Source organism: Salvelinus alpinus, chromosome 2 (assembly GCF_045679555.1).
Source record: "Salvelinus alpinus chromosome 2, SLU_Salpinus.1, whole genome shotgun sequence".
In the NCBI taxonomy this organism is placed as follows: domain Eukaryota; kingdom Metazoa; phylum Chordata; class Actinopteri; order Salmoniformes; family Salmonidae; genus Salvelinus; species Salvelinus alpinus.
The window spans coordinates 22,274,124-22,346,212 of NC_092087.1; the positions used below are offsets into that span (position 1 = coordinate 22,274,124).

Genomic DNA, 72,089 nt, shown 5'->3' on the forward strand with positions numbered 1-72,089 from the left:
ACAGCTTCTTGACACAATGCCCACATAACCCGGAAGCCAACCACACCAATGTGTCAGAGGAAACACCATACACCTGGCGACCGTGTCAGCGTGCATTGCGTCCGGGCCTACCTCAGGAGTCGCTAGAGCACAATGGGACAAGAACATCCTTGCCAGCCAAACCCTCCCCTAACCCAGACGGCGCTGGGCCAATTGTGCGCCGCACCATGGGTCTCCCAGTTGCGTCCAGCTATGACACGAACCAGGATCTCTAGTTGCACAGCTATCGCTGTGATGCAGTGCCTCCACATAGGAGATTCGATTTACCGCTGTAACTTTTGCCACCTCAATCTCCTTCACCCTTACAGGGCACTCCAGGAATTTGGGATCATGATCCACACCACTTTTGCAACATCGTCGTCCTTCTAAACACCATTCATCAGTATACTCTGTCCATCTGCACACACTTGAAACATGGCCTAATCCTTTACAATTCTTACACTGCAGTGGTTTGGGGATGAAAGCTCTTACCACGTATCTTATATAACCAAGCTTCACATGCGTAGGTATTTGCCATTCATCAAAAAACAACAAGAGCGACAGACATTCTTATTTTTCTCCATTCACCCACCGGGCTGAAAATGGCTGTCTAACAATGATCAACAACCAACTTGACAGAGCTTGAATATTTTTTTAAAGAATAATGTTGCAAGTATTGTACAATCCAGGTGTGCAAAGCTCTTAGAGAGAGACTTACCCAGAAAGACTCACAGCTGTAATCACTGCCAAAGGTGATTCTAACTCAGGGATGTGAATAGTTATGTAAATGAGATATTTCTGTATTTCTAAAAGCATGTTTTCACTTTGTCATTATAGAGTATTGTGTGTAGATGGGTGAGAAAAAATAAATATTGAATCCATTTTGAATTCATGCTGTAAAACAACAAAATGTGGATTAAGTCAAGGGGTATGAATACTTTCTGAAGGCACATGTGTCTGGAGAAACTCTTCATCAAACGACAGTAAAACCAATAGACTTTCCTTCTTCTTTCCATCTACCATGTGGTTCAAGTTATGTGCATCAACTACTCCTGGCTAAACATCAACTATGTCCTGGCTAAACCAAAACCACAGTATATAAGGAGATGCTAGAGATAACACCTTTTGTCAGTGCCCTATTCAGAAAATCATAGCAAACCACTTTCATATATATTTTTGAGAGGCACAATGCACACTCCTTTTGCTCTTCTGACACACATAAAATTAACATCATACCAGTCCTGGCCACTCTGACTGCCTCCAATGCATTCCTCACCATCTCCGTTACAGCAAACGGGTCTCCCAAAAAAACATCCTTACTCATGAATTGCTCTCCAACAAGGAACAAGCCATTAACAGCCCGAGGCTTATCTTCATTAACAACTTAAATAACAATACTGTCACGCCCTGACCTTAGTTATCTATGTTTTCTTTATTATTTTGGTTAGGTCAGGGTGTGACGAGGGTGGATATGCTTGTTTTGTATTGTCTAGGGTTTTTTGTATGTCTAGGGGTGTTGGTAAGTCTAGGCATATGTATGTCTATGGTGGCCTGAATTGGTTCCCAATCAGAGGCAGCTGTTTATCGTTGTCTCTGATTGGGGATCATATTTAGGTTGCCATTTTCCCTTTTGGTTTTGTGGGGTCTTATTCTATGTTTAGTTGCCTGTCTGCACTAGCCATATTAGCTTCACGGTTAGTTTTGTTATTTTGTTCGTTTTGTTCAGTGTTCATCCTTTAAATAAAGAAGAATGTACGCTTACCACGCTGCGCCTTGGTGTCCTCCCTACGACGGCCATGACAAATACGGGGATGAGGTAGTTGGGCTATTTACAGATTGACTGTGTCTAGTACAGTGATCGGTAAGCTGCTCTGACACCTGATGCTTAAAGTCTCCAGCTTCAGTGATTTGGAAGGAGAGGCAGCCAAAGGAAGAATTGGCTTTGGGGGTGACCAGTGAGATAAACCTGCTGAAGCGTGTGCTACAGGTGGGTGCTGCTATGGTGACCAGTGAGCTGAGATAAGGTGGGGCTTTACCTAGCAGAGACTTATAGATGACCTGGAGCCAGTGGGTTTGGCGATGAATATGTAGCGAGGGCCAGCCAACGAGAACATACAGGTCGCAGTGGTGGGTAGTATATGGGTATATAATTTGTTGAGTAGAGAGTTGGAGGCTGATTTGTAAATGACATTGCCGAAGTAAAGGATCGGTAGGATAGTCAGTTTTACGAGGGTATGTTTGGCAGCATGAGTGAAGGATGCTTTGTTGCGAAATAGGAAGCCAATTCTAGATTTAATTTTGGATGTAGTGTGTAATCAATTTAGTCTACCCCTTTTCTCTTTTTACATTTTCTCTTTGTAAAACTGAGGTTATCTGGAGTTCTTCCACAGTGCCCTGCTAAAAAATAACCCAAAGCGCTACACAAGCATGAGGGAGCGGACACACCTTGCGGTTATGGAGCACACCAAGATTGTGGAACAGAAACTGAAAGGTATAAAATCAAGACTACAGTAATGACAAAACCACCTCACTCTTCTCTCTGCAGATTCTCAAAACACAACACAAATACATGTCTACAAGACTCTTACCTCCCTCACTAGCTTTAAGCACCAGCTGTCAGAGCAGCTCACATATCACTGCACCTGTACATAGCTCATCTGTAAATAGCCCATCCAATCTACCTCATCCCCATACTGTATTTATTTATTTATCTTGCTCCTTTGCACCCAGTATCTCTACTTGCACATTCATCTTCTGCACATTATACAATTCCAGTGTTTAATTGCTATATTGTAATTACGTCGCCAATGTCATGACGTTGGCCTGGGGGTAGGTTTATGACAGTCATAAATACCTCTCCCCCCCTTTTTCCTCTATTTTGGTAATCCGACCAGTTGAACATATGGGTTGGTACTTAATGAATATGATATCAGTTCGGTTGTCATCTGAGACATTCTCATCAATGATAGGATGACAAACTCTACAGTGGAAAGTCTACACATTAGAGTTATCAGATTCACATGGAATTGTTGGGCAATTTAAATGTTTGAATATAAAATTATTGGTGAAAAGATTAAATGTAATTTTAGCTTCCAAATGAGAGATTTGGGTTTTCATAAGTTTAGGGCTCTGCTCAATCAGTGGCCCGCCCCTGTGAAGAGACATGGGTTATAAAACTATGAAAACACACCCTTCTCCCTCCACTATATAAAGCCTTGACGAAAATGTAACCTCCTGTTCCAAGTACGCGACGCCTGCAGCCTCTGCGTTAAAAGGGCAAATAACTTGCTGTTCCGGGTACATTAGGTTGACAATCCGATATCAGAATGGTTCAGATAATAACTACAGAATGAAGCTAACCTCAGCGTGAGCTTTGGTTGCGAATGGTATGAACTTTGAACTCTTATTCACTACAGGAGTGATACTTCCTAGCCGTTGAGTTAGCAACAGCAGCTGCAAACGTGGGCTAGGGAAGAACAGACAGAGTATTCTGTCTACCACACAACGACGTTACTACAACGTATCCAATTTACCACCAGAAACATTCTTCAAAGGACAAAGAACTCTGTTGGGCAACACGGCCTTCCATCTACCACCAACCTAGTAAATATTTATTGCATTTTCCTTTTCCAAATGGGCGGTAATTTAAAATGCATAAGATTCTGTATTTACGATAGAGTAGCTGCCTACGGCCAGATAGAGACATAGCTTCTCCCTTTGTTCTCCAGTCTTCCCGCTCTTTCACTCAAACCCAACCCCCGTTCTTTGTGTAACCAGCTGTCATATCTGTTCCGTCCACTAGGGACCTTTTCCTTTATGACATAATTTGTAATCAAGGTATGATTCATTCTGTGTATGTCACGGCTGTCAATGTCGTTCTCCTCCTCAGACGAGGAGGAGCATGGATCGGACCAAGATGCGGAGTAGGAGGTATTCATGATTTTAATGACAAACCAACAAACACTAACAAATTAACAAAACAACAAACGTGACTAACCTGCAACAGTCCTGTGTGGCCCAAACGCTAACACAGGAAACAAACGCCCACAAAACACCAGTGAAACCCTGGCTGCCTTAGTATGACTCTCAATCAGAGACAAACGATACACACCTGTCTCTAATTGAGAATCATACCAGGCCGAACACAAAACCCAACATAGAAATAGAAAACATAGACTGCCCACCCAACACTCACGCCCTGACCAATAAAGACATACAAAACAAGAGAAAACAGGTCAGGAACGTGACATAACCCCCCCATTAAGGTGCAAACTCCGGGCGCACCAGCACAAAGTCTAGGGGAGGGTCTGGGTGGGCATCTGACCACGGTGGTGGCTCAGGCTCTGGGCGAGGTCCCCACCCCACCATAGTCACTCCCCGCTTCCGTATCCCCCTCCCAATGACCACCCTCCAACTCAACCCACCTAAATGAAGGGGCAGCATCGGGATAAGGGCCAGCACCGGGATAAGGGGCAGCAGCTCCGGGATAAGGGGCAGCAGCTCCGGGATAAGGGGCAGCAGCTCCGGGATAAGGGGCAGCAGCTCCGGGATAAGGGGCAGCAGCTCCGGGATAAGGGGCAGCAGCTCCGGGATAAGGGGCAGCTCCGGACTGAGTGGCAGCTCCGGACTGAGTGGCAGCTCATGACTGGGTGGCAGCTCATGACTGGGTGGCAGCTCACGACTGTAGGGCAGCTCACGACTGGAGGGCAGCTCACGACTGGAGGGCAGCTCACGACTGGAGGGCAGCTCACGACTGGAGGGCAGCTCACGACTGGAGGGCAGCTCACGACTGGAGGGCAGCTCACGACTGGAGGGCAGCTCACGACTGGAGGGCAGCTCACGACCGGAGGGCAGCTCACGACCGGAGGGCAGCTCATGACCGTAGGGCAGCTCATGACTGTCTGGCATCTCTGGCAGCTCCTGACTGGCTGGCGTCTCTGGCAGCTCCTGACTGGCTGGCGTCTCTGGCAGCTCCTGACTGGCTGGCGTCTCTGGCAGCTCCTGACTGGCTGGCGTCTCTGGCAGCTCCTGACTGGCTGGCGGCTCTGGCAGCTCCTGACTGGCTGGCGGCTCTGGCAGCTCCTGACTGGCTGGCGGCTCTGGCAGCTCCTGACTGACGGACGGCTCTAGCGGCTCCTGACTGACGGACGGCTCTAACGGCTCGGGACAGACGGGCGGCTCTAATGGCTCGTGGCAGACGGATGGCTCAGACGGCGTTGGGCAGACAGATGGCTCAGACGGCGTTGGGCAGACAGATGGCTCAGACGGCGTTGGGCAGACGGATGGCTCAGACGGCGTTGGGCAGACAGATGGCTCAGACGGCGTTGGGCAGACGGATGGCTCAGACGGCGTTGGGCAGACGGATGGCTCAGACGGCGTTGGGCAGACGGATGGCTCAGACGGCGCTGGGCAGACAGATGGCTCAGACGGCGCTGGGCAGACGGGCAGTTCAGGCACCGCTGGGCAGACGGGCAGTTCAGGCACCGCTGGGCAGACGGCAGACTCTGGCCGGCTGAGACGCACAATAGGCCTGATGCGTGGTGCCGGAACTGGAGGTACCGGGCTGAGGGCACGCACCTCAGGGCGAGTACGGGGAGGAGGAACAGGGCTCTGGAGATGCACTGGAAGCCTGGTGCGTGGTGTAGGCACTGGTGGTACTGGGCTGGGGCGGGAAGGTGGCGCCGGATATGCCGGACCGTGAAGGAGGACACGCGCTCTTGAGCACCGAGCCTCTCCAACCTTACCAGGTTGAATGGTCCCCGTAGCCCTGCCAGTGCGGCGAGGTGGAATAGCCCGCACTGGGCTATGCAGGCGAACCGGGGACACCACCTGTAAGGCTGGTGCCATGTACGCCGGCCCGAGGAGACGTACTGGAGGCCAGATACGTTGGGCCGGCTTCATGACATCCGGCTCGATGCCCAACCTAGCCCTCCCAGTGCGGCAAGGTGGAATAGCCCGCACTGGGCTAAGCACGCGTACTGGGGACACCGTGCGCTTTACCGCATAACACGGTGTCTGACCAGTACGACGCCCTCTCACTCCACGGTAAGCCCGGGGAGTTGGCTCAGGTAACCAACCCGGCTTCGCCACACTCCCCTTTAGCCTCCCCCCAATAAATTTTTGGGTGAGCCTCTCGGGCTTCCAGCCTCTCTTACGTGCTGCCTCCTCATACCAGCGCTCCTGGGCTGTGGCTGCCTCCTTCTCCTCCCGAGAGCGGCGATTCTCTCCCACCTTAGCCCAGGGTCCTTCTCCGTTGAGTATTTGCTCCCATGTCCATTCCTCTTCTCTCCATTGCTTTTGTTCTTGCCGTCCTTCTCCAATCCGCTTGGTCCTGGTTTGGTGGGTGTTTCTGTCACGGCTGTCAATGTCGTTCTCCTCCTCAGACGAGGAGGAGCATGGATCGGACCAAGATGCGGAGTAGGAGGTATTCATGATTTTAATGACAAACCAACAAACACTAACAAATTAACAAAACAACAAACGTGACTAACCTGCAACAGTCCTGTGTGGCCCAAACGCTAACACAGGAAACAAACACCCACAAAACACAAGTGAAACCCTGGCTGCCTTAGTATGACTCTCAATCAGAGACAAACGATACACACCTGTCTCTAATTGAGAATCATACCAGGCCGAACACAAAACCCAACATAGAAATAGAAAACATAGACTGCCCACCCAACACTCACGCCCTGACCAATAAAGACATACAAAACAAGAGAAAACAGGTCAGGAACGTGACAGTGTATATGTAATTCTGTGTGATTAGTTAGGTATTTAGTAAATAAATAATTAAACCCAATTTTGTATTGCTGATTCAACTTGTTAGCCAGGGTTCGTGAAGATTTACAACTTTCAGATGAGACTGAAATAAGGTGACGATTAATATTGACTGCTATTGATGTAAAATATTACTAGGTCTTTAAGAGTTTATTCGGAAGATAACTGCTCTATAAATATTATTTAGTGGTGCCCCGACTTTCTAGTTAATTACATTTACATGATTAGCTCAATCAGGTAATATTACTTACAGAGAAAGGATTTTATAGAATAGCATGTCATATCAATTAATCCGGCATAGCTAAAGACACAACATTATTGGTGCCCCGTGTGAGGCAACTAAAATAGAATGACGCTTTCATTTTGATTCAGCCTGTATAAAATTGAAAAGCAGATTACATAATATACCAAGTTTATTATACACATTTTTGGAGTGGTAGACAAGCATTATTGGGTGTGTGTGTGCTCTGGAAAGATTCCCCATGTTGTGTTCTGACGCAGTCAGTGGGTAACGTAAGCGAATACATTTCTGTATTTTTTTATTTATTTTTTATTTCACCTTTATTTAACCAGGTAGGCTAGTTGAGAACAAGTTCTCATTTGCAACTGCGACCTGGCCAAGATAAAGCATAGCAGTGTGAACAGACAACACAGAGTTACACATGGAGTAAACAATAAACAAGTCAATAACATGGTAGAAAAAAAAAGAGAATCTATATACAATGTGTGCAAAAGGCATGAGGTAGGCAATAAATCGAATAATTACAATTTAGCAGATTAACACTGGAGTGATAAATCATCAGATGATCATGTGCAAGAAGAGATACTGGTGTGCAAAAGAGCAGAAAAGTAAATAAATAAAAGCAGTATGGGGGGTGAGGTAGGTAAATTGGGTGGGTAGTTTACAGATGGACTATGTACAGCTGCAGCGATCGGTTAGCTGCTCGGATAGCAGATTTTTAAAGTTGTTGAGGGAGATAAAAGTCTCCAACTTCAGAGATTTTTGCAATTCGTTCCAGTCGCAGGCAGCAGAGAACTGGAAGGAAAGGAAAGGAATGAGGGCTGATAAAGCTAATTATAGAAATCTGAGAAATAGAGCGTTTGGCCAAACGCAGGGCTATTTCTGCCTCGCGCGTTTCAGACGCGTGTAGGATCGGTCATTATTAATTTCTCGAGCGAGGACAAAGAGCCAGCCGATTGAAATTCAGGAGATATTAGCTTGACCAGCGATAATTATATCGGTCTCTCTCGCGTTTCCACGCGAGACCACGGTGCTTTTCATTATTTGCCGCGAGTTCCGGTTAAAACATTGTCAAATAACGCCGAAAACATAATACGTTATAAGTAAAACTTTTCCCTTGCCAAGGGAATCCTACGTGTTGCAATTTTCAGGCACAAAGTAGGGTTAGCTTGCACGAGATGCTAAAGCTAACATGGGAAAATAGCCATTTTTGTTTTCTTGTGCCACGTTGAAATTCCTCCGCCTTGCGGAACGGAAGTCCCGCCCCGGGTAGTTCCATTTGATTTCAGCGTGTGTAATCATTGACCGCTGAAGTGTGCCCTAGTATATTCGTTCATGAAGAATTATTCAGGTCACACTCAAGTCATTACTTATGATATCCAGACGGATATCAATGTCTTATCCAATTGAACTAATAAGTGTAAATTTGGCAATTTCATTCTCAAATGGATCTTTTAAATAATATCCAAATTGATGAGTTTTCTAAAAAAGACATTGTAAACATTTTTCAAACTAACCTAGATGAAGCAACATCTCAGGTTAATTAAAGTTTAATACCCAGATAGCCTACCCAGGTAGGATTAATCATTGGCATTGATTAATTAATTCAATTTGCTTTTGCAAATTCAGTCACGTCCAACTTCCATATTACTGGTACGGTACTGATGGTTCGTCAACATCTATAAATAGATTAAACCTGTCTTTGCGGCTTCCAATGAATTCCAAACCCAAACTTTGAAAAAAAATGAATTTTTTTCCTCTAAATTTGTTAAATAATGTGCAAGCTATCAAAGGAGGTGGTCAACACTCCTCCGCTAATTAGTGAACCTCCACCCATAAAAGGATTGATCTCTGACCCCAGCAGCGATACCAAACCTAATTATGCCATTAGCAAAAAATCTGCCGAAATTGCGAACGCTCTCCAAAATCAACCATCAAACACAGGCTTTGTGACGGTTCTCCCCACTTTTGCACTGATGTATCGCCATAGAAATGTGGCATCGGTCCAATACCACAGTGCACAGCTGAAGCACTTGCCAGACATGGCTAACATGAGGGGACAGGTGGAGAGAACTGAGCAACTATTGACAAAAGCAGGAAATGAAAACATTCTGCCAGTCGAGGAACTGTGTTTGAAATCTGAACAATTAAAAGTAATTGCAAATACTTATGATGATGAACGAGGACAATCTCTCCAACAAAATCGTTGTCTCCAGGAACAACTCGATTTAGCCAAAACTAAATACGATGTAGTCCAGTCCAAACTAGATAAATCTGTCGAGTTATCTACAAACAGGAGCGCGCAATTTGATAACATGCAGGCAGTTTTGTCGAACGTTATACAAGGTAACAATGTTCTACTCCAAATTCTGCAGACCAAAGACGATCAGCTGATGAACACAATGACTAAGTTGGATGACAAATCAGCAGAACACATTGAAGTCGCTGACCAAATGAATGATGAGAGAACTCGGGTGATGAAGATGGAAATCTTGATTTCTAAGCAAGCGGAAGAAATCTCATCACTGAATCTCTCGCTCCGTACTCAAGACCTCAAGACCTGCAAACCATGACAGATAAGTTTGAGACCGAAAGGAGCAAGTGCGACACTCACGTGTCCAAAATCAGTACTCTAAGCACTCAAGTGGACTCTGCAATGCAGCAGAATACCACCCTTTCCCCACAGGATGAAGCCAACCCTCTCCGCCCGCTTGACACGGAATACCTTGACAAACTCGTCCAGAATTTGCCCACCTTTGACCCCGTTGCAGGTCAGCCAAACGATACTGAGACGTTCCTAGCTGACATAGAGGACGCGTTGGGTGACTACCCGATCGCTACGGGTTCTGACAGGGTTTACCTGTTGAAGCAAACGTCGAATAGACACGTGACGAGGTCCATTCGTCTACAACAGCAACACGTGCTAAATGACTACGCTAAACTTGCCACAGCTTTGAAATTAGAATTCAGTGGTTCTGCGACTCGCAAACACGATAGCTCACTGGCTAACACGGTCAAACAAGCTCGGAACGAACACCCACAAGCTTACTATCATAGGCTTCGTTCAGCTTACTTTGGCCTACTCACTGAAACAGGAATGGAAGACCGGTTACCATTTAAACAAATGTTTCTGTCGAACATGTATCCCACCTTCATTACCTACTTGGGCCCTGCCTATCTTACAACTCAGAGAGCTTGCAAGCACAGCTTTTGAGGCATCGAAAGCTCGCAACGCTGTCAAGGGTTGCGTCAGTCAAATCTGGTATCAGGATAAAATGTGATTCAGAGTCACCGAATATACTTTAAGTATTTTTATTAAACTCAAGCGATAAATGGTAAATGCAATTTTCGTATATACGGGTTCACTGTAACACCTCGCAGGGTAGAACAGAGAACAGCTGGAATGTGTACAAACAACAGTTATTATACTGTGATAGAAATAGTTCCAACCCGTCCGTTGGCCTATCACAGTAGAGGCTGAGCGTGGTTTAAACTTGCTCAAACTATCGTAGGCGCTTAGGCTGGTCCCAGCCCCCTAGCGCTCCAGATGTCCAGCGCTGTTGCTGTGTAGATTCCGCTCCCACACCCTAGAGACTGAGGTCAGACAGTTCTGTAACATTGTTTGAGCTATTTGCACCTGCATAGAAAGCATACTGTTCCCGCTCAAGGTTAACCACAGCTTCTCAGCACACTATCTGGGGCAAAATGTTACTTCTAGCACACACACAGGCACTCAGGCCAACAGTTGCTAATATTCAATCACATGTGATATAGTATTGGGTTATAGCGCAATAAACACAGATCCTCACAACGCTAAGAGCCCTGACCACTCGGTTTTGAAGTTTGACCAGGAGCACTCACTCCAGTTAGATGGTGCATTATCAGGTATTGGAGCGTTGAGAGATGACGCACAACAACGGGTTCTACCACGAAACCATGATTCCAATAACCTCCGCGGTCAAAATAACTGTAAAGTACATCGCCATCAACATGACTACCGCTACAATCGACCTGTTCGCTACGTTCCTGCACCCAACCCACACAAAGTGTCAGAGCACAAGGGTAACAAAGGGTTGAAGGATGATCAAAACGTAGACCAATGTTCTCCAGAAGTTTCACTACGGGAAGAACTAAAGCGAGAACAATTTGAGAAAAGGGTCAAAGATAAGTCACAAGGTCTAGACGGGAAATTACCGGACACCAGGTCCGCAAGAATTAACACCCATAGCAAGGACGTTAAAGTTCAAATTTCTCCCGCTCTCATTCGAGACCCTATCCAGGGCCCGCTTGATCAAGAAACCAGCCCACGGGCTTTGTCTATAGACTCTGATACAAAGGTTGCGAAGAAAAAGGTAAAACGCTTCGTTAAAGCCAAGCCCACTCAAAATCTGGAAAGTCGATCTGCTTCCATCTTGAACAGAAATGACACATCACGTCGTTGCGAACGACCACTCCACTTTGTGGGGAATATGTCCACTAAACACAAATCGAAACGCCCATACCTGGAAACAGTCCTGGAGGACTGCTTAACTTGTCATGCGCTAATTGATTCGGGTGCGACAATATCACTCATCTCTCAAACATTGTTTGATGATCTCAAAAGGGCTTTGAAGCCAACTAAACGTTGGTTAAAAGTGGAACGATGCGACACTACACTTTGAGGGGTCACTCAGACTACCTCGCCTCTCACATTGAGAGTCATGCTGAAACTACACTTCCAGGACGTCTCGCTCGTTCACCCTGTGTATGTTACCAGCCTCGAAACTGTACCCCTGCTACTGGGAGCAGACTTGATGGCTCGGTTACTCCCATTGGTGGATTGGAAAACCAACCAGGTATGGTCACAGGCTACAGTACCTTCTCCACAGACCACCCCGTCTTCCCCTAACGCTAGCTGCAACGCAGTCATTCACGAGGGGTATCTGTCAAAAGCATCCCTTGGGAAAAGACGTTTAGAAACCTCTTGGTGCAGAATCCGATCCAAGGAGATATTACGATATCTCGACACATTCCATCAGCCAATCTGATTGACATTCTTTTCATGATTTCGAGCCAGCTGTCTCTGTGAATGAGCAACTTCCCTCCTCCTTGCAGTCGTGCAATACGGTAGTTGAGATGAACTTCCTTCGGACACTTCCGCAAGCACTGCGGCCGTCTCAGCAAGAAAAACATCGATGCGCAAAGTATACTCTGCCTCCGATGACACACATTCCGCTTTATGGGGGACTGTCAACCCTTACAATGACACTAATGGCGTCAGTCCAGCAACTGACCCGATGACTCCCACTGGTGAAACACTTTGCGATATCACAGACCGATATCCTCGTCTCAGTTTGCAGGTACCGAAGAGGTTGCCACACGCGGACGCGGTGGTGACTGACAGACCTCGACAGCCACTGAGGGTGTTGAAGCACAAACACCAGGAGATTTGGTTGAAAGGTTACAGCCCTTCTCATAATAACGTAGCCATTGACAACTCGTACATAGGGTTCGAACCTTTCGTTTGCGCCTCGGATACCAACACCACATGCTGGTGGGGTCCCGAGACACAAAGGCGGGGAATAGTAGCCCAGACCCATGATGAGCCTTATCGAGGCCGATGGGGAGGTCGAGACTACGGACAACACCGTACGAGGCCACCAGAGCATAAATCAAATCTAGTTGTAAACTCCCCTTTGAGAACAGTGAGGAGCAGACAGGCCCCTAGACGGGGATTATCTTAGAACACATCTAAGATAGTACTGAGGTGTACCACACTGGTCGTAAAGGAAGTCCAGTGGACTTGTCCACCTCCAAAACAAATGGCAACAATAATCATTCCTTGCCATGTGTAGTAGTCACTACAAGACAACTAGTAAATTGCTCTGATCATGTATTCCTGTAGGATAACATTTCAGAATAAATCGGTAGGACACCTGGACCCCTTGAGTACCAGTACCAATACCACAGTCAGTCCAGCAACACTCAGTAAGAGGATTAGTAACCTCACAAGTTAAATTGCTATTGATAATAGCAACATAGGAGTCACTCAGAGTGCAACACGGGGAAGGGAATCTCCATTGCACTCTTCCAATGGTTAACACACGCCACTAATAAATAGAACCCTCCTTTCAGGAGAAAAGTTATTAGAAGTCATGAACCATGATCACACCACGTACGACTGGTCTAATACTTAGAGTACTTCCCTCATGAGGTTAGCTCCTCCGTGGATAACATAGCTATGAAGTAGACTTCTTCATACCTACCGCCACTACAATAGTGGAAGACAGTGACTGGTAGTAAAACCACTACAGACTCCCGCGACACCAATTCTGACTGACCTCCAGGCATTGACCTGAAAATTACCTGACTACGTCAGACTCATTCTGAGCTAGTTGTAATCTGCCAGAATACTTGGTTTCCTTCCCTTGACATGTGCGCTTGCGTAAGCATAAACGCACATGCACAACGGAACATCCAATTAGGATTTATGCTAGGATCACTTAAGGGTCCGAGCAAAATACCAGCCTTAGTAAAGTTGAACATTTATTTTGAGGCCTTTAACTCTACAGCTACAGTACTCACCAGTTTTCTTCCCAGAGGTCCATAGGTCATCCCTGTAGACTGCCCAAAACTAGTGCCTTACAGCTGTAGACTTATCATATAGTTATCAACTTAGGATAGTACCCTAAGCAACACCCCGCAAATTAGGAAAGATATGACATTAGACAATGCCATGATAGGGTCATTTTGCCAAGACCATGGACGTAGATGGAATACATATATATATTTTTTTATGCTTTCATTCATTTTGTTTCATTTTCTTCGGCACGTAGAAAGTGATAGAGCCATAAACAACTTCCCCATACAACCATCAGTTAGTGCCACAACGCCGCTCATTTTGGGAGGAAATGTAATGATATATTTCATGAGTGTGTGTGCGTTGTTAACATCTGCCTAAGTTACTGCCCAGATCTTCCAGTCTGGATGACCAGACGACGGGTCCGGAACGGCGATCCCAATCCGGACATCCGCTGCCCAGCCATGGGGCGGACTTCTTCATTTGCAGACACCCTACCCGGATCGACCACCAGAGGGGGGACTGCAACGGCGATCCCAATCTGGACATCCGCTGCCGAGCCATGGAGCAGACTTCATTCGCAGAAACCCTACCCGTGTCGATCACCAGATGGGGACCACAACGATGGTCCACAACCAGGACAACCCACGGTCATTTTTATGTTGGTTTGCAGCATGCAGGTTAATCACAAGATTGAACCCAACATGGGGGGACTGTCATGACGTTGGCCTGGTGGTAGGTTTATGACAGTCATAAATACCTCTTCCCCCTTTTTCCTCTCTCTACCCTACTGATATGACATTTGAAAATCCCTTGGTTAACATAGAGATTCTGGGAACATCAGAAGGTGGGGGGAAATGAACCATATTTTGGTAATCCGACCAGTTGAACATATGGGTTGGTACTTAATGAATAGGATGTCAGTTCGGTTGTCATCTGAGACATTCTCATCAATGATAGGATGACATAACCTCTACAGTGGAAAGTCTACACATTAGAGTTATCAGATTCACATGGAATTGTTGGGCAATTTAAATGTTTGAATATAAAATTATTGGTGAAAAGATTAAATGTGATTTTAGCTTCCAAATGAGAGATTTGGATTTTCATAAGGTTAGGGCTCTGCTCAATCAGTGGCCCGCCCCTGTGAAGAGACATGGGTTATAAAACTATGAAAACACACCCTTCTCCCTCCACTATATAAAGCCTTGACGAAAATGTAACCTCCTGTTCCAAGTACGCGACGCCTGCAGCCTCTGCGTTAAAAGGGCAAATAACTTGCTGTTCCGGGTACATTAGGATGACGATCCGATGTCAGAATGGTTCAGATAATAACTACAGAACGAAGCTATCCTCAGCGTGAGCTTTGGTTGCGAATGGTATGAACTTTGAACTCTTATTCACTACAGAAGTGATACCTCCTAGCCGTTGAGTTAGCAACAGCAGCTGCAAACGTGGGCTAGGGAAGAACAGACAGAGTATCCCGTCTACCACACAACGACGTTACTACAACGTATTCAATTTACCACCAGATACATTCTTCAAAGGACAAAGGACTCTGTTGGGCAACACGGCCTTTCATTTACCACCAACCTACTGAAGCGCAGCTCAGAGTAAATATTTATTGCATTTTCCTTTTCCAAATGGGCGGTAATTTAAAATGCATAAGATTCTGTATTTACGATAGAGTAGCTGCCTACGGCCGGATAGAGACATAGCTTCCCTCTTTAGAGACATAGCTTCTCCCTACAGAACGTCACGGCTTCACAGAGCTAACAAAAAACAACATCCCACAACCTAAGGTGGCAAAACAGGCTGCCTAAGTATGATTCCCAATCAGAGACAACGATAGACAGCTGTCCCTGATTGAGAACCATACCCGGCCAAAACATAGAAACACAAAACATAGAATGCCCACCCCACATCACACCCTGACCTAACCAAATAGAGAAATAAAACGGCTCTCTAAGGTCAGGGAGTGACAGTTGTTGTTATATGTGTCGAACTGCTTTGCTTTATCTTGGCCAGGTCGCAGTTGCAAATGAGAACTTGTTCTCAACTAGCCTACCTGGTTAAATAAAGGTGAGACATTTTTTTATAATAATACATTTAAAAAACATGGTCTGGAAGGTATTCTGTGGTCCTCAGGCTCACTCTATCCCAATAACACAAACCCATGCAAACATTAGCCAATTCATGTTTATGCCATGCTTAATATAAATTGAGCTATCTTAGCTGTCAGCTTGTATTGTGTTTTGCCAACGTACCTTGTGCATAGCTAGGGGTTGGAAGCACATGCTGGTGGAATCATAATCTGTACCACCTACAACAAAATACACAACAATACACAATTCAACCACCACACTATTATATTTATCTCTATTAGACTGGCTTCCTTAGCACACCTAACATAGACATTTCAATATTGTCAGCTTGCTGTTAGCTAGTTAGCGTAACTACATTGGCAGTAAGATTGCTAGCCAGTTTAGAACCAACTAATCATTCATAGACCATTTATACACAGTCATCATTGCTACCAACACACAGAGAGTGAGTTAGCTATATCAACGTTTCTATTTGGTAGCAATGATGAATGTGTTTTCCAGACAACAGTGGAATAGTGGAATAGATGGCTACCAGATTGAGCTACTCTTATTTGCTAGCTTACGTTAGCTAACGTTAGTAAAAGATAGAATGAATAAACAAACATATTTACTGTGCAAATATAGCTACCAGTCTAGCAGTGACTACCACGGCATAGGCGAAATGGATTGACAGTGTGTATCCAAATGATAGCTAGCTATATGATTTAGCTGAATGTTTTCAGAGTTCATTACAGGACTGAAACATTAGCTAGCTAATTTACCTAGTCCAGCTAGGCTAGCAAGCTAGCTAACGTTAGATTACCTCTAATCAAAAATCTTCTGTTTTGTTGTGAAGGAATAAATCTATGGTATCACATCCCTTCTCAGCTGTCGTCAATGGATTACCAGTTCACCCTGAAAATCCCTCTGATAGTCTTTGGTCACCATAAGCATCATTCTTGAGAGCCGCAATCCACTGGCGGCATCGGGGTAGATCTCTGGTAGGTAGAATGGTGAAAGATAACTTGTTTTCGTGCATGTTTGTAATTTACACAGCCAGGCACAGAACACCACATGGACATGATGACAAACGTTAGTGAAAAACAAATGATCCCCAACAAATTTGCCTGGAGAAGTTCTGAGATTACCGTGTTGTTCGTTTCAAAGTAAACAACACCATCACTCAAGTTTGTGGACACGCCCCATCTACCTACCGGCGGTAGCTGTATTCATTATGAATGCCGGAATTTGTGGTTCACTATGAGCAGACGAAAACACAAGAAGTCAAAACTTCCCGATTCTAACAGTGAAATGAAAATGCGCAGCTTGTGGTTTGGATAATTTTGATGTTTAGGACAAAACATAATGTTGTTAATATAGTAATGACTATATGCTGTGGCAGAGCCAAGGTGAAATGTCCCTTTAACCACTAATTCCTAGCCCAGCTAACATTAGCCACCTAGCCACCTAGCTAACATTAGACACAAGAAATTGGAATTTGTAACTTAATATCATAGGTATTGCAAATTGTTAACATTTTGTACAAATTGTAATTCGTAACATATCATATGAAATGGATGATGTACATCCACAAATTAATAAATACCATACCAAATGTAACATATCATACTCATTTGAGTGTCACGAATTTTCATTTAAAATATTACGTATACCCTGAGTCCAGGTTGCAGGCAGCAGGTATAAGGTCCCTAGCATACACAGTAAGCTATAATCATGGCAACAACCATCCAACCATCACTTCCTGAGCTTTCTGTGTTGACTCAGTCTTTCTGCTGCATGGCAACCTACAGTATGGTCATTCGGAAGGAATTTTAAAGGGTTCGATTTTACCCTGTAATATCAAATGTATTTATATAGCCCTTCGTACATCAGCTGATATCTCAAAGTGCTGTATAGAAACCCAGCCTAAAACCCCAAACAGCAAGCAATGCAGGTGTAGAAGCACGGTGGCTAGGAAAAACTCCATAGAAAGGCCAGAACCTAGGAAGAAACCTAGAGAGGAACCAGGCTATGAGGGGTGGCCAGTCCTCTTCTGGCTGTGCTGGGTGGAGATTATAACAGAACATGGCCAAGATGTTCAAATGTTCATAAATGACCAGCATGGTCAAATAATAATAATCACAGTAGTTGTCAAGGGTGCAGCACTTCAGGAGTAAATGTCAGTTGGCTTTTCATAGCCGATCATTAAGAGTATCTCTACCGCTCCTGCGGTCTTTAGAGAGTTGAAAACAGCAGGTCTGGGACAGGTAGCACGTCCGGTGAACAGGTCAGGGTTCCATAGCCGCAGGCAGAACAGTTGAAACTGGAGCAGCAGCACGGCCAGGTGGACTGGGGACAGCAAGGAGTCATCATGTCAGGTTGTCCTGAGGCATGGTTCTAGGGCTCAGGTCCTCCGAGAGAGAGAAAGAAGGAGAGAATTAGAGAGAGCATACTTAAATTCACACAGGACACCGGATAAGACAGGAGAAGTCCTCCAGATATAACAAACTGACCCTAGCCCCCCGACACATAAACTACTGCAGCATAAATACTGGAGGCTGAGACAGGAGGGGTCAGGAAACACTGTGGCCCCATCCGATGATACCCCCGGACAGGGCCAAAAAGGAAGGATATAACCCCACCCACTTTGCCAAAGCACAGCCCCCACACCACTAGAGGGATATCTTCAACCACCAACTTACCATCCTGCGACGAGGCCGAGTATAGCCCACAAAGATCTCCGCCACGGCACAAACCAAGGGGGGGCGCCAACCCAGACAGGAAGATCACGTCAGTGACTCAACCCACTCAAGTGACGCACCCCTCCTAGGGATGGCATGAAAGAGCACCAGTAAGCCAGTGACTCAGCCACTGTAATAGGGTTAGAGGCAGAGAATCCCAGTGGAGAGAGGGGAACCGGCCAGGCAGAGACAGCAAGGGCGATTCGTTGCTCCAGAGCCTTTCCGTTCACCTTCACACTCCTGGGCCAGACTACACTCAATCATATGACCTACTGAAGAGATGAGTCTTCAGTAAAGACTTAAAGGTTGAGACCAAGTCTGCGTCTCTCACATGGGTAGGCAGACCATTCCATAAAAATGGAGCTCTATAGGAGAAAGCCCTGCCTCCAGCTGTTTGCTTAGAAATTCTAGGGACAATTGGGAGGCCTGCGTCTTGTGACCGTAGCGTACGTGTAGGTATGTACGGCAGGACCAAATCGGAAAGATAGGTAGGAGCAAGCCCATGTAACGCTTTGTAGGTTAACAGTAAAACCTTGAAATCAGCCCTTGCCTTAACAGTAAGCCAGTGTAGGGAAGCTAGCACTGGAGTAATATGATATTTTTTTTTGGTTCTAGTCAGGATTCTAGCAGCCGTATTTAGCACTAACTGAAGTTTATTTAGTGCTTTACCCGGGTAGCCGGAAAGTAGAGCATTGCAGTAGTCTAACCTAGAAGTAACAAAAGCATGGATTCATTTTTCTGCATAATTTTTGGACAGAAAGTTTCTGATTTTTGCAATGTTACGTAGATGGAAAAAAGCTGTCCTTGAAAGAATCTTGATATGTTCGTCAAAAGAGAGATCAGGGTCCAGAGTAACGCCGAGGTCCTTCACAGTTTTATTTGAGACGACTTTACAACCATCAAGATTAATTGTCAGATTCAACAGAAGATCTCTTTGTTTCTTGGGACCTAGAACAAGCATCTCTGTTTTGTCCGAGTTTAATAGTAGAAAGTTTTCAGCCATCCACTTCCTTATGTCTGAAACACAGGCTTCTAGCGAGGGCAATTTTGGGGCTTCACCATGTTTCATTGAAATGTACAGCTGTGTGTCATCCGCATAGCAGTGAAAGTTAACATTATGTTTTCGAATGACATCCCCAAGAGGTAAAATATATAGTGAAAATAATAGTGGTTCTAAAACGGAACCTTGAGGAACACCGAAATGTACAGTTGATTTGTCAGAGGACAAACCATTCACAGAGACAAACTGATATCTTTCCAACAGATAAGATCTAAACCAGGCCAGAACTTGTCCGTGTAGACCAATTTGGGTTTCCAATCTCTCCAAAAGAATGTGGTGATCGATGGTATCAAAGGCAGCACTAAGGTCTAGTAGCACGAGGACAGATGCAGAGCCTCGGTCTGACGCCATTAAAAGGTCATTTACCACCTTCACAAGTGCAGTCTCAGTGCTATGATGGGGTCTAAAACCAGACTGAAGCATTTCGTATGCATTGTTTGTCTTCAGGAAGGCAGTGAGTTGCCGTGCAACAGCTTTTTCAATTTTTTTTGAGAGGAATGGTTGATTCGATATAGGCCGATAGTTTTTTTATATTTTCTGGGTCAAGGTTTGGCTTTTTCAAGAGAGGCTTTATTACTGCCACTTTTAGTGAGCTTGGTACACATCCGGTGGATAGAGAGCCGTTTATTATGTTCAACATAGGAGGGCCGAGCACAGGAAGCAGCTCTTTCAGTAGTTTAGTTGGAATAGGGTCCAGTATGCAGCTTGAAGGTTTAGAGGCCATGATTATTTTCATCATTGCGTCAAGAGATATAGTACCAAAACACTTAAGTGTCTCTCTTGATCCTAGGTCCTGGCAGAGTTGTGCAGACTCAGGACAGCTGAGCTTTGGAGGAATACGCAGATTTAAAGAGGAGTCCGTAATTTGCTTTCTAATGATCATGATCTTTTCCTCAAAGAAGTTCATGAATTTATTACTGCTGAAGTGAAAGCCATCCTCACTTGGGGAATGCTGCTTTTTAGTTAGCTCTGCGACAGTATCAAAAATAAATTTTGGATTGTTCTTATTTTCCTCAATTAAGTTGGAAAAATAGGATGATCGAGCAGCAGTGAGGGCTCTTCGATACTGCACAGTACGCCATTTCCGTTCCAATTTTCTGGAAGCTTGCTTCAGAGCTCGGGTATTTTCTGTATACCAGGGAGCTAGTTTCTTATGACAAATGTTTTTAGTTTTTATGGGTGCGACTGCATCTAGGGTATTGCGCAAGGTTAAATTGAGTTCCTCAGTTAGGTGGTTAACTGATTTTTGTCCTCTGACGTCCTTGGGTAGGCAGAAGGAGTCTGGAAGGGCATCAAGGAATCTTTGTGTTGTCTGAGAATTTATAGCACGACTTTTGATGCTCCTTGGTTGGGGTCTGAGCAGATTATTTGTTGCGATTGCAAACGTAATAAAATGGTGGTCCGATAGTCCAGGATTATGAGGAAAAACATTAAGATCTACAACATTTATTCCATGGGACAAAACTAGGTCCAGAGTATGACTGTGGCAGTGAGTAGGTCCAGAGACATGTTGGACAAAACCCACTGAGTCGATGATGGCTCCGAAAACCTTTTGGAGTGGGTCTGTGGACTTTTCCATGTGAATATTAAAATCACCAAAAATTAGAATATTATCTGCTATGACTGCAAGGTCCGATAGGAATTCAGGGAACTCAGTGAGGAACGCTGTATATGGCCCAGGAGGCCTGTAAACAGTAGCTATAAAAAGTGATTGAGTAGGCTGCATAGATTTCATGACTAGAAGTTCAAAAGACGAAAACGTAATTTTTAAAAATTTTATTTTATTTTATTATTATTATTATTATTTTTATTTTTTTGTAAATTGAAATTTGCTATCGTAAATGTTAGCAACACCTCCGCCTTTGCGGGATGCACGGGGGATATGGTCACTAGTGTAACCAGGAGGTGAGGCCTCATTTAACACAGTAAATTCATCAGGCTTAAGCCATGTTTCAGTCAGGCCAATCACAACAAGATTATGATCAGTGATTAGTTCATAACCTCTACCGCTTCTCTCTCCCGGATCCGGGATCCTCCTCATCAAAAAAGCTGACTAGCATAGCCTAGCCTAACGCGACAGGGATATCATATAATATAATTTTCATGAAATTACAAGTCCAATACAGCAAATGAAAGATAAACATCTTGTGAATCCAGCCATCATTTCCGATTTTTAAAATGTTTTACAGCGAAAACACAATATGTATTTCTATTAGCTAACCACAATAGCAAAAGACTCAACCGCATATTTTCACAACTTTTCTACCGCATAGGTAGCTATCACAAAACCGACCAAATAGAGATATAATTAGTCACTAACCAAGAAACAACTTCATCAGATGACAGTCTTATAACATGTTATACAATAAATTTATGTTTTCTTCGAAAATGTGCATATTTGAGGTATAAATCATAGTTTTACATTGCAGCTACCATCAAAAATATCACCAAAGCAGCCAGAATAATTACAGAGAGCAACGTGAAATACCTAAATACTCATCATAAAACATTTATGAAAAATACATGGTGTACAGCAAATGAAAGATAAACATCTTGTGAATCCAGCCAATATTTCCGTTTTTTTTATGTGTTTTACAGCGAAAACACAATATAGCATTATATTAGCTTACCACAATAGCAAAACACACAAATGCATTTATTAGCAGCAAAAGGTAGCGATCGCAAAAACCAGCAAAATATATAAAATTAATCACTAACCTTGACCAACTTGATCAGATGACAGTCTTATAACATCAGGTTATACAATACACTTATGTTTTGTTCGAAAATGTGCATATTTAGAGCTGCAAACCGTGGTTATACATTGTGAATATGTAGCATTGATTCACCAGAATGTCCGGAGCTAGTTTGGACACTCACTTAATCTGACCAAAGAACTCATCATAAACTTTACTAAAAAATACATGTTGGACAGCAAATGAAAGATACACTGGTTCTTAACAAGCATTTCGCTACACTCGCATTAACATCTGCTAACCATGTGTATGTGACTAATAAAATTTGATTTGATTTGATTAATGCAACCGCCGTGTTAGATTAAAAAAAAATAACTTTACCATAACAAACAGCTTACGTTATTGCGAGACAGCGCCCGCCAAAACGGCGGATAATTCCAATCCTCCATAAATTGTTCTTACTTTTGCTGAGCTTCCATCAGAATCTTGTACAAGGAGTCCTTGGTCAAGAATAAATCGTTGTTTGGTTTTAGAATGTCCTTCTCTCCTGTCGAATTCGCTCCACAAGGCTAGCCAATGTTGATGACGTTCCCAATTTCTCTCAACGCAGAGAACGGAAAACTCCAAAAGTCCCATTAAACGTTGAATAAACTGAAAAAACCTACTTTATGATGTTTTTCTAATATGTATCAAATAAAAACAGAGCCGGAGATATTAGCCGTGTATACCGAATGCTTATCATAAGACAATATGGAGGTGCTTCCCGCGCCTAGGTAGAGAAAGGAAATTCTGGACACGTCATTCCAAGAGCTCTTGTTCGACCTCAGATCAAGCTAGACACCCCATTCCACCTTCCACTGCCTGTTGACATCTAGTGGAAGGCGTATGAAGTGCATGCATATCGATAAATAGTAGGCAATTGAATAGGCAGGCCCTGGAACAGAGCATCGTTTTCAGATTTTTCACTTCCTATCTGGAAGTTTGCTGCAAAATGAGTTCTGTTTTACTCACAGATATAATTTAAACAGTTTTAGAAACTTGAGTGTTTTCTATCCAATAGTAATAATAATATGCATATTGTACGATCTAGAATAGAGTACGAGGCAGTTTAATTTGGGCACGATTTTTTCCAAAGTGGAAACAGCGCCCCCATATTGACAAGAAGATAACTGTCTAATACTGCGGGTAATGGAGTCGCCAATGACTGGGGTTTTCAATTTGTCAGAGCTAATGGTGGGAAGCTTCGGCGTCTCAGACCCCGTAACGGGAGGAGTAGAGACAAGAGAAGACTCGGCCTCAGACTCCGACTCGCTGCTTAATGGGGAAAACCGCTTGAAAGTTTCTGTCGGCTGAATGAGTGACACCGGTTGAGCATTCCTACAGCATTTCCTTCCAGAAGCCATGAGAAAGTTGTCTGGCTGCGGGGACTGTGCGAGGGGAATTATACAACTATCTGTACTTACTGGTGGCACAGACGCTGTTTCATCCTTTCCTACACTGAAATTACCCTTGCCTAACGATTGCGTCTGAAGCTGGGCTTGCAGCACAGCTATCCTCACCATAAGTCGATCGTTCTCCTGTATATTATGAGTACAGCGACTGCAATTAGAAGGCATCATGTTAATGTTACTACTTAGCTTCGGCTGTTGAAGGTGCTGACGAACCATGTTCAGATAAAGCGTTCGGAGTGAAAAAGTTGAATGAAAAAAAAAGTTGAGGGAAAAACTAAAAATATAAACGGTAATTAAAAAGTAAAAACCGTAAAGTTGTCAGGTAGCAAAGTAAGGTTGGCAACAAAACGCACAGCAACACGTCTGCAAGTTCAAGAGGAAGTGCCTTTTCAAAAGGTTAACTTGGCCATTACTGTAGTTTCTCGTCCTCTCCCACCATTGGTTTTATTGCTGTTGTTGTAGGTGAAGAAAGATTATTTAATTGTCTCTTGGTTATGTTGCCTGGCTGCAAAAGCAGCACCTCTCCAATCCTCTGCAGAATATGCAAATCAAGAAGACAACATATTATTTCCATTTCAGTCATTGAATTGTTCTAAAATATTTGCCTTGCCAGTTGTTTGTTACCACAGTTGTGTTTTTTGCCTTTACCTGTTGGACGCTTTTTCTCTATCTTGCGGTTTGGCTTCTCTTGTCTTTTCTTGCTCTTCACCTGTTGTGGTGTTAGCAACCAACAAGATGGTGTACCCCAATCTGTGGGGTTTTATACCAGCCATGTTGTCATCAAGATTAATCGTTCAGACACACACACACACAAACTTAAATTATGCTGACCCGGAAGAACTGAATCCAATGTTTGAATTTAAGGTTAATCCTTCTTGGATGAGAAGTGCTTTTGGGGTCATGTTACTCAGCAGTCAGGTGAAATTGCTTATCCTCTTCATGCTTAAAAAAGTAAATAGTTGACTTAAAAATTATTCTAATTACTTGTACATAAAGAAAACGCATTTTGACAATTAAAATTATTTTACTATAAAAAAGTCAACAGGGAAGTATACTTTGAGGGGATAATCAGACGTTGATTTAATTTACTTCATTCTATGTTCTAGCTTTTCCTCATGTCACAACTTCCGCCGAAGTCAGTCCCTCTCCTTGTTCGGGCGTTCGGGGGTGGTCGACGTCACCGGCTTTCTAGCCACCGGCCGATCCACTTTTCATTTTCCATTTGTTCTGTCTTTGTCTTATCACACCTGGCTTCACTCACCAATCACTTGTTTATTATTTAACCCTCTGTTCCCCATGTTGTATTTGTGAGTGATTGTTATTTGTTACGTGGATGATTGTCAGGCTTTTGTTTTAGACCGTGTTTTTGGCACTTGTATGCGTTCTGTGCTGTCATTTGGTAACCGGTATTAAAGTGCGCCTGTTTATTATACTCCGCTCTCCTGCACTTGACTTCGCCTCCCATATACACGCAGTACAGAATCACTCACCTCAAGAATGGAGTCAGCAGGAGCAGAAGCCCTCCCAGTTGCAGTGGAGGAGCACGTTCAGCAGACTATAGATCGTTGGGAGAGAGGAGGAGGTTTTTCAGCGCCTCCACTAGCCCCACTACAACAGGTCCCACTATCCACCCCTCTTTCACCTGGTCCCAGCGGGATTCGACTCACGCTCCCGAGGGAGTATGACGGGACGGATGCCAGGGGTTTCTACTACAGCTGGAGCTCTACCTGGCGACCGTCCACCCGGCTCCTTCGGGGCGTGAGAGTGTGTCCGCCCTCGTCTCCTGCCTCTCAGGCAAAGCCCTGGAGTGGGCCAACTCCGTATGGAGTAAGGGAGACACGGCGTTGGACCATTACGCAGAGTTCACCCGCCGTTTCGGGCAGTGTTCGACCACCCGCCTAGAGGTCGAGCGGAGGGTGAACGTCTGTTCCTCCTGAGGCAGGGGACGAGGAGCGCGCAGGATTTCGCCTTGGACTTCCGGACCCTGGCTGCCAGCGCGGGATGGAACGGCAGGGCCCTGATCGATCACTACAGGTGAAGTCTGCGCGAGGACGTCCGTCGGGAGTTGGCCTGCCGAGACACCACCCTCACATTGGACCAGCTGGTGGACCTGTCAATCCGGCTGGACAACCTGCTGACTGCCCGCGGACGTCCGGATCGGAACCTGTCAGTTCCATCCCCCAGCACCTCCGCTTCGACGCCCATGGAGCTGGGAGGTGCTGCACTTAGGGCGACCGGAGGAGGGGCCATTCCCTGCACCATCTGTGGCCGCAGAGGGCACACTGCTGGTCGGTGCTGGGGGGGGGTTCCTCAGGGAACCCCCCCCCAAACAAGAAGTTCCCGCGCTCAGGTCTGTTCAACGCTGGTCCGACCAATCTGATTCCACGCTTCAAGACTGCTTCGATCACGTGGATTGGGATATGTTCCGCATTGCGTACAACAACATCATTGACGAATACACTGATTCGGTGAGCGAGTTCATTAGAAAGTGCATCAGCGACGTAATACCCACAGCAAAGATTAAAACATTCCCAAACCAGAAACCGTGGATGGATGGCAGCATTCGCGCGAATCTGAAAGCGCGAACCACTGCTTTTAACCAGGGCAAGGTGACCGGAAACATGACCGAATACAAACAGTGTAGCTATTCCCTCCGCAAGGCAATCAAACAAGCTAAGTGCCAGTATAGAGACAAAGTAGAGTCGCAATTCAACAGCTCAGACACAAGAGGTATGTGGCAGGGTCTACAGTCAATCACAGATTACAAAAAGAAAACCAGCCCCGTCGCGGACCAGGATGTCTTGCTCCCAGACAGACAAAATATTTTTTTGGCTCGCTTTGAGGACAATACATTGCCACTGACACGGCCCGCTACCAAAACCTGCGGGCTCTCCGAGGTGAGTAAAACATTTAAACGTGTTAACCCTCGCAAGGCTGCAGGCCCAGACGGCATTCCCAGCCGCGTCCTCAGAGCATGCGCAAACCAGCTGGCTGGTGTGTTTAAGGACATATTCAATCAATCCTTATCCCAGTCTGCTGTTCCCACATGCTTCAAGAGGGCCACCATTGTTCCTGTTCCCAAGAAAGCTAAGGTAACTGAGCAAAATGACTACCGCCCCGTAGCACTCACTTCCGTCATCATGAAGTGCTTTGAGAGACTAGTCAAGGACCATATCACCTCCACCCTACCTGACACCCTAGACCCACTCCAATTTGCTTACCGACCCAATAGGTCCACAGACGACGCAATCGCAACCACACTGCACACTGCCCTAACCCATCTGGACAAGAGGAATACCTATGTGAGAATGCTGTTCATCGACTACAGCTCAGCATTTAACACCATAGTACCCTCCAAACTCGTCATCAAGCTCGAGACCCTAGGTCTCGACCCCGCCCTGTGCAACTGGGTACTGGACTTCCTGACGGGCCGCCCCCAGGTGGTGAGGGTAGGTAACAACATCTCCACCCCGCTGATCCTCAACACTGGGGCCCCACAAGGGTGCGTTCTGAGCCCTCTCCTGTACTCCCTGTTCACCCACGACTGCGTGGCCATGCACGCCTCCAACTCAATCATCAAGTTTGCGGACGACACTACAGTGGTAGGCATTACCAACAACGACGAGACGGCCTACAGGGAGGAGGTGAGGGCCCTCGGAGTGTGGTGTCAGGAAAATAACCTCACACTCAACGTCAACAAAACAAAGGAGATGATTGTGGACTTCAGGAAACAGCAGAGGGAGCACCCCCCTATCCACATCGACGGGACAGTAGTGGAGAGGGTAGTAAGTTTTAAGTTCCTCGGCGTACACATCACGGACAAACTGAATTGGTCCACCCACACAGACAGTGTTGTGAAGAAGGCGCAGCAGCGCCTCTTCAATCTCAGGAGGCTGAAGAAATTCGGCTTGTCACCCAAAGTAGTCACAAACTTCTACAGATGCACAATCGAGAGCATCCTGTCGGGCTGTATCACCGCCTGGTACAGCAACTGCTCCGCCCACAACCGTAAGGCTCTCCAGAGGGTAGTGAGGTCTGCACAACGCATCACCGGGGGCAAACTACCTGCCCTCCAGGACACCTACACCACCTGATGTCACAGGAAGGCCATAAAGATCATCAAGGACAACAACCACCCGAGCCACTGCCTGTTCACCCCGCTATCATCCAGAAGGCGAGGTCAGTACAGGTGCATCAAAGCAGGGACCGAGAGACTGAAAAACAGCTTCTATCTCAAGGCCATCAGACTGTTAAACAGCCACCACTAACATTTAGTGGCTGCTGGCAACATACTGACTCAACTCCAGCCACTTTAATAATGGGAATTGATGGAAATGTATGTAAAAATATATCACTAGCCACTTTAAACAATGCCACTTAATATAATGTTTACATACCCTACATTACTCATCTCATATGTATATGTATATACTGTACTCTATATCATCTACTGCATCTTGCCATCTTTATGTAATACATGTATCACTAGCCACTTTAAACTATGCCACTTTATGTTTATATACCCTACATTACTCATCTCATATGTATATAGTGTACTCTATACCATCTACTGCATCTTGCCTATGCCATTCTGTACCATCACTCATTCATATATCTTTATGTACATATTCTTTATTCCTTTACACTTGTGTGTATAAGGTAGTAGTTGTGGAATTGTTAGGTTAGATTACTCGTTGGTTATTACTGCATTGTCGGAACTAGAAGCACAAGCATTTCGCTACACTCGCATTAACATCTGCTAACCATGTGTATGTGACAAATAAAATTTGATTTGATTTAGTAGATTCAGGCGCAGCTGGGAATTTTATTGACCGTTCATTTGCTCATAGTTTAGGGATTCCCCTTGTTCCTGTGGATATGCCCTTCCCTGTGCACGCCCTAGGTAGTCGACCATTAGGATCAGGGCTGATTAGGGAGGCCACCGCTCCACTTGACATGGTTACGCAGGAGGGTCATAAGGAGAGAATCAGTCTCTTCCTTATTGATTCTCCTGCATTTCCCGTGGTGCTGGGCTTACCCAGGTTGGCCTGTCATGACCCCACTATTTCGTGGCAACAGAGGGCTCTCAAGGGGTGGTCACGAGAGTGCTCAGGGAGGTGTGTGGGGTGTTTCCATCGGTGCGACTACGGTGGAAAGTCCAGACCAGGTCTCCACCGTGCGCATCCCCTCAGAATATGCCGATTTGGCTCTCGCCTTCTGTAAGAAGAGGGCGACTAAATTACCACCTCATCGACGGGGAGATTGTGCGATAAATCTCCTGGTAGATGCTGCACTTCCCAGGAGTCACGTGTATCCTCTGTCACAGGAGGAGACGGTGGCTATGGAAACATATGTCTCCGAATCCCTGGGGCAGGGATACATTCGGCCCTCCACTTCACCTGCCTCCTCGAGTTTATTTTTTGTGAAGAAGAAGGATGGGGGTCTGTGCCCATGTGTATTGACTATCGAGGGATCAATCAGATCACTGTGAGGTACAGCTACCCGCTGCCTCTCATCGCCAGTGTGATCGAGTCAATGAACGGGGCGCGCTTCTTCACAAAATTGGATCTCAGGAGCGCATACAACCTGGTGCGTATCCGGGAGTGGGACGAGTGGAAGACGGCATTTAGTACCACCTCAGGGCACTATGAGTACCTCGTCATGCCGTACGGGTTGATGAATGCTCCATCAGTCTTCCAGGCCTTTGTTGACGAGATTTTCCGGGACCTGCACGGGCAGGGTGTAGTCGTGTATATCGACGACATTCTGATATACTCTGCTACACGCGCCGAGCATGTGTCCCTGGTGCGCAGGGTGCTTGGTCGACTGTTGGAGCATGATCTGTATATCAAGGCTGAGAAATGTCTGTTCTTCTAACAGTCTGTCTCCTTCTTAGGGTACCGCATTTCCACGTCAGGGGTGGAGATGAAGAGTGACCGCATTTCAGCCGTGCGTAATTGGCCGACTCCCACCACGGTAAAGGAAGTGCGGACGAATGGTTCAAGCGCTCGGAGGAGACCTGGGACGCCGCCCATGTACACCTACAACGGGCTGTGAGGTGGCAAAAAGCGAGCGCCGACCGTCACCGCAGCAAGGCCCGGTGTTCGCACCGGAGGACAGGGTCTGGCTCTCGACCCAGAACCTGCCCCTCCACCTGCCCTGCCGGAAGCTGGGTCCGCGGTTTGTGGGGCCATTTAAAGTCCTGAGGAGACTGAACGAGGTATGCTATAGATTACAGCTTCCCCCCAGATTTTCGCATTAATCCCTCGTTCCATGTGTCTCTTCTCAGGCCGGTGGTGGCTGGTCCACTCCAGGAAGCTGAGGTGCGGGAGGTTCCTCCGCCCCCTCTGGACTTCCAGGGGGCCCCGGCGTATGCTGTTCGAGCCATCCTGGACTCGAGGCGTCGGGCGAGGGGCCTTCAGTACCTCGTGGAGTGGGAGGGGTACGGTCCGGGGGAGAGATGCTGGGTGCCGGTGGAGGACGTCCTGGACCCTTCGTTGCTGCGGGATTTCCACCGTCTCCATTGGGATCGCCCTGCGCCTCGTCCTCCGGGTCGTCCCCGTGGTTGGTGTCGGCGCGCTGCTGGAGCCGCGCGTCAAAGGGGGGGTACTGTCACGACTTCCGCCGAAGTCAGTCCCTCTCCTTGTTCGGGCGGCGTTCGGCGGTCGACATCACCAGCTTTCTAGCCACCGCCGATCCACTTTTCATTTGTTCTGTCTTTGTCTTATAACACCTGGCTTCACTCACCAATCACTTGTTTATTATTTAACCCTCTGTTCCCCATGTTGTATTTGTGAGTGATTGTTATTTGTTACGTGGATGATTGTCAGGCTTTTGTTTTAGACCGTGTTTTTGGCACTTGTATGCGTTCTGTGCTGTCATTTGGTAACCGGTATTAAAGTGCGCCTGTTTATTATACTCCGCTCTCCTGCACTTGACTTCGCCTCCCATATACACGCATTACACCTCATGTAATTACAAACCAATCATGAGGAAAGTGGATCACTTCGATCCTTTAGGCTGATTGAGGAGATAACCTCTATCCTATCCGCTTTACCAGACAGTTCATTTTGGGTGTGGCATGTGAGTTTGGTCTTTAAACAATCATTGATAACAGGTGCAGTGAATAAACATTGAATGAACAGTGTATGAACATAGAAAGTGAGACCAGAGGGTATTTTCATTTTGCTGCATGCATGAAATGTATTTTAATCAGAAAAAAACATTGTTAAATACATTGTATACACAGTTATCTATTTACTAGTATTATTCTTTTTTTGTTTTTTTATTTGCAAGAGGGATACAAAATGTTTACCTCATAAGTTACTTTAAAAGTAAGGGGTTTTCAAACCATACATTGTTCACATCATTTTGAGATGATCAGATTTCCATTGGCAGTTAATTTCAGTTTTCCTTAGCTGTGATGCTGTCTAGTTTAGCCACTGCAGAGTGAAGGGAATGCCTTACAAGACGCCAACTTTTTCTTGCCACTTGGACAGACATTGATAGTAGTAGTATATACATATTCCCATAATGTACCACTCAAATAGCTATAATATGCATATCAATTACCACACAACTCTCTGCTTGTTTAATCGAAGACCATGGATTAAAAAAGCTCCAAGGGGTGGTTCATAGCAATTTAGTTTTGTGGGTAACGTTTTTACACACATTGCACCTGTATGAGGTAAAGCTTAATAATCTCCTGAAAAGTTGTGGGAGAATATTTGTTAAAGAAAACAAGAGGATGTACTGTACATTTGAAAAGTCCCATTTGGAAAATCTCCTCAGAACGTTCACGATTTGTTTCCAAGAGGTACAATGTTGTCTGGGGTTTATGCAGGTGCCACAGAGGAAACCTCTGTTTTTGATGTAGACACTTCAGTGCCATCATCTTCTGCCTTTCCAAAGAGCTGCATGATGCAAGTACGGAACTGGAGAGAGAGGAATAATTAAACATAAGACTTTCAAATGATATGTCTATCTCGAAATTGAGCGAAAACATTGTCAGCTGATGCTTTTTAAAATAAAATAAAATAACTTCACAAGAAAGGCAATTGTGAAACATTTAGACAAATTAGTATTGTTAGAGCTTTGTTACATGAAATCAGTAAGATAAAAAAACAGTGTCTGAGAATCCTGTTAAGACTTACCTGTTTGTTCATGAAGACATATATAACTGGATTGTAGATGGTGGCGCTCTTGGCAAAGTAGGCAGGAATTGCGGCAGCCAGAGGGTGGAAAGCATACCCAGGGTTAGCCGCAGCAAAGCAGGCAAAGCAGGTATACGGTCCCCAGCATACACAGTAAGCTATAATCATGACAACAACCATCCTGGACACTTCCTTCTCGGCCTTCTGTGTTGACTCAGAGTCTTTCTGCTGCGCAGCAACCTGTGGTCATTCAGAAGGAATATCAAATGGTTAGATTTAACCCTTTTAATATGCCTTTTCCAAAGGTACACTTGACCATTACTGTTTTTAACAACATAGTTGCTTGCTACAGTATAGTATATTCAAAATATCACTTACAGCACGAATGGCTAGCCACACGAAAATGTAGCAGAAGATGATCACGAACAGTGGGAAGAAGCAGCATGTAATCATGAGAGTAATCATGTAGGACTTGACTCCAGGATCCTCATTGCCTCCGAACACATCAGGTCCGCAGGAAGTCTTCAGGCCGTGAGGCCAGTACCTGGTGGAGGGAGAGAGATAAAGAAATGTGTTAAATAATTGAATCTTTTGAACTTGAATCCTCAGTGAAAGAAGAATAGAAATCCACACCTGCTCCAGCCAAAGATGGGGGGGGCACACCAGAAAGCAGCCCAGACCCAGGAGAAGATAATGCCTCCCATGGCCCATTTGGCATCAAACTTGACACTTCCAAAGGGCTTGCACACCACCACCCATCTCTCCCAAGAGATGACAGCCAGGGACCACAGAGCAGCAATACCTGCATAATATATACATATACTGTAAATTAGACAAAAGAGAAATTCTGATTACTGCCACTATGCTACGGTGTTCTAGCATCTGACAATTACTCTTTCTCAGCACCGTGTAGCAATTTATAATTTTCTTGTTAAATATTAGATAATATTATAGTCCATGTAAAACTGCATCTTACCGCAAGTGGAGACAGTGTATCCCTCAAAGACACACATTGGATGTCCCAGAATGAAGTAGCCAAAAAACTGGTTGCAAACGCTGATGGTGCTAGCCAAAAGTGTTTCTCCAATGTCAGCAATAGCAAGGTTGACCAAGATCCAGTTGAGAGGGTGTTGGAGCTTCTTGAATTTTGCAGTGGCCACCAGTACCAGGCCATTGGTGAAGACTGAGAGGATGACCACTATGATCATCCAAAGTGTTGAGAGATTGTACACCCATCTTGGAGCAATGTGGTAGTTGGGGCCCTCAAAGGGATCTGAGATAAAACAGACAAAAGTATTTTTCTAAGAAGGAGAAAATGACAGGTGCAGGTGCCTGGTTAGATGATCTACATGCTTTTTAGATTATCATTTAAAATGCAAAAGTAATGCAAATTACATAAATTATACGTATAAAGTGCAATTTTACTTATACCATCTATGTTGTATATAACTTCCATAAAAATATTACTAAATACAGTTAACATAACCTCATGATTTAAATAAAATAAAATATATGAATTGTAAGTTTCAATCAAGGTAGATGTAGTTGCTCTCTCACCTTTGGTGTTATTGCTGTTGGTGAAGGTAAAGGAAGATTCTCTCGTTGTTTCTTGGTTTTGTCGCCTGGCTGCATAAGCAGCACTTCCCCAGCTTTCTGCCATTTATGAGAAAGTATCTGAAGAATATACAAATGAAGACAACATATTATTTCCATTTCAGTCATCGAATTGTTCTAAAATATTTGCCTTGCCAGTTGTTTGTTGCCATAGTTATGTTTTTGCCTTTACCTGTTGGTCGCTTTTTCTCTGTTCTTGTGGTTGGCTTCTGTTGTCTTGTCTTGCTGATCACCTGTTGTGGTGTTAGCAACCAACAAGATGGTGTACCCCAATCTGTGGGGTTTTATACCAGCCATGTCGTCATCGAGATTAAGATCTAACACACACACACCAAAAAGAACTTCAGTTATGCCGGCCAGTCGAACTGAAGCCAAGGTTTGAATTTAAGGTTAATCCTTCTTGGATAAGAAGTGCTTTTGGTGTCACGTAATTCAGCATTCAGGTGAAATTCCTTATCCTCTTCATGCTTAGAGAAAATAGTTGACCTAACAATTGTTCTTGTTACTTGTAAAGAAAACACATTTTGACAATATGAATGTTTTTACTATAACAAAGTAAACAGGGAAGTATTCTTTGAGATAATCAGATATTGATTTAATTCACTTCAGTCTGTTCTCTCTTTTCATGTAAATACAAAACAATGAAGAAAGTGGATCACTTCGGCCTTTAGCCTGATTTGTGAGATAATCTCTATCCTATCCGCTTTACCAGACAATTCATATTGGGTGTGTCATGTGAGTTTGGTCTTTAAACAATCATTGATAACAGGTATCAGTGTATAAAAATTGAAAGTGAGACCAGAGGGTATTTATTTGCTGCATGCATGACATTTATTTCAATCAGAAAAAAACATTGTATACACAATTCTCTTAATACTATATATATATATATCTTTTTTTTTTTTGCAAGAGGATTAGAACATGTTTACCTCATAAATTACTTTAAGGGGTTTTCAAACCATACATTGTTCACATCATTTTGAGTTATCAGATTTCCATTGGCAGTTAATTTCAGTTTTCCTTAGCTGTGATGCTGTCTAGTTTAGCAACTGCAGAGTGAAGGGAATGCCTTCCAAGACGCCAACATTTTATTGCCACTTGGACAGACATTGATAGTAGTAGTATATACATATTCCCATAATGTACCAAATAACTATAGTATGCATATTAATTACCACACAACTCTGCTTGTTTAATCAAAGACCATGGATTAAAAAAGCTCCAATGGGTGGTTCATAGCAATTTAGTTTTTGTGGGTAATGATTTTACAAACATTGCACCTGTATGAGGTAAAGCTTAATAATCTCCTGAAAAGTTGTGGGAAATGATTTCTTTAAGAAACACAAGAGGATGTACTGTACATTTAAAAAGTCCCATTCTGAAAATCTCCATAGAACGATTTGTTTCCAAGAGGTACGCCATTGTCTGGGGTTTATGCAGGTGCCACAGTGGAAACCTCTGTTTTTGATGTAGACACTTCAGAGCCATCATCTTCCTCCTTGCCAAAGAGCTGCATGATGCAAGAACGGAACTGTGGAGAAAGAATAAGAATGGAACATGAGGAAAGAGCTTCAAAATGTACAGTACGTCTACATTTAGGTAGACATACTGTAATTCCTTTGTTAATCACTTTATTATTGATGGGTCAAAATATACTTAACCCAAATGTAAAAGTAACATGTAAAGTGTTGGTCCCATGTTTCTGAAATAAAATATCCCAGAAATGTTGTCGATATCCACAAAAGCTTATTTCTGTTACATTTTGTGCAGAAATGTGTTTACATCTCTGTTAGTGAGCATTTCACCCTTTGCTAAGATTATCCATCCACCTGACAGGTGTGGCATATCTGGAAGCTGATTAAACAGCATTATGATTACACAGGTACACCTTGTGCTCGAGACAATAAAAGGCCACTAAAATGTGCAGTTTTTTCACACAACACAATGCCACAGATATCTCAAGTTTTGAAGGAGCATGCAATTGTCATTCTGACTGCAGGAATGTCCAACAGAGCTGTTGCCAGAGAATGTAATGTTCATTTCTCTACCATAAGCCACCTCCAACCTCCTTTTAGAGAATTTGGCAGTATGTCCAACTGGCCTCACAACCGCAGACCTCATGTAACCACGCCAGCCCAAGACAGGAGAAGGAGATATGTTGCGCTGCATGACACAAATGGTGGACACCAGATAATGACTGGTTTTCTGATCCACGCTCCTGCATTTTTTTTAAGGTATCTGTGTCCAACAGATGCATATCTGTATTCCCAGGCGTGTGAAATCAAGATGTTAGGGCCTATTTTTGTTCAGTGTTCATGTAGCTATCAGACTAACACACTTACCTGTTTGTTCATGAAGACATAGATAACTGGATTGTAGATGGTGGCGCTCTTGGCAAAGTAGGCAGGCAGTGCAGCAGCCAGAGGGTGGAAAGCATACCCAGGGTTAGCCGCAGAAAAGCAGGCAAAGCAGGTATAAGGTCCCCAGCATACACAGAAAGCTATAATCATGACAACAACCATCCTGGACACTTCCTTCTCGGCCTTCTGTGTTGACTCAGAGTCTTTCTGCTGCGCAGCAACCTGTGGTCATTCAGAAGGAATATCAAATGGTTAGATTTAACCCTTTTAATATGCCTTTTCAAAAGGTACACTTGACCATTACTGTTTTTAACAACATAGTTGCTTGCTACAGTATAGTATATTCAAAATATCACTTACAGCACGAATGGCTAGCCACACGAAAATGTAGCAGAAGATGATCACGAACAGTGGGAAGAAGCAGCATGTAATCATGAGTGTAATCATGTAGGACTTGACTCCAGGATCCTCATTGCCTCCGAACACATCAGGTCCGCAGGAAGTCTTCAGGCCGTGAGGCCAGTACCTGGTGGAGGGAGAAAGATTTTGAACAATTGAGTTTCACACATCAGTGAAATAAAAAGAGACAAAAATCCCACCTGCTCCAGCCAAAGATGGGGGGGGCACACCAGAAAGCAGCCCAGACCCAGGAGAAGATAATGCCTCCCATGGCCCATTTGCCATCAAACTTGACATTTCCAAAGGGCTTGCACACCACCACCCATCTCTCCCAAGAGATGACAGCCAGGGACCACAGAGCAGCAATACCTGTGCAGGGGAACAGTTGTACTGAAAGTTAGACACTAATTATATGTGAAAACACAGCACCGTAAGAACATGCACCAAGGAAATGGCTATAGGGAGCACTTTGTGTCGATCAATTTCTCTATACATTAATCTACAATTTCCACATATTACTGGTACAATAAATACAATTCAAATCTTTGTAAAACTGAGGAGTATCTTACCACACACAGACACAGTGTATCCCTCAAAGACACACATTGGATGTCCCAGAATGAAGTAGCCAAAAATCTGGTTGCAAACGCTGATGGTGCTTGCCAAAAGTGTTTCTCCAATGTCAGCAATAGCAAGGTTGACCAAGATCCAGTTCAGAGGGTGTTGGAGCTTCTTGAATTTTGCAGTGGCCACCAGTACCAGGCCATTGGTGAAGACTGAGGCAATGACCACAAAGATCATCCAAAGTGTTGAGAGATTGTACACCCATCTTGGAGCAATGTGGTAGTTGGGGCCCTCAAAAGGATCTGCATGTAACGTTCGTCATATGGAGGAAGAGAGGCCCAAAGCACAGCGTGGTTAGTGTTCATCATGTTTAATAAAGACAATAAACGTGGAAAAAAACGAAACAGTTCTGTCTGGTGCAGACACACGAAGACAGAAGACAGCCACCCACAAAACCCAAAACAAAACAGGCTACCTAAATATGGTTCCCAATCAGAGACAATGACCAACACCTGCCTCTGATTGAGAACCATATCAGGCCAAACATAGAAAAGGGAAAACTAGACACACAACATAGAATGCACACTCAGCTCACGTCCTGACCAACACTAAAACAAAGAAAACACAAAAGAACTATGGTCAGAACGTGACACTGCAAAAGAAGAAGAGATAAAAATGTAATATAAATTCCTGACTTATTGATATAGTCATATGCAGTGGTGTAAAGTACTTAAGTAAAAATACTTTAAAATACTACTTAAGTTGTTTTTTGGGGTATCTGTACTTTTATCTGTACAACTTTTACTTTCACTCCACTACATTCCCAAAGAAAATAATATACTTTTTACTCCATACATTTTCCCTGACACCCAAAAGTACTCGTTATATTTTGAATGCTTAGCAGGACAGAAAAATTGTCATATTCACACGCTTATCAAGAGAACATCCCTGGTCATCCCTACTGCCTCTGATCTGGCGGACACACTAAACACAAATGCTTAGTTTGTAAATTATAGGGGAGTGTTGGAGTGTGCCCCTGACTATGTTGAAAACAAGAAAATCGTGCCGTCTGTTTTGTTTTAATATAATTGATCCATACTTTTACTTTTTAGACTTAAGTATATTTTAGCAATTACATTTACTTTTGATACTTAAGTAGATTTAAAACCAAATACTTTTAGACTTTTACTCAAGTAGAATTTTACTGGGTGACTTTCACTTTTACTTTAGTCATTTTTAATTAAGATATCTTTACTTTTACTTAAGTATGACAATTGGGTACTTTTTCCACCACTGGTCATATGAGGACAGTAAACAAACATTTTGAACAGAATGTGTGCATCAAAAGTTATGACCAAGAAAAACACTGTCCTGACACAAATTATTCAATGTATTGGTTGTATCATTGTGCGTACTGCTAATGCCAGTTACAAATGGTATGTCTGCTGTTTGTGAAATAACGTATGAGAGAACTACACTGCAACAAAAGACCTTCAGCAACATCAATTTAATTTAAAAAGGACACCATTACTCTCTGTAAATCTATAATAACTCCAATCTTTTGGGGGAATATACAGAATTAAGCTCTTTCAATAGTTCTACCAAATGATGTCACCCTCAGGCACTACACTGAACAAGATGTACTGTACCTTTGGTGTTATTGCTGTTGGTGTAGGCGAAACCTGAATCTCTCGTTGTATCGTCGTGCCGCCTGGCAGCAAAGACTCCTAGCTCTGCCATCCTGGACTGCTTAACAGGAGTTTCTGATGTTGACTGCTGAAGTCCAAGCCGTGCTTCTCAAATATCCTAGGGTTTATATACCATCCTTTGGGTCTTTTGAAAGGATTATGGCCTTGGAGGAATTAGGGCACGGTTGGCACTGGGGCCATGGTATAATTTGTGCCATGGCATGGGCTGGACTGTCTTTTCTTAACTGTTAATTACCACCAACAACTAAGTAGGGTGGATTTCAGAGGCCCATAATCTTGTCTGAGAGGGCTTTAGTGGCAGAGAAGGTTAAAAGTAATTTAAATGCCATGCTGCTGTAACTGAGGCCCAGATTGGTCAGTTGACTGGCATTAGGGTAATTGGTTTTAAATGTGTAACTTTAAAAAATTAAAAGTTGTCTAAGAGAAATATGTATGATGACTGACTACACTTCAACATGAAAAATAGTGTCGAGAGAAATCCAGATGCCAACATGCCATGTAGGCCCACAAGGCCCTATTGGAGCTGGAATGGTTGATAAGTTTAAAAAATAAAAATAAAGTATTTTTGGCTGTCTCAGATGCTTTATTTCGTTTCATCTGCTATTTTCCACATTGGGGGGAGCACCATCACTCTATCACTCTACAGATTGACAATACCTCATATCCATCATATTTCAATGAATGATAACTGATGACAAAAGTGCATCTGAAATGCATCGGAAACACTGACTTTATGAAAATCAATATCTCTTTAGAAGTACATTTTTGTAGTTAAACTGTTGAATGTACAGTATAGTGATATAGAATGCCACCCTAAACATTATTAGGCCTATTATATGTAACATGCCAAATGGGCCAGTTATCTGATATCTGGGTTAGACGGATTTGTCTTCTGACTAAAGCAGCTTATTCGGACAAGTGGGGTTCCGCAGGACTTTACCTATGAAAGTCTAATTAGTATTGACAAGAGTGCAGTCAGAAACGGTCTAATCTCTCCTGATTGATGGTTCATTTTGGGGAAGCAGGGTTTATCCAAAAACCTGAAGGGAGTCAAGTTTAATCCCTGACAGTAGTAAACCTGAAGGTTAAATTAAGGGTTTTATTTAACTCCTGGTATCTTTTTCCGGCAGCTGTTGAATGTGACGTTTAACTAACAGCCTTGAGAAGATCTCCATGAAGAGTGGAGGATGGAGCCAGCAAACATGATGATGTGCGAGAACAGTCTGTTGACGTGTTATGTCTCCCTCAGTGTTTTGTTTTATGTGCTGTCTTTTGGTTCTATTTTCACTATTCTTAACTGTTTGACTGTTTGACTGTTTGATGGTTGACAGATGATCCTCCTTTTATGCGCAAAATGTTTTAGACTATAGCACAACTGAACCATTCAATTGAAGGAACTTGGCTTTGATTGTAGCCTAGTCCCATTCTTATAAAGCCTACCTGCAATCTCCTAATCGTGCTCCTCTGTAAAATGCTGCATTGCTTCAAGGGTAAGTCTAGAATTCCGCTAGTTTTGAACTATTCATGATTGGTAAAAGTTCACCACTAGCAGAACTCTGATTTTCTTCAAGAAAAGAATGCTCTTGTGTAAATTGGGATTTTGGTATTGAATGACTAATGTACAGGAATATACTGTGAATGAATTTATTTTTAATTATGTTAGTTGTGTGATATATACAAGAGTTGCAAATTGTATTTGTGTGGCCTTGAATTGATTTGGGGTGGCAGGTAGCCTAGTGGTTAGAGCGTTGGACTAGTAACCGAAAGGTTAGAAGATCGAATTCCAGAACCGACAAGGTAAAAATATGTCGTTCTGCCCCTGAACAAGGCAGTTAACCCACTGTTCCTAGGCCGTCATTAAGAATAAGAACATGTTCCTAACTGACTTGCCTAGTTAAATTTAAAAAATAAATTTTACACTATTTCATGATTTAATTTCCTTCATATTACTTTGTTATTTTAATAATAATAACTTAGCCTACTTTTGGTGTTATTACTGGTATTACTATTGCTGTCATAGCCTAATTTGTTGTTATTGTTTTATTTAGCATATTAATTTATGAATAACTATAAATTTTATAATTTTATAATTTATAATCATTGTGTTGTTGTTGTTGTTTTGTTGTTGTTGTTGTTCTGGAAGGAAGGAATATCCTCCATAACCATCTATATCAAGGTATATATATATATTTATTATTTGTAATACATTTTTTTTTTACAGATTCTGCAGTAGCTTAAATAATAAAAAAGTTTATTTTTCTTTCATCAAAATAGAATTTAAATAGCCTCATTTATTAGGCTAAACATAGACTATTTTATCCCTTAACAATATATACCTAATGAGGGATGTATGATCCTATGTTCTTGCCTCTTGAAATCTATACTGTAGTCTACACACCTGTGGCTGCATGCAAATGTTTAATTAAGGACTGATAGCTGATAAGGACTAATTAAGTAATTAAGGGCTAAGAGTAATTAAAGTGCAGACCACACCAAGAGTTTTTTACTGTAAAGGAAGCATGAAGATAATGGTTTAACAGGTAATGCTATCTGTTTAGGGCGGCAGACAGCCTAGCGGTTAACCTCTACAGCAGGAATTCCCAAACTGGGGTACGCGCAACGCAGTCGGAGGTACGCCAAATAAAATGTGATTCACATTTAATATATATATATACAGTATATAATATTTATATATATATTTGTATATATATATATATTTCCAACATTTGTTTACAGACAGATTATTTCACTTATAATTCACTGTATCACAATTCCAGTGGGTCAGAAGTTTACATACACTAAGTTGACTGTGCCTTTAAACAGCTTGGAAAATGATGTTGTGGCATTAGAAGCTTCTGATAGGCTAATTGACATCATTTGAGTCAATTGGAGATGTACCTATGGATGTATTTCAAGGCCTACCTTCAAACTCAGTGCCTCTTTGCTTGACATCATGGGAAAATCAAAGAAATCAGCCAAGACCTCATAAAAAGAATTGTAGACCTCCACAAGTCTGGTTCATCCTTGGGAGCAATTTCCAAACGCCTGAAGGTACCACGTTCATCTGTACAAACAATAGTATGCAAGTATAAACACCATGGGACCACGCAGCCGTCACACTGCTCAGGAAGGAGACGCGTTCTGTCTCCTAGAAATGAACGTACTTTGGTACGAAAAGTACAGATCAATCCCAGAACAATAGCAAAGGACCTTGTGAAGATGCTGGAGGAAACTGGTACAAAGTATCTAGTTCCACAGTAAAACGAGTCCTATATCGACATAACCTGAAAGGCCGCTCAGCAAGGAGGAAGCCACTGCTCCAAAACTGCCATGAAAAACCCAGACTACGGTTTGCAACTGCACATGGGGACAAAGATCGTACTTTTTGGAGAAATGTCCTCTGGTCTGATGAAATAAAAATAGAACTGTTTGGCCATAATAACCATCGTTATGTTTGGAGGATAAAGGGGGAGGCTTGCAAGCCGAAGAACACCATCCCAACCGTGAAGCACGGGGGTGGCAGCATCATGTTGTGGGGGTGAAGTTGCTGCAGGAGGGACTGGTGCACTTCACAAAATAGATGGCATCATGAGGTAGGAAAATGATATGGATATATTGAAGCAACATCTCAAGACATCAGTCAAGAAGTTAAAACTTGTTCGCAAATGGGTCTTCCAAATGGACAATGACCCCAAGCGTACTTCCAAAGTTGTGGCAAAATGGCTTAAGGACAACAAGGTCAAGGTATTGGAATGGCCATCACAAAGCCCTGACCTCAATCCCATAGAAAATTTGTGGGCAGAACTGAAAAGTGTGTGCGAGCAAGGAGGCCTACACACCAGACTCAGTTACACCAGCTCTGTCAGGAGGAATGGGACAAAATTCACCCAACTTATTGTGGGAAGCTTGTGGAAGGCTACCTGAAACATTTGACCCAAGTTAAACAATTTAAAGGAAATGCTACCAAATACTAATTGAATGTATGTAAACTTCTGACCCACCGGGAATGTGATGAAAGAAATAAAAGCTGAAATAAATTGTTCTCTCTACTATTATTCTCACATTTCACATTCTTAAAATAAAGTGGTGATTCTAACTGACCTAAAACAGGGACATTTTACTAGGATTCAGTAAAGGAATTGTGAAAAACTGAGTTTAAATGTATTTGGCTAAGGTGTATGTAAACTTCCGACTTCAACTGTGTATATACAGTACAGAGAATACTTACTTACAAGCCTTTAACCAACGATGCAGTTTTAAGAAAATAAAAATAAAAAAAGATCAGGAAAAAGTAAGATAAGAAAAACAAATAATTAAGAGAGCAGCAGTGAATAACAATAGCGGGGCAATATACAGGGGGTACCGGTACAGAGTCAATGTGTCAATGTGTGGAGGCACTGGTGGCGAGGTAATTGAGATATTTTGTACATGCAGGTATGGTTGTTGTACCCCTTTCAAACATTTAACCTCCAGCTGCATACCTCCTGTAGCACCAAGATCAGCACACTCTCAAATCTTGTTTTTGCCATCATTGTAAGCATGCCACACATGCCACACACACACATACGATACATTTACTAAACATAAGAATGAGTGTGAGTTTTTGTCACAACCTGGCTCGTGGGAAGTGACAAAGAGCTCTTAAAGGACCATTGCACAAATAATAATCAATCATTTTGCACTTCAATTAGCCATCTTACTTATAAAACTTTATTTGTTCATCGAAAATTGTGAATAACTCACCACAGGTTAATGAGAAGGGTGTGCTTGAAAGGATGCACATAATGCTGCAATGTTGTGTTGTATTGGAGAGACTCAGTCTTAAATCATTTCCCACACTCAGTCTGTGCCTGCATTTAGTTTTCATGCTAGTGAGGGCCGAGAATCCACTCTCACATAGGTACGTGGTTGCAAAGGGCATCAGTGTCTTAACAGCACGATATGCCAAGGCAGGATACTCCGAGCGCAGCCCAATCCAGAAATCTGGCAGTGGTTTCTGATTAAATTACATTTTCACAGAACCGCTTGTTGCAATTTCGATGAGGCTCTCTTGTTCAGATATCGGTAAGTGGACTGGAGGCAGGGCATGAAAGAGATAATGAATCCAGTTGTTGGTGTCATCCATTTCGGGAAAGTACCTGCGTAATTGTGCACCAAACTCACTCAGGTGCTTCGCTATATCACATTTGACATTGTCCGTAAGCTTGAGTTCATTTGCACACAAAAACTCATACAATGATGGAAAGACCTGTGTTTTGTCCTTGTTAATACAGACAGAGAAGAGCTCCAACTGCTTAACCACAGCTTCAATTTTGTCCCGCACATTGAATATAGTTGCGGAGAGTCCCTGAAATCCTAGATTCAGATCATTCAGGAGAGAAAAAACATCACCCAGATAGGCCAGTCGTGTGAGAAACTCGTCATCAGACAAGTGAAAATGATGGTCCGTAAAGAAAACATTAAGCTCGTCTCTCAATTCAAAAAAACGTGTCAATACTTTGCCCCTTGATTTAAAAAAAATATATATATATTCCACCTTTACTTAACCAGGTAGGCCAGTTGAGAACAAGTTCTCATTTACAACTGCGACCTGGCCAAGAAAAAGCAAAGCAGTGCGACACAAACAACAACACAGAGTTACACATGGAATAAACAAACAAACAGTCAATAACACAATAGAAAAGTCTATATACAGTGTGTGTAAATGAGGTAAGATAAGGAGGGTAAGGCAATAAATAGGCCATAGTGGCGAAATAATTACAATTGAGCAATTAAACACTGGAGTGATAGATGTGCAGAAGATGAATGTGCAAGTAGAGATACTGGGGTGCAAAGGAGCAACAACAAAAAAACAGTATGGGGATGAGGTAGTTTGACAGGCTATTCACAGATGGGCTATGTACAGGTGCAGTGATCTGTGAGCTGCTCTGAAAGCTGTGGCTTAAAGTGAGAGAGGGAGATATAAGTCTCCAGCATCAGTGATTTTTGCAATTCGTACCAGTCATTGGCAGCAGAGAACTGGAAGGAAAGGCGGCCAAAGTAGGAATTGGCTTTGGGGGTGACCAGTGAAATATACCTGCTGGAGCGTGTGCTATGGGTGGGTGCTGCTATGGTGACCAGTGAGCTGAGATAAGGTGGGGCTTTACCTAGCAAAGACTTATAGATGACCTGGAGCCAGTGGGTTTGGCGACAAATATGTATCGAGGGCCAGCCAACGAGAGCATACAGGTCGCAGTGGTGGGTAGAATATATTGGGCTTTGGTGACAAAACGGATGGCACTGTGATAGACTGCATCCAATTTGCTGAGTAGAGTGTTGGAGGCTATTTTGTAAATGACATCGCCGAAGTTGAGGATCGGTAGGATAGTCAGTTTTACGAGGGTATGTTTGGCAGCATGAGTGAAGAATGCTTTGTTGCGAAATAGGAAGCCGATTCTAGATCTAATTTTGGATTGGAGAAGCTTAATGTGAGTCTGGAAGGAGAGTTTACAATATAACCAGACACCTAGGTAATTGTGGTTGTCCACATATTCTAAGTCAGAACCGTCCAGAGTAGTGATGCTGGAAGGGCGGGCAGGTGCGGGCAGCAATCGGTTGAAGAGCATGCATTTAGTTTGACTTGCATTTAAGAGTAGTTGGAGGCCACAGAAGGAGAGTTGTACGGCATTGAAGCTCGTCTGGAAGTTAGTTAACACAGTGTCCAAAGAAGGGCCAGAAGTATACAGAATCGTGTCGTCTGTGTAGAGGTGGATCAGAGAATCACCAGCAGCAAGAGCAAAATTATTGATGTATACAGATAAAAGAGTCAGAGAATTGAACCCTGTGGCACCCCCATAGAGACTGCCAGAGGTCCGGACAACAGGCCCTCCGATTTGATACACTGAACTCTGTCTGAGAAGTAGTTGGTGAACTAGGCGAGGCAGTCATTTGAGAAACCAAGGCGGTTGAGTCTGCCGATAAGATTGTGGTGATTCGAAAGCCTTGACATAGTCGAAAGCCTTGGCCAGGTCGATGAAGACGGTGGCACAGCATTGTCTCTTATCGATGGTGGTTATGATATCGTTTAGGACCTTGAGCGTGGCTGAGGTGCACCCATGACCAGCTCGGAAACCAGATTGCATAGCGGAGAAGGTACGATGGGATTCGAAATGATCAGTGATCTGAATGTTAACTTGGCTTTCGAAGACCTTAGAAAGGAAGGGTAAGATAGATATAGGTCTGTAACAGAGTCTAGAGTGTCTCACCCTTTGAAGCTTTCCAATTTTTGGGGATCTCAGACGATACAAAAGAGAGGTTGAACAGGCTAGTAATAGGGGTTGCAACAATTGCGGCGGATAATTTTAGAAAGAGATGGTCCAGATGATCTATCCCGGCTGATTTGTAGGGGTCCAGATTTTGTAGCTCTTTCAAAACATCGGCTATCTGGATTTGGGTGAAGGAGAAATAGGGGAGGCTTTGGCAAGTTGCTGTGGGGGGTGCAGGGCTGTTGACCGGTTTAGGGGTAGCCAGGTGGAAATCATGGCCAGCCGTAGAAAAATGCTTATTGAAATTCTCAATTATTGTGGATTTATCGGTGGTGTTTCCTAGCCTCAGTGCAGTGGGCATCTGGCAGAAGGTGCTCTTATTCTCCATGAACTTTACAGTGTCCCATAACATTTTGGAGTGTGTGCTACAGGATGCAAATTTCTGTTTGAAAAAGCTAGCCTTTGCTTTCCTAACTGACTGTGTATATATTGGTTCCTGACTTCCCTGAAAAGTTGCATACGCGGGGGCTATTCGATGCTAATGCAGAACGCCACAGGATGTTTTTGTGCTGGTCAAGGGCAGTCAGGTCTGGAGTGAACCAAGGGCTATACCTGTTCCTGGTTCTACATTTTTTGAATGGGGCATGCTTATTTAAGATCCTGAGGAAAGCACTTTTAAAGAATAACCAGGCATCCTCTACTGACGAAATGAGGTCAATATCCTTCCAGAATACCCGGGCCAGGTTGATTAGAAAGGCCTGCTCGCTGAAGTGTTTTAGGGAGCGTTTGACAGTGATGAGGGGTGGTCGTTTGACCGCAGACCCATTACGGATGCAGGCAATGAGGCAGTGATCACTGAGATCCTGGATGAAGACAGCAGAGGTGTATTTGGAGGGCAGGTTGGTTAGGATGATGTCTATGAGGATGCCCGTGTTGTACCTGGTAGGTTCATTGATAAATTGTTTGAGATTGAGGGCATCTAGCTTAGATTGTAGGACGCCCGGGGTGTTAAGCATGTCCCAGTATAGGTCACTTAACAGTATGAGCTCTGACGATAGACGGGGGGCAATCAATTCACGTATGGTGTCCAGGGCACAGCTGGGGCAGAAGTTGGTCTATAGCAAGCGGCAACGGTGAGAGACTTGTTTCTGGAAATGTGGATTTTTAAAAGTAGAAGCTCAAATTGTTTGGGCACAGACCTGGATAGTATGACAGAACTCTGCAGGGTATCTCTGCAGTAGATTGCAACTCTGCCCCCTTTGGCAGTTCTATCCTGTCGGAAAATGTTATAGTTAGGAATGGAAATATCAGGGGTTTTGGTGGCCTTCCTAAGCCAGGATTCAGACACGGCTAGGACATCCGGGTTGGCAGAGTGTGCTAAAGCAGTGAATAAAACAAACTTAGGGAGGAGGCTTCTAATGTTTACATGCATGAAACCAAGGCTTTTTGCTTTTACGGTTAATAACCAGCGCACTTCTGTATGTTGTAAAAGCATTACATGGCCGATGCCCATAACATTGCATATTGCAGAAAATACACAAGAGTTCAGGGGCCTTGCTTTAACAAAGTTAACCATTTTCTCTGTAATGTCCAAAATGTCTTTGAAGCTGTCAGGCATTCCATTGGCAGCAAGAGCGTCTCGGTGGATGCTGCAGTGTACCCAAGTGGCATCGGGAACAACTGCTTGCACGCGCGTTACCACTCCACTATGTCTCCCTGTCATGGCTTTTGCGCCATCAGTACAGATACCAACACATCTTGACCACCAACGTCCATTTGATGTCACAAAGCTGTCCAGTACTTTAAAAATAGCCTCTCCTGTTGTCCTGGTTTCCAGTGGTTTGCAGAAAAGGATGTCTTCCTTAATTGACCCCCCATAAACGTAACGGACATATACCAGGAGCTGTGCCAGGCCCGCCACGTCTGTTGATTCATCCAGCTGTAACGCATAGAATTCACTGGCTTGTATGTGAAGCAGTAATTGTTTTGAAACATCTCCTGCCATGTCACTGATGCGTCGTGAAACAGTATCGTTTGATGAAGACATTGTCTGTATAGTTTCTTTGACCTTTTCCCCCAGCATTGTCCCAGCCATATCCGCGGCAGCAAGAAGAATTAAGTCCTCCACAATAGTATGGGGCTTGCCTGGCCTAACCCCTCGGTAGATCACCATATAAGATGCTTCTAGCCCCGACTTATTAATAAATGGTATCTGTTGCTTTTATACATGTCTTACTACTCGAAAGTCATCTTAATTCTTGCTCAAAAAACTCCTGTGGCTTATTTTTCAAATTGGCGTGTTTTGTTTCTAAATGTCTGCACAAGAGTGAGATAGCACTTTTGCACATATAACACACTGTGGCTGAGGAAAGGAACTACTCCCACTATAAGTGAATTAAAATCAATGTAGTTCTCATCATATTTGCGCCCTTTCGATGGTCCAACGTCTCTATCTGTTGTTTGGTGCTTTCCCGGGTAAGGGGGCAGTAGCCCTTCGGCTGCATCAGATTCACATCTGTCAGTGTCCATGCTAGCTGGGCTAACAACAAATGTAGAATTACTGATGCTAGCATTGGATGTGCTCATGGAACCAGAACAACTTGTGTTGTTGACAGATGCAAGTGTAGTACTGCTGGTAGAGCTGGTAGTGAAACGAGGCTACTCAGGCAAGAAAAAAACCTCACCCAAATGTATAGCCCTGTTGGAAAATATAAATGGACTGTTTGAAAATGTGAATGTATTTTTTTTTACAAATGTTTTTTAATTTTAATTTTATATTTAGTAAATGATTTAAAAAAAAATATATATATATACACTGCTCAAAAAAATAAAGGGAACACTAAAATAACACATCCTAGATCTGAATGAATGAAACATTCTTATTAAATACTTTTTTCTTTACATAGTTGAATGTGCTGACTACAAAATCACTGTGCGGCCCCCAAAGAAATGCCACCCCACACCATGACTGACCCACCGCCAAACCGGTCATGCTGGAGGATGTTGCAGGCAGCAGAACGTTCTCCACGGCGTCTCCAGACTCTGTCACGTCTGTCACATGTGCATGTGAACCTGCTTTCATCTGTGAAGAGCACAGGGCGCCAGTGGCGAATTTGCCACTCTTGGTGTTCTCTGGCAAATGCCACACGTCCTGCACGGTGTTGGGCTGTAAGGCGTCAGGCCCTCATACCACCCTCATGGAGTCTGTTTCTGACCGTTTGAGCAGACACATGCACATTTGTGGCCTGCTGGAGGTCATTTTGCAGGGCTCTGGCAGTGCTCCTCCTGCTCCTCCTTGCACAAAGGCGGAGGTAGCGGTCCTGCTGCTGGGTTGTTGCCCTCCTACGGCCTCCTCCACGTCTCCTGATGTACTGGCCTGTCTCCTGGTAGCGCCTCCATGCTCTGGACACTACGCTGACAGACACAGCAAACCTTCTTGCCACAGCTCGCATTGATGTGCCATCCTGGATGAGCTGCACTACCTGAGCCACTTGTGTGGGTTGTAGACTCCGTCTCATGCTACCACTAGAGTGAAAGCACCGCCAGCATTCAAAAGTGACCAAAACATCAGCCAGGAAGCATAGGAACTGAGAAGTGGTCTGTGGTCACCACCTGCAGGACCACTCCTTTATTGGGGGTGTCTTGCTAATTGCCTATAATTTCCACCTTTTGTCTATTCCATTTGCACAACAGCATGTGACATTTATTGTCAATCAGTGTTGCTTCCTAAGTGGACAGTTTGATTTCACAGAAGTGTGATTGACTTGGAGTTACATTGTGTTGTTTAAGTGTTCCCTTTATTTTTTTGAGCAGTGTATATTAGGCGTACCCCCGACAGCATTGTGCGTACCCGTGTTAACTTCTTGACAAGTTAATAGGCAATTTATTGTATTTTAAAAGTGATACAGAATTTTGTTTGGTTGTCAATACATCCAAATATCTGTAACGGCAGCCTTCCTCCTCTTCGTCTGAAGAGGAGGTGTAGCAGGGATCGGACCAAGACGCAGCGTAGTTGGTGCTCAACATATTTAATAATACGAACTGTGAACACTACAACAATACAAAAATAACAAAATGTGGCAAACCGATACAGTCCTGGCTGGTGCAGAGAAAACACGAAGACAGAAGACAGCCACCCACAAAACCCAAAACAAAACAGGCTACCTAAATATGGTTCCCAATCAGAGACAATGACCAACACCTGCCTCTGATTGAGAACCATATTAGGCCAAACATAGAAACAGACAAACTAGACACACAACATAGAATGCCCACCCAGCTCACGTCCTGACCAACACTAAAACAAGTAAAACACACAAGAACACTGGTCAGAACGTGACAATATCAAATCAAATCAAATCAAATGTATTTATATAGCCCTTCTTACATCAGCTGACATCTCAAAGTGCTGTACAGAAACCCAGCCTAAAACCCCAAACAGCAAGCAATGCAGGTGTAGAAGCACGGTGGCTAGGAAAAACTCCCTAGAAAGGCCAAAACCTAGGAAGAAACCTAGAGAGGAACCAGGCTATGAGGGGTGGCAAGTCCTCTTCTGGCTGTGCCGGGTGGAGATTATAACAGAACATGGCCAAGATGTTCAAATGTTCATAAATGACCAGCATGGTCAAATAATAATAATCACAGTAGTTGTCGAGGGTGCAACAAGTCAGCACCTCAGGAGTAAATGTCAGTTGGCTTTTCATAGCCGATCATTGAGAGCATCGCTACCGCTCCTGCTGTCTCTAGAGAGTTGAAAACAGCAGGTCTGGGACAGGTAGCACATCCGGTGAACAGGTCAGGGTTCCATAGCCGCAGGCAGAACAGTTGAAACTGGAGCAGCAGCACGGCCAGGTGGACTGGGGACAGCAAGGAGTCATCATGCCAGGTAGTCCTGAGGCTTGGTCCTAGGGCTCAGGTCCTCCGAGAGAGAGAAAGAAAGAAAGAAAGAAAGAAAGAAAGAAAGAAAGAAAGAAAGAAAGAAAGAAAGAAAGAAAGAAAGAGAGGAAGAGAGAATTAGAGAGAGCATACTTAAATTCACACAAGACACCGGATAAGACAGGAGAAATACTCCAGATATAACAGACTGACTCTAGCCCCCCGACACATAAACTACTGCAGCATAAATACTGGAGGCTGAGACAGGAGGGGTCAGGAGATACTGTGGCCCCATCCGATGATACCCCCGGACAGGGCCAAACAGGCAGGATATAACCCCACCCACTTTGCCAAAGCACAGCCCCCACACCACTAGAGGGATATCTTCAACCACCAACTTACCATCCTGAGACAAGGCCGAGTATAGCCCACAAAGATCTCCGCCACGGCACAACCCAAGGGGGGGCGCCAACCCAGACAGGAAGACCACGTCAGCGACTCAACCCACTCAAGTGACGCACCCCTCCTAGGGACGGCATGGAAGAGCACCAGTAAGCCAGTGACTCAGCCCCTGTAATAGGGTTAGAGGCAGAGAATCCCAGTGGAGAGAGGGGAACCGGCCAGGCAGAGACAGCAAGGGCGGTTCGTTGCTCCAGAGCCTTTCCGTTCACCTTCACACTCCTGGGCCAGACTACACTCAATCATATGACCTACTGAAGAGATGAGTCTTCTGTAAAGACTTAAAGGTTGAGACCGAGTCTGCGTCTCTCACATGGGTAGGCAGACCATTCCATAAAAATGGAGCTCTATAGGAGAAAGCCCTGCCTCCAGCTGTTTGCTTAGAAATTCTAGGGACAATTAGGAGGCCTGCGTCTTGTGACCATAGCGTACGTGTAGGTATGTACGGCAGGACCAAATCGGAAAGATAGGTAGGAGCAAGCCCATGTAATGCTTTGTAGGTTAGCAGTAAAACCTTGAAATCACCCCTTGCCTTAACAGGAAGCCAGTGTAGGGAGGCTAGCACTGGAGTAATATGATCCCCCAAAAAATTCAACACTTGAAGGAGATTTTTCTTCTGCTTGGATAGTTCCATTTGTGTCACCGTGTGGCTTTAATTCCAGTTTGTCCACAAATTAATCATTTATATGTTGGATTCACGTCTCCATCTCAACCAAAAACCAACTAAATCAAATTAAATCAGACTTTAAATGCACTTTAAATAAAGTTTGATTTGATTTAGTCCTATTCTTTAACCTTGATTTTTGTTTGAGATGGACATGTGAATCCAACATATCAAACTCGAATTAAAGTCAGACTAAGTGAGTGGCACAGATGGAACTATCCAAGCAGAAGATACATCTCCTTCAAATGTTAATTTTTGGTTGTGTCGACAACCAAACACAATTCAATATCACTAAATATCATTACACTTGAAATCAACCAGTGCTTGAAACCCTGGGCCTATGTATTGTCTATTTTAGTTGAATCCGAGGTTGAATTGAAACAATAGCTGTTGATGACTTTGCAAATGCTATATAGTCCTAAATAGCATAATTGATAATACATGAATGATAGAGTATGGTCACATTTCATTTGCTCTGCTAAACCTACCCTTTGGAATGACTTCGATAGCAACAGTAATTCTAATTCGTTTTTAAGTGGAGGTCGCTCAAAAATCATTCTCACAATAGCACATTGGTAATAGCTGTAGCATCTCCAGTAGTAGGTGGTGTCCAGCTTATTGTTTTTTTAATTCTTCTGATAGTGGATAAAACATTGAAGATGTGACTTTGTTTAAAAGGAACAAATTCAACATATTGAATACAAGCTTTGTCTATATTTAAATTTGGTTATCATGATGACATAATCCTATGGTTAACATTTTACCCTCAAAACAACAGTTTAAGTTGATTACCTTTTTCGAATCCAATGTTTTTTCTATGTAGATTCCACATCACAATACGTTGACAAAACAATGTTGATTCAACCAGTTTGTGCACAGTGCATTGCTACCATGGATAGTGTCAGTTACATCTCACCAACAGACTAAATCCTTAACATGTTGGGTCCGTACTTGCGAACATTAAAACTCTTTCTCCATCTCAAAATGCAAATTTTTAAAATTTTAATTGTTGATGTAGTTGCATGTGATAAAAAGCTACATGTTAGCTGTTCCCATTACATAACCTGGCACATTCAGCCCTATGCTAATCTGAGTAGGTGGCAGTGAATAATTCCTGTAACAAATTCTGCATCAGCCTATGAAAGATCTTAGACTTTATATCCACCAACCAATGGCATTTCTGGAAATGCCAGAGAGATATTTTAAACCTCCAAATTCAACGTTTACTTTTGTTCCACTTGGTCTGTCTCAAGTGTAGAGTGCAAATAATTGAATGATGCATCCTTGACTAGGCTACTAGCTACTAACGTTAGACAAAATAAAAAAATGCACGTTTTCACATATCTGACCATGTTTTTACTCATCCATTTCACACACACATTCATGTGCTATTACGGAAAAGAAATTAACGAGGTCTAGAGCGGTTGACTCCAAAACAACAGTGCACTTTAACTGCGCCAAGTATTCTGTTGAGGAAAACACTGTCCACTGCTGGTCCTCGATGCTCGATTCAAATAACGCATTTGTGACCAAGTGAATGATTATAATAATGCATATAAAATGTTGTAAATGTACGTGTCGGCCTACACGTCTACGTAATAAATGTAAGCGATAATCAACGAGGGTCTATGCATTCTATGGAAAATAATGCAAAATGCAGCTCCTTGTTAAATGTATTCTTAATCTACATTTTCAAGATTTTGGTGGGATTTGAACAATCCGTGGCAATAACGAGGGGGTACCATATGAGGTTGGTGGTACTATAATTGGAGAGGACGGGCTAGTGGTATTGGCTGGAGTGGAATCAGTGGAATGGTATCAAAATATTATTATGAGCCTTCCTCCCCTCAGCAGCCTCCTGTAATTTGAACAGTCAGTCAAACACACGTGATGTAGTTGCTTTGATTATCAGAATGTGCCATTGGACTTCTGTTAAAGATGCTTTCATAAACAAGTGTTGGATTACATCTACAGACTTAGATCGACATTGCATCTTTGTATCTGTCCCATTATGGCTTCTGTGAGAGCATGGGCAGCGCCACTGAAGCATCCCCATTTTGAAGTAGTCTGTTTTCTTCTTTTACTTCTTCTATGAGTTGGCAAACAAACTGAAAGGGTTCACACTGCCACCTAGAGTGTGTTGTTTGAATAGGTATAAAGCCAAGGTTGGCGATTTGCTGCCACCTGCAATTATAGAATGTTTCCTCATAAATATAATTAATTGGCTGATCCCTCCTTGTGACCTGGATGGAATTATGTTATCCTTCCTTAACCTATTGGAAGTCCCACCCAGTTGACAACTTAAAACATGGTGAAAGTCCTCAATGGCGCCTCCCATGCTAAAACAGGTTTTTGGGCACTAGGGTCCTCTATCTCTTTGATCACGTCCAACTAAATCAACAAATATAATTTTCTCATATGGAATTTGTCACGGGGATATAATCACGGCCAGCTGTGCAGGTTAGCATAGGGCTAAATGTGTCAGGTTATCTAATGGGAAAAGCTAACGTGTAACGTTTGATCACGTGCATCTACTGTACTTCAACGATTTGAATTGGCTGATGCACATTTTGAGACGAAGAAAAAGTTTAAACTTAAACTTTTTCTAATGTTCACAAACATGGACTCGTTATGTAATCCAATGAGATTGTAGACTTTGGTGAAACAGATAATTAGAATCCAATAAATTTGTGTTAAACTGTCAACATATGTTCGATGGGCTTCCCCAGTTTTCTCACCATAAATCCTGTTTATCTCCATGTTCTATGTAGCATTAAGTTCAGTTCAGAAGTAGCCTTACTAGTCTAAGCCATATGATTGTAAATAATAGGCTTCAGGAAATTACAATTGCTATCAATACCCTTTTATTTTTAAACACTTGTGTCTTAGTCTTAGTGCACTATTGTGAAACATGCTCCCTGAAAAAATTTGACATTGTAGGATTGTGGAACATATAATGTGTATAAATATAGTCACATTACACTATGCATTATATAGTACATTCGTAGAAAAAAAAGAGTTCCAAAATGTCTCTTTGGCTATCCCTATAGGAAACCCCTTTTTGGTTCCAGGTATACACCTTTAGGGTTCCATGTAGAGCCCTCTGTCGAAAGGGTTCTACATGGAACCCAAAAGGGTTCTACCTGGAACCAATAAGGGTTCTTCAAAGGGTTATCCTAGGGGAGAGCTGAAGATCCATTTAAGGTTCTAGATAGCACCTTTTTTTATTTACTGTATGATATGATGTATATGATGATATATGAATTCAAGATTGTTGGCAACTATTTAGAACTGCTGTGCTGCTACTGAAGTCCAAATTGTAATACTAATTTTCTGGCTACCAACTTATAGACCTATGTAAAGTGTATTTGCCCACTTAAACATTGAAAATGTACCTTTTGTGTTTTATTGTCTTGTTTTGAACCACGTTGAAGCATTGCATCATAATGCACTCTAATTAAAGTGAGTATAGCGACACAAACACCCAAACCAGTAAATTAGCTTTTTTTTTGTGTGCATTTATTCTCATCTCTCTTTAATGCAGTTAAATTGTTATAGCTACTCTTATAAGATTATCATACCACATATTTTTGACAACACCTTCAAGGACAAAACGTCCTGTTTAGTGCACATTCAATATTATTTACAATATACAAATGATCATACAGTAGCAACAGTTTAGCAAGTAAAATAAAAATAGAGATGCCCTCTTTAACCAGCAGAAGACACTTGAGTGACTGAGGATGTTGATGATGCTTCCTCATCATCCCCGGACTTCAATCCCAGCAAATTCATCATGCATGAGCGGAACTGAAAGTGAGGAGGAAGACAATCACTGATGGGGAAAATTATCATATGAAAACGATCATGTGACTAAATAAGGAAAAATTATTTACGGTATTAAGGTAACCATTCAACCTGTTAATTGTTCCAGTGAATACTCTTCCACAAGACACTTAAAAACTATAAACATACCAGCTTATTCATGAAGACATAAATGAGAGGGTTGTAGACTGTGGAGGCCTTGGAGAAACAGGAAGGTATGGTGGCCAATCTGAGATCAAAGGGTGCACCGCGGTTTTGTACAACCCAGACAGCAAAGGAGGCGTAGGGCATCCAGCACACTAGGAAGCCCACCACCATCACCACCACCATCTTGGTGACCTCCTTCTCTGCCTTCTGGGTGGAGGCAGAGTCTGCCTGTGCCGCGGCAGCCTGTGCGGGGAGTTAAAGAGGGCATGATTCCAGTGCTGTAGTAACAGCCTACTGATGTCTGTATCTCATCCCAAAGGCTTCCACTAATAATCACTATGACATGGATAGATTCCAAAATAAGCAGAAGAAAGCATGTTCTCAATCTAGAATGTCGCTAGGTTGATTCATTAAGATGGTGGTTAGTGTTTTTGAAATGTTTATTTTCCTACCTTTCCTTTGAACCATTTACCCTTTTTCATGTAGGCTTTTTCGTATACATTTTGCTAATTCCACTCGTCATTACTTAGATTACCATATTATATGTTATGTTAATCCTTGTATTGTAACTAAATATGTGCTACTTTATTACAATAAACTTGCCAAAAAAAACTTCTGTGACTACATTGTTTTCTATGTATTGTTTCCCAGTGATTAACAATGTCCATGTTATCACGTAGCAACTAATTCAAAGAATCTCTTCCTATGTGTAACTTGCACATACCGCCTTCATCATGAAGAGCAGCTGGGCATAGCAGAAAACAATGACACTGAATGGGACTCCGAAGCAGAAGAAGAAGAGGAACATGACATAGGACTCATTGTTGTATTTGTTGTTTGTGGTGTACCAGTCTGGTCCACAGGAGCACTGGAGACCTTCTGGAATGTATCTGGGAAGAGAATGGATCACAGTCCTCACCTTCAAATTCAGGAACAGTGTTGCACAAGTGTTGTATCACATGTACAAACCAAAATTATTTGTGTGTGTGTGTGCGAACTTGCGTATGTGAGGTGTTTGTACACACAGAGAGAGAAAGAGACAGAGAGATAGGAGTGAAAATGACACTGACCTACTCCAGCCAAACAGAGGGGGAAGACTGGCAGCCAACCCAAACACCCAAGTGATTGCACAGCCAATTATTGCATGTGTGCTCTTGAATTGAAAGTTACCGACTGGCTTACAAATAACCAACCATCTTTCAAACGCCACTACTGAGAGAGACCATAAGCTCACCATACCTGCAATGACACAGAAAATAAAAGCACATACATGAATGGTTTATAGGGAGATGTGAATATCCTTTTTACTATGAGGAATTGCTAAAGCACTGCTACAGATGATCAATTTACCAAAGGATTGAAGCATACAAACTGTCAAAATAGATGTGAAATGACTAAATGAAAAGAAATGTGTGACACCAATACATTAATTTCAAATTGTACATATTAAGCTTGTATATTAATAGACAATAAAAAAGATGTTCAGATGCAATTGTGCTCATAGTTGTAGTATTTGTAGTCTATATATTTTTCTTACCGCCAAGAGTAGCTGTAAATCCCTCAATCTGGCATGCAACCGATCCCATGATAAAGTATCTGTAGCCAAAGGACAAGCTGGCGGTGGAGGATCCAAACATGGACACCAGCAGGTTAGCTATTGCCAAGTTCACCAGAATGTAGTTGAGATGGGATCGCAGCTTCTTGAACTGGATAGTACACACGATGGTAAGGACGTTGATAGCAGTGCCGGCAACAAATAGAAAGAACATGAAAAATGACATGCCATAGAAGATAGCACTGCCCGCCAGGTGGTCCTGAGGAACCAGGAAGGGGCTGAGTGAAGTGATGTTGTTGGTATCCAGCGCGATAGGGATGTAGAATCCCTCCTGGAGCTCCACGGGGCGAGCATTCGACCTCATTGTGTTCATTTTATTTGATAACCAATTTGTTTTAATATAATTTGTTTCCCCACTACCAAGGTCTTATAACTACAAAGATCTATTCCATTAAAAGGAGAAAAAGTAATTCAAAATGCGTTAATTGCCTGGTGTCTACCTCAGGAGCTCGAAGGTTGATCGCATGTCCTGTTGGGGAACTAAGTGGACTTTTATAAGGCCTTAAGAGTGATATCACAGTGCCCCACCCTCAAATGAAAGATGTCAAGTAATTTCCTCAACACACAAGTCCTCTCATACAACCACACACACCTGCACATGTATATAAGACACAGTCCCTGAACGTAATCTTCTTTCCGTGCAGAAAAACCTGGATGATAAGGATGATCCCATTTACATAGATAGCAGTTCAGTGTTACTGCAACCAGCTAATCTTCTTTCCAATGCTGTTAAGCCGGCTAATGGTACGCATTTCAGCCTTTTGTAATCTGCACTCAGCTGGTTTAACTCTGGCTTTGTGCTGGATGTCTTGGTCTTTAGGGACTTATCCATAAATGCTTTTGACGGAGTTATCCTGCAGTGCCATCAACACTTTCTTCAGAAACAGAGGACTGAATCGCACAAACAATTGAAATAGGGTAACATGAAAAAATAGCTCACACAGAGGTCTTTGGTGTTTATCTAATAAGCTTACAACAGCTATCCTGACTGTTTGTAACCTTTAAACATTTGTGAATTACTTTGACAAATTCCTACAAATGGATGTTTTGTTGCTAATGTTTACCTCAAATGTTGACTTGATTGTTGGCTTGACTGCATGATTAATCCTTAGTTTAATGCTACAAAACGTTTGCAATACAACCTTCTGCTTATGTACTTATGTAATTGTTTGACAATGTTTTTGTCCATTTAGGGGAGCTTTTTGGCTCAAGAGGCAAATATTCTGTATAGAATTCAGGTATACATTTACATTACATTTAAGTCATTTAGCAGACGCTCTTATCCAGAGCGACTTACAAATTGGTGCATTCACCTTATGACATCCAGTGGAACAACCACTTTACAATAGTGCATCTAAATCTTTTAAGGGGGGGGGGGGGGGGTCAGAAGGATTACTTTATCCTATCCTAGGTATTCCTTGAAGAGGTGGGGTTTCAGGTGTCTCCGGAAGGTGGTGATTGACTCCGCTGTCCTGGCGTCGTGAGGGAGTTTGTTCCACCATTGGGGTGCCAGAGCAGCGAACAGTTTTGACTGGGCTGAGCGGGAACTGTACTTCCTCAGTGGTAGGGAGGCGAGCAGGCCAGAGGTGGATGAACGCAGTGCCCTTGTTTGGGTGTAGGGCCTGATCAGAGCCTGAAGGTACTGAGGTGCCGTTCCCCTCACAGCTCCGTAGGCAAGCACCATGGTCTTGTAGCGGATGCGAGCTTCAACTGGAAGCCAGTGGAGAGAGCGGAGGAGCGGGGTGACGTGAGAGAACTTGGGAAGGTTGAACACCAGACGGGCTGCGGCGTTCTGGATGAGTTGTAGGGGTTTAATGGCACAGGCAGGGAGCCCAGCCAACAGCGAGTTGCAGTAATCCAGACGGGAGATGACAAGTGCCTGGATTAGGACCTGCGCCGCTTCCTGTGTGAGGCAGGGTCGTACTCTGCGGATGTTGTAGAGCATGAACCTACAGGAACGGGCCACCGCCTTGATGTTAGTTGAGAACGACAGGGTGTTGTCCAGGATCACGCCAAGGTTCTTAGCGCTCTGGGAGGAGGACACAATGGAGTTGTCAACCGTGATGGCGAGATCATGGAACGGGCAGTCCTTCCCCGGGAGGAAGAGCAGCTCCGTCTTGCCGAGGTTCAGCTTGAGGTGGTGGTCCGTCATCCACACTGATATGTCTGCCAGACATGCAGAGATGCGATTCGCCACCTGGTCATCAGAAGGGGGAAAGGAGAAAATGAATTGTGTGTCGTCTGCATAGCAATGATAGGAGAGACCATGTGAGGTTATGACAGAGCCAAGTGACTTGGTGTATAGCGAGAATAGGAGAGGGCCTAGAACAGAGCCCTGGGGGACACCAGTGGTGAGAGCACGTGGTGAGGAGACAGATTCTCGCCACGCCACCTGGTAGGAGCGACCTGTCAGGTAGGACGCAATCCAAGCGTGGGCCGCGCCGGAGATGCCCAACTCGGAGAGGGTGGAGAGGAGGATCTGATGGTTCACAGTATCGAAGGCAGCCGATTGGTCTAGGAGGATGAGAGCAGAGGAGAGAGAGTTAGCTTTAGCAGTGCGGAGCGCCTCCGTGATACAGAGAAGAGCAGTCTCAGTTGAATGACTAGTCTTGAAACCTGACTGATTTGGATCAAGAAGGTCATTCTGAGAGAGATAGCGGGAGAGCTGGCCAAGGACGGCACGTTCGAGAGTTTTGGAGAGAAAAGAAAGAAGGGATACTGGTCTGTAGTTGTTGACATCGGAGGGATCGAGTGTAGGTTTTTTCAGCAGGGGTGCAACTCTCGCTCTCTTGAAGACGGAAGGGACGTAGCCAGCGGTCAAGGATGAGTTGATGAGCGAGGTGAGGTAAGGGAGAAGGTCTCCGGAAATGGTCTGGAGAAGAGAGGAGGGGATAGGGTCAAGCGGGCAGGTTGTTGGGCGGCCGGCCGTCACAAGACGCGAGATTTCATCTGGAGAGAGAGGGGAGAAAGAGGTCAGAGCACAGGGTAGGGCAGTGTGAGCAGAACCAGCGGTGTCGTTTGACTTAGCAAACGAGGATCGGATGTCGTCGACCTTCTTTTCAAAATGGTTGACGAAGTCATCTGCAGAGAGGGAGGAGGGGGGAGGAGGGGGAGGAGGATTCAGGAGGGAGGAGAAGGTGGCAAAGAGCTTCCTAGGGTTAGAGGCAGATGCTTGGAATTTAGAGTGGTAGAAAGTGGCTTTAGCAGCAGAGACAGAAGAGGAAAATGTAGAGAGGAGGGAGTGAAAGGATGCCAGGTCCGCAGGGAGGCGAGTTTTCCTCCATTTCCGCTCGGCTGCCCGGAGCCCTGTTCTGTGAGCTCGCAATGAGTCGTCGAGCCACGGAGCAGGAGGGGAGGACCGAGCCGGCCTGGAGGATAGGGGACATAGAGAGTCAAAGGATGCAGAAAGGGAGGAGAGGAGGGTTGAGGAGGCAGAATCAGGAGATAGGTTGGAGAAGGTTTGAGCAGAGGGAAGAGATGATAGGATGGAAGAGGCCTTATAGGCCTTCACGCTTAAGCAAACAAAAGAAGTAGGAGGGCTGCTTAACAAAAATGACAGGAATCTAATGATAGGGCTTAACCAGGAAAAGGACAAATGGTAAACAGGTGTTGGAGCACTCAAAAACCAGGCATATACTGTATACTGTATATAACTCTTCTTACACTCAGGCATTATTCCATTATGAATACAGGTTGAAATTAAATTTCATGATTCTGAGAAAGGTCAAAAAATTTGGCCGCTTAGGAGTAATTCTCATCGATAACAAATTTGAGAAATACATGCCCTTACCTATGACCCAGCCACATACATTAAAAATAATCTAAATTTTAACAATATAATTATGAAGCCAAATCAATTGTTTTAAATGAGAGCAATGCATTGGGGGAGGAGCTATGGTTATGCTGCGCTGCCACTTAGGGAGGTTTCAACCGTTGACACAGCAGCAGATCTGTAAACCAACTCATAATGGCAATTTACATTTAATGCGTTCTGTTTTATAACCGACCTTAAAGGAGAAGTAGGACTTTCATCCACAAATGTACCTGCATTTTTATTAAATGTAAATAGTTTATAAGTGAATATCATAATGTAGTTATGTTTTTAGATTCTTCTTCCAGTTAGCGGATATCTTATTTTTTTCAAAGCCATTTTAGCTGAATCTAGCGTAGAATCATGGGAACTTGTTGCACTATATACTGAAGTTGCCTCCGTGCCAAGGCACGTGTTCCTAGGCAACCTCCCTGGACTTGCCCTGGCAGGCCTGCTCCCCCCTTGTGCCGTGGCTGAAGCCAGTGTGAGAAACTTGCTAGCAAACTAAGCTAAATAAATACTGCACTCTAAACTAGTGATGGGAAATTTGGCAATTTTTACTGACTCAGATCTTTTTAATTCATTCAGTCAAAAAACAAATCTTTCGACTAATTTTGTTAATTTGATTCCCGTATTCCCAGAGAACGCAGGACCCCATACTGGCACAAACAATGTACATTTGTGATTGCTAGGCATACAAATAAGATAATTTATTGATACCTTTAAAATGAGGTCTAGTTGCGGCTGCAACCGGACTAGATTGTGAACACTCTTGGCGGAATGCAATTAATTGACTGCCGTGAGGGAGATGAATCACGCTTCACCATCTGGCTGCCCGACTAACAAATCTGGGTTTGGTGGATGCCAGGACAATGCTACCTGCCCGAATGCTAAGTGACAAATGTAAAGTTTGGTGGAGGACGAATAATGGTCTGGGGCTGTTTTTCATGGTTTGTGCTAGGCCCCTTAGTTCCCTTAAAGATAAATCTTAACGCTACTGCATACAATGACATTCTAGATGATTCTGTGCTTCCAACTTTGTGGCAATAGTTTGGGGAAGGCCCTTTCCTGTTTCAGCATGACAATGCCCCTATGCACAAAGCGAGGTCCATATAGAAATTATTTGTTGAGATCGATGTGGAAGAAATTGACTGGCCTGCACAGAGTCCTGACCTCAACCACATTGAAACGCTTTGGGATGAATTGAAACGCCGACTGCGAGCCAAGCCTAATAGCCCAACAGCAGTGCCCGACCTCACTAATGCTCTTGTGGCTGAATGGAAGCAAGTCCCTGCAGCAATGTTCCAGCATCTAATGAAAGACTTCCCAGAAGAGTGGAGGCTGTTAGAGCAGCAAAGGGGGGACCAACTCCATATTAAGGCCCATGGTTTTGGAATGAGATGTTTGACGAGCAGGTCTCCACATACCTTTGGTCATGTAGTGTATGATAGACAGTAGTCAGAGCACGTCTCCAGAGACGATGAGCATGAGGTGCGCATGTTAATCCTTCTGTAGGATTCATTGCAGCCAGCACGTCGAACCCCTAAAATCAATGAGTCACTCTGAAAAACTCATTATGACTATCAAGTCTGTAAAAAGAGTAATTCAAAAAGAATGAATCATTCACGAACTGCACATCACTACTCCGAACCAGAAAACCTCTTTGCTAGATCCAAGATTCTTTAAATAGACAAAGCAAGGAAAGTAAACTTCAAAATGTGATGTAGTTTTTGGTAGATTTGCAGCAGTTGTTGGTAAATAATGCATCCTGCAATGTTCAAAAACAACTTACTCAACCTTTACTTCTTCTTCTATTAACGGTGGTTGGCATCCAATTTGATGCATTACCGCCACCTACTAGACTGGAGTACAACTCCCTTATACTTTGATTGAAAAATAAAAATGCACTAAATAAATACCCTACCATCTAACACTACACTCACTCATTTCAACATTATATACAATTTTATTAACACCACCCTACTCCACTAATTAAATGTATTCATTGCTACCTCATGCCATCATCCTGAAAGGATGGGACATCACCACTTAACACACCCTGTAACTCTTCTGATGTCAAGTCTTGCACACCCAAATACCTCTCTGCAGCTGCCACCACAACCTCAATTTTCTGTGACTTCCGTTCCATCCCTGCAGTACAGCTGATAACCATTGCTATAAATGCAAAAAATCCAATCTTACTGAAACTTATATCACATTTTTTCCTATTCCTCTGTACTGGTATATCTCAACTACTCTCACCACTCCTCCCCCTTAACCCATCTTCCTCTACTTTCTTCACTGCCGCAGCAAAAGACAACTTCTGCACTACTCTAACCCTGGAAACCTCAACCTGCCTCTCTCGCACGCTCCATGGGCACCCCTACAATTAACACATTCCACCACTTTCCCCAATACTACATATTCCTTTGTCTCATGCCCTTCTGCACATTTATAACACCTTGGACCCTACATCCTACACACTGCTGCCACATGCCCATAAGCTTGACACCTGTAACATCGTAATGTATTCGGCACATATGCTCGTACAGGATAACTTTTACAGTTGAAGTCGAAATTTACATAGACTTAGGTTGGAGTCATTAAAACTTGTTTTTCAAACACTCCACACATTTCTGGTTAACAAACTATAGTTTTGGCAAGTCGGTTAGGACATCTACTTTGTGCATGACGGAAGTAATTTTTCCAACAATTGTTTACAGACAGATTGTTTCACTTATAATTCACTGTATCACAAGTCCAGTGGGTCAGAAGTTTACATACACTAAGTTGACTGTGCCTTTAAACAGCTGTAAAATTCCATAAAATGATGTCATGGCTTTAGAAGCTTCTGATAGGCTAATTGACATAATTTCAGTCATGGAGGTGTACCTGTGGATGTATTTCAAGGCCTACCAAACAATAGTACGCAAGTATCAACACCATGGGACCACGCAGCCGCCATACCGCTCAGGAAGGAGATGCGTTCTGTCTCCTAGAGATGAACGTACTTTGGTGCAAATCATTCCCAGAACAACAACAAAGGACCTTGTGAAGATGCTGGGGGAAACAGGTACAAAAGTATCTATATCCACAGTAAAACGAGTTCTATATCGACATAACCTGAAAGGCCGCTCAGCATGGAAGAAGCCACTGCTCCAAAACCGCCATAAAAAAGCCAGACTACGGTTTGCAACTGCACATGGGGACAAAGATCGTACTTTTTGGAGAAATGTCCTCTGGTCTGATGAAACAAAAATAGAACTGTTTGGCCATAATGACGATCGTTATGTTTGGAGGGAAAAGGGGGAGGCTTGAAGCACCGGGATGGCAGCATCATGTTGTGGGGGTGCTTTACTGCAGGATGGACTGGTGCACTTCACAAAATAGATGGCATCATGAGGCAGGAAAATTATGTGGATATATTGAAGCAACAAAACAGTCCAAGATGGCGTAGCAGTGCAGACGTTGTTTGTCGTTGTAAATGTATATACTTTTTTTGTATATATTTCAATCTCTTTTTCCATTTTTTTTATTAAATATACCTTCCGGCAACCCGCCTCACCCAATGTGATACGGATCTGCTATTTTTAGACCTTATAGCTAGAACCTCCATCAGAGGCTAGCCATCAGCAGCTAACCAGCTAATTAGCTACTATCTATTTAGTCATTGTTAGCCACTGCTAGTGGCCTTTACCTTTAGCTCAGACACCAGCCTCTTTTAGCCTGGATAATACTTGCCAGTCTGCACAGTGCGATATCAATCCTGAGCATACCGGACTGCTTTCCTCCACTACAACACCGGATTCCTGCCGTAAGCCATGGACCATTACTCCTGATCATCGCAGCTAGCTAGCTGCTACTGAGCGGCACAGCCCCAAAGCTAGCCTTGAGCCAGGCCCATTTCCCGGCCTGCTCAGTGGACCCTATGATCACTCGGCTACACAGCTGATGCCTCGCGGACTCTTCACTAACACAACTAGAATACACTACATCACCGGATTCCTGCTGTAAGCTCTGGACCTTTGCATCGGATCATCACAGCTATCTAGTTGCTACCGAGTGGTTATAGTGGCTAACGCCCTTGTCCTGAAGCTAGCACCAGTTATCCTCGAGCCAGACACATCTCCCTTTTAGCAAACAAAATTACTCCAGCTACAAACCTCTTTTGCCAATTAGCCTGGACCCTTTGTCGACACGGAGCTCCGACTGATCTATCACGACTGGTCTGCTGACGTAATTCCGTCCAATGTGCCCTCAATCGGCCTTTACCGGACGCCGGTGAAGACGTTTCTGCTAGTCCCAGTCTGCTAGCTCTATAAACGCTGTGTCTCCCGCTTGCTAGCAAAGTAACGACTACCTAGCGGCTTCCCTGTTTCATCTATTGCTGTTCACTGGACCCTATGATCACTTGGCTACATAGCTGATGCCTGCTGGACTGTTCATTAATCACGGTACTCCATTTCGTTTATTTTGTTTATCTGTTGGCCCCAGCCTCGAACTCAGGCTGTGTAGTTAACTGATCCTCTCTGCCCATTCATCGCCATTTTACCTGTTGTTGTTGACTTAGCTGATTAGCTGTTGTTGTCTTACCCGTTGTTGTCTTAGCTATCTCTCCCAATCAACACCTGTGATTGCTTTATGCCTCGCTTTATGGCTCTCTCTAATGTCAATATGCCTTGTATACTGTTGTTTAGGGTAGTTATCATAGTTTTTTGTACTGCGGAGCCCCTAGTCCCACTCAACATGCCTCAGATACCTATTTTGTCCCACCTCCCACTCATGCGGTGACCTCACCCAGCATAACTAGTGCATCCAGAGATGCAACCTCTCTTATCGTCATTCAATGCCTAGGTTTACCTCCACTGTACCCGCACCCTACCATACCCCTGTCTGTACATTATGCCCTGAAACTATCCTACAACGGCCAGAAATCTGCTCCTTTTATTCTCTGTCCCCAACGCACTAGACGACCGGTATTGATAGCCTTTAGCCGTACCCGCATCCTACTCCTCCTCTGTTCCTCGGGTGATGTAGAGGTTAAACCAGGCCCTGTGTGTCCCCAGGCGCTCTCATTTGTTGACTTCTGTAACCGTAAAAGCCTTGGTTTCATGCATGTTAACATTAGAAGATTCCTCTCTAAATGTGTTTTACTCACTGCTTTAGCACACTACGCCAACCCTGATGTCCTTACCGTGTCTGAATCCTGGCTTAAGAAGGCCACCAAAAGTCCTGAAATTTCCATCCCCAACTACAACTTTTTACATCAAGATAGAACTGCCAAAGGGGGAGGAGTTAGCCTGCAAAGTTCTGTCATACTTTCCAGGTCTGTGCCCAAACAGAAAGCTTCTAATTAAAAAAATTATTCTCTTCAGGAATAAGTCTCTCGCGGTTGCCGCCTGTTATAGACCCCCCTCAGCTCCCAGCTGTGCCCTGATTGCCCCCCCATCGATCGTCAGAGTTTGTACTGCTAGGTGACCTAAACTGGGATATGCTTAACACCCCGCCGGGTGTCCTACTATCGAAGCTAGATGCCCTCAATCTCAAACAAATGATCAAGGAACCCACCAGGTACAACCCTAAATCTGTAACCATGGGCACGCTCATAGATATCATCCGTTAAACGCTACAGTCAAACGCTCCCTAAAACACTTCAGTGAGCAGGCCTTTCTAATCGACCTGGCCCTGGTATCCTGGAAGGATATTGACCTCATCCCGTCAGTAGAGGATGCCTGGTTGTTCTTTCAAAGTTATTTCTTCACCATCTTAAATAAGCATGCCCCTTTCAAAAAATGTAGAACTAAGAAGAGATATAGCCCTTGGTTCACTCCAGACCTGACTGCCCTCGACCAGCACAAAAACATCCTGTGGCGGACTGCACTTGCATCGAATAGTCCCTGCGATATGCAACTTTTCAGTGAAGTCAGGAACCAATACACACAGTCAGTTACGAAAGCAAAGGCTAGCTTTTTCAAACAGAAATTTGCATCCTGTAGCTCTAACTCCAAAAAGTTTTGCAACACTGTAAAGTCCATGGAGAATAAGAGCACCTCCTCCCAGATGCCCACTGCACCTAGGCTAGGAAACACTGTCACCACCGATAAATCCACGATAATCGAGAATTTCAATAAGCATTTCTCTACAGCTGGCCATGATTTCCTACTGGCTACCCCAACCCCGGCCAACAGCTCTGACCCCCCCCCCCCCCCCCCCCGCAGCTACTTGCCCAAGGCTCCCCAGCTTCTCCTTCACCCAAATCCAGATAGCAGATGTTCTGGAAAAGCTGCAAAACCTGGACCCGTACAAATCAGCTGGACTAGACAACCTGGACCCTCTTTCTAAAATTATCCGCCGCCATTGTTGCAACCCCTATTACCAGTCTGTTCAACCTCTCTTTCATATCATCCGAGATTCCTAAAGATTGGAAAGCTGCCGCGGTCATCCCCCTCTTCAAAGGGGGTGACACTCTAGACCCAAACTGTTACAGACCTTTATCCATCCTGCCCTGCCTATCTAAGGTCTTCGAAAGCCAAGTTAACAAACAGATCACTGACCGTTTCGAATCCCACCGTACCTTCTCCGCTGTGCAATCTGGTTTCCGAGCTGGTTACGGGTGCACCTCAGCCACACTCAAGGTACTAAACAATATCATAACCACCATCGATAAAAGACAGTACTATGCAGCCGTCTTCATCGACCTGGCCAAGGCTTTCGACTCTGTCAATCACCGTATTCTTATCGGCAGACTCAACAGCCTTGGTTTCTCAAATGACTGCCTCGCCTGGTTCACCAACTACTTCTCAGATAGAGTTCAGTGTGTCAAATCGGAGGGCCTGTTGTCCGGACCTCGGGCAGTCTCTATGGGGGTACCACAGGGTTCAATTCTCGGGCCGACTCTTTTCTCTGTATATTTCAACGATGTCGCTCTTGCTGTGGGTGATTCCTTGTTCCACCTTTACACAGACAACACCATTCTGTATACATCCGGCACCTCTTTGGACACTATGTTAACAAACCTCCAAACGAGCTTCAATGCCATACAACACTCCTTCCGTGGCCTCCAACTGCTCTTAAACGCTAGTAAAATTAAATGTATGCTCTTCAACCGATTGCTGCCCGCACCCGCCCGCCCGACTAGCATCACTACTCTGGACGGTTCTGACATAGAATATGTGCACAACTACAAATACCTAGGTGTCTGGCTAGACTGTAAACTCTCCTTCCAGACTCATATTAAGCATCTCCAATCCAAAATTAAATCTAGAATCGGTTTCCTATTTCGCAACAACGCCTCCTTCTCTCATGCTGCCAAACATACCCTCGTATAACGGACTATCCACTGATCCTCGACTTCGGCGATGTCATTTACAAAATAGCCTCCAACACTCTACTCAGCAAACTGGATGCAGTCTATCACAGTGCCATCCGTTTTGTCACCAAAGCCCCATATACCACCCACCACTGCGACCTGTATGCTCTCGTCGGCTGGCCCTCGCTACATATTCGTCGCCAGACCCACTGGCTCCAGGTCATCTATAAGTCTTTGCTAGGTAAAGCTCCGCCTTATCTCAGCTCACTGGTCACCATAGCAACACCCACCCGTAGCACGCGCTCCAGCAGGTATATCTCACTGGTCATCCCCAACGCCAGCCCCTCTGGCCGCTTTTCCTTCCAGTTCTCTGCTGCCAATGACTGGAACGAATTGCAAAAATCGCTGAAGTTGGAGACTTATATCTCCCTCACTAACTTTAAGCATCAGCTATCTGAGCAGCTTACCGATCGCTGCAGCTGTACACAGCCCATCTGTAAATAGCCCATCGAACTACCTACCTCATCCCCATATTGTTTTTAATTTACTTTTTTTGCTCTTTTGCACACCGGTATTTCTACTTGCACATCAACATCTGCACATCTATCACTCCAGTGTTCATTTGCTAAATTGTAATTACTTCGCTACCATGGCCTATTTATTGCCTTACCTCCTTACTCCATTTGCACACACTGTATATAGATTTTTCTATTGTGTTATTGACTGTACTTTTGTTTATCCCACGTGTAACTCTGTGTTGTTGTTTTTTGTCGCACTGCTTTGCTTTATCTTGGCCAGGTCGCAGTTGTAAATGAGAACTTGTTCTCAACTGGCCTACCTGGTTAAATAAAGGTGAAATAAATAAACATCTCAAGACATCAGTCAGGAAGTTAAAGCTTGGTCGCAAATGGGTCTTCCAAATGGACAATGACCCCAAGCATACTTCCAAATTTATGTCAAAATGGCCTAAGGACAACAAAGTCATATTGGAATGGCCATCACAAAGCCCTGACCTCAATCCCATAGACAATTTGTGGGCAGAACTGAAAAAGCGTGTGCGAGCAAGGAGGCCTACAAACCTGACTCAGTTACACCAGCTCTGTCAGGAGGAATGGGACAAAATTCACCCAACTTATTGTGGGACGCTTGTGGAAGGCTACCTTAAAAGTTTGACCCAAATTTAACAATTTAACGGAAATGCTACCAAATACTAATTGAGTGTATGTAAACTTCTGACCCACTGGGAATGTGATGAAAAAAATAAAAGCTGAAAGAAATAATTCTCTCTACTATTATTCTGACATTTCACATTCTTAAAATAAAGTGGTGATCCTAACTGACCTGAGACAGGGAATTGTCATGTTTTGTCTTTGATCATCATGTCTTGTCCCTGTGCTTCCCTCTGCTGGTCTTATTAGGTTCTTTCCCTCTTTCTATCCCTCTCTCTCCCCCTCCCTCTCTCCCTCTCTCGCTCTCTCTCTCTATCGTTCCGTTCCTGCTCCCAGCTGTTTCTCATTCTCCTAACGACCTCATTTACTCTTTCACACCTGTCCCCTATTTTGCCCTCTGATTAGAGTCCCTATTTCTCCCTCTGTTTTCCGCTTCTGTCCTTGTCGGATTCTTGTTTGATGTTTGCTGTTCTGTGTCCTTGTTCCGCCCTGTCGTGTTTTTGCCTTCTTCAGATGCTGCGTGTGAGCAGGTGTCTATGTCAGCTACGGCCTGTGCCTTCCTGAAGTGACCTGCAGTCTGTGGTCGCGTCTCCAGTCGTTCCTCTCTACTGACGAGAGGATTTCAGTTTCCTGTTTTGGATTTACCTTTGATAATATCCAGGAGAATCATTGTTTGTTTAATACTGGAATAAAGACTCTGTTTCTATTACGTCGCTTTTGGGTCCTCATTCACCAGCATAACAGAAGAATCCGACCAAGTATGGACCCAGCGACTATGGATTCTCTCAACACTGCCGTCGAGTTCCAGGGAGCAATGCTCGGCAGACACGAGCAGGAATTGTTTGCTGCTCGTCATGCCGTTGAGACCCTGGCCGCTCAGGTCTCCGATCTCTCTGGACAGTTTCAGAGTCTTCGTCTCGTGCCACCAGCTACTTCCTGGTCTTCCGAGTCTCCGGAACCTAGGGTTAATAACCCACCATGTTACTCTGGGCAGCCCACTGAGTGTCGCTCCTTTCTCACCCAGTGTGATATTGTGTTCTCTCTCCAGCCCAACACGTACTCAAGAGAGAGAGCTCGGATCGCTTACGTCATATCACTCCTTACTGGTCGGGCTCGGGAGTGGGGCACAGCTATCTGGGAGGCAAGGGCTGAGTGTTCTAACGATTATCAGAACTTTAAAGAGGAGATGATACGGGTTTTTGATCGTTCAGTTTTTGGGAAGGAGGCTTCCAGGGCCCTGGCTTCCCTATGTCAAGGTGATCGATCCATAACGGATTACTCTATAGAGTTTCGCACTCTTGCTGCCTCCAGTGACTGGAACGAGCCGGCGTTGCTCGCTCGTTTTCTGGAGGGACTCCACGCTGAGGTTAAGGATGAGATTCTCTCCCGGGAGGTTCCTTCCAGCGTGGACTCTTTGATTGCACTCGCCATCCGCATAGAACGACGGGTAGATCTTCGTCACCGAGCTCGTGGAAGAGAGCTCGCGTTAACGGTGTTTCCCCTCTCCGCTTCTCAACCATCTCCTCCCACCGGCTCAGAGACTGAGCCCATGCAGCTGGGAGGTATTCGCATCTCGACTAAGGAGAGGGAACGGAGAATCACCAACCGCCTTTGCCTCTATTGCGGTTCTGCTGGACATTTTGTCATGTCATGTCCAGTAAAAGCCAGAGCTCATCAGTAAGCGGAGGGCTACTGGTGAGCGCTACTACTCAAGTCTCTCCATCAAGATCCTGTACTACCTTGTCGGTCCATCTACGCTGGACCGGTTCGGCTGCTTCCTGCAGTGCCTCGATAGACTCTGGGGCTGAGGGTTGTTTTATGGACGAAGCATGGGCTCGGAAACATGAGATTCCTCTCAGACAGTTAGGGAAGCCCACGCCCATGTTCGCCTTAGATGGTAGTCTTCTCCCCAGTATCAGATGTGAGACACTACCTTTAACCCTCACAGTATCTGGTAACCACAGTGAGACCATTTCCTTTTTGATTTTTCGTTCACCTTTTACACCTGTTGTTTTGGGTCATCCCTGGCTAGTATGTCATAATCCTTCTATTAATTGGTCTAGTAATTCTATCCTATCCTGGAACGTTTCTTGTCATGTGAAGTGTTTAATGTCTGCTATTCCTCCTGTTTCTTCTGTCCCCTCTACTCAGGAGGAACCTGGTGATTTGACAGGAGTGCCGGAGGAATATCATGATCTGCGCACGGTCTTCAGTCGGTCCAGAGCCAACTCTCTTCCTCCTCACCGGTCGTATGATTGTTGTATTGATCTCCTTCCGGGGACCACTCCCCCTCGGGGTAGACTATACTCTCTGTCGGCTCCCGAACGTAAGGCTCTCGAGGATTATCTGTCTGTTTCTCTCGACGCCGGTACCGTGGTGCCTTCTTCCTCTCCCGCCGGAGCGGGGTTTTTCTTTGTTAAGAAGAAGGACGGTACTCTGCGCCCCTGCGTGGATTATCGAGGGCTGAATGACATAACGGTTAAGAATCGTTATCCGCTTCCCCTTATGTCGTCAGCCTTCGAGATTCTGCAGGGAGCCAGGT

The 72,089-nt window shown here is 44.0% G+C and overlaps 3 protein-coding genes and 1 long non-coding RNA gene across 4 annotated transcripts; all 4 read right to left on the bottom strand.

The window, feature by feature from the left end:
• Positions 1–15,865: 15,865 nt before the first annotated feature.
• Positions 15,866–16,868, bottom strand: LOC139550746 (uncharacterized). The gene is made up of 2 exons (XR_011670119.1): positions 16,506–16,868; positions 15,866–15,921 (listed from the first exon to the last, which is right to left on the bottom strand). It is a non-coding gene; the product is annotated as an uncharacterized lncRNA (long non-coding RNA).
• A 14,018-nt stretch (positions 16,869–30,886) lies between these two features.
• On the bottom strand, positions 30,887–33,640 carry LOC139556543 (red-sensitive opsin). The gene is made up of 7 exons (XM_071370610.1): positions 33,570–33,640; positions 33,341–33,457; positions 32,760–33,056; positions 32,417–32,585; positions 32,162–32,327; positions 31,784–32,023; positions 30,887–31,564 (listed from the first exon to the last, which is right to left on the bottom strand). The coding sequence occupies exons 2-7, from the start codon at positions 33,441–33,443 to the stop codon at positions 31,466–31,468; spliced, it is 1,074 nt and encodes a 357-aa protein (XP_071226711.1). The 5' UTR covers positions 33,444–33,457; positions 33,570–33,640; the 3' UTR covers positions 30,887–31,465.
• Positions 33,641–34,202: 562 nt separating this feature from the next.
• On the bottom strand, positions 34,203–37,178 carry LOC139556549 (red-sensitive opsin-2). The gene is made up of 5 exons (XM_071370624.1): positions 36,726–37,178; positions 36,357–36,525; positions 36,118–36,283; positions 35,740–35,979; positions 34,203–34,928 (listed from the first exon to the last, which is right to left on the bottom strand). The coding sequence occupies exons 1-5, from the start codon at positions 36,955–36,957 to the stop codon at positions 34,830–34,832; spliced, it is 906 nt and encodes a 301-aa protein (XP_071226725.1). The 5' UTR covers positions 36,958–37,178; the 3' UTR covers positions 34,203–34,829.
• A 17,996-nt stretch (positions 37,179–55,174) lies between these two features.
• Positions 55,175–57,571, bottom strand: opn1sw2 (opsin 1 (cone pigments), short-wave-sensitive 2). The gene is made up of 5 exons (XM_071370639.1): positions 57,181–57,571; positions 56,714–56,882; positions 56,368–56,533; positions 55,647–55,886; positions 55,175–55,481 (listed from the first exon to the last, which is right to left on the bottom strand). The coding sequence occupies exons 1-5, from the start codon at positions 57,569–57,571 to the stop codon at positions 55,383–55,385; spliced, it is 1,065 nt and encodes a 354-aa protein (XP_071226740.1). The 3' UTR covers positions 55,175–55,382.
• Positions 57,572–72,089: the final 14,518 nt, after the last annotated feature.

Bases quoted from the DNA above. Each gene is read 5' to 3' on its own strand.
- LOC139556543 (XM_071370610.1), bottom strand. From the start codon at position 33,443: ATGGCAGAAAGCTGGGGAAGTGCTGCTTATGCAGCCAGGCGACAAAAC. The intron at 32,024-32,161 runs GTAAGTGATATT...GAATGACCACAG, and splicing joins TGTGGCTAGCCATTCGTGCT to GTTGCTGCGCAGCAGAAAGA. The intron at 31,565-31,783 runs GTAAGTCTTAAC...CTCTCTCTCCAG, and splicing joins ATGTCTTCATGAACAAACAG to TTCCGTACTTGCATCATGCA.
- LOC139556549 (XM_071370624.1), bottom strand. From the start codon at position 36,957: ATGATCTTTGTGGTCATTGCCTCAGTCTTCACCAATGGCCTGGTACTG. The intron at 36,526-36,725 runs GTAAGATACTCC...TCCCCTGCACAG, and splicing joins ATACACTGTGTCTGTGTGTG to GTATTGCTGCTCTGTGGTCC. The intron at 34,929-35,739 runs GTAAGTGTGTTA...CTTTCTCCACAG, and splicing joins ATGTCTTCATGAACAAACAG to TTCCGTTCTTGCATCATGCA.
- opn1sw2 (XM_071370639.1), bottom strand. From the start codon at position 57,571: ATGAACACAATGAGGTCGAATGCTCGCCCCGTGGAGCTCCAGGAGGGA. The intron at 55,887-56,367 runs GTATGTGCAAGT...CTCCCCGCACAG, and splicing joins TGCTCTTCATGATGAAGGCG to GCTGCCGCGGCACAGGCAGA. The intron at 55,482-55,646 runs GTATGTTTATAG...CCTCACTTTCAG, and splicing joins ATGTCTTCATGAATAAGCTG to TTCCGCTCATGCATGATGAA.